Consider the following 72,089-nt stretch of genomic DNA (forward strand, 5'->3'; position numbering starts at 1 on the left):
AATACTTCATTCAAAGGTTCACTACATACAACAGTACATCACACACAAGCATAAAGACAAATTCCGTAGCCCCACAGTATTCCAAATGCAACACCCCATATTAAGCGCAATTTCTCTTAAAGGCACAGAGACCAGTCAACTTGGGGCTGGTTTCTCCCCTCTTCCACTCCAGATCCCCACCACCACCTCCCACTGGCACAGTTAGAGTTGAGCATAGTGGCCAAGTGAAGACCTCCAGCACCCTATTTATCAAACAGTGCTTTGGGACCCTGCTCAAGCAGTTGAGACACACTTGAGGTCTGATTTATATACACAAGGGAAAGGCTGGCACAAGTTTACTAACTATGCCCCCCTTTTCCCCAGACTACAACGTAATCATTGCCAGCTACTCCTTATAAGCAACTTTAAGGCCCTAACAAAGTGTGTTCAGTCTTACTGTGCAATAGTAATAAACATTGCTAGTTTGACCAATGCCAAGATAGAGTGGCCCAGTGTCTCTAAATAAATATTTAAGTAGTCGCAAAACTTAAATATCTACATAACAAAACATTAGAAAACATCCAGTGTATATTCACTGTAACAAGCTCAAAACCACATGAAATATTTCACATTGACAGTCCCAAAGAAAAGCAACTACATTAAGCATTGCTATATACCCAAGACACCTAGAAAGAAAAACAGGTCAAGGTAAACATCACGGTGATGACAGACTAGAAAAGACCATTCTACAGTCCAGGCATCCTATACAAATCATGTAGTCATTATATATTCACTGTAACATCAAACGAACTAAGCCTTGGTATAGACGGTATACCCTAGAAAACAGATAAAGGTAAACAGTGGTGATGACAAGCTAGACAAAACGCTACATTTAAGCCTCACTATAATACGAAGACTGTACACCCTAGACATAGACACCCTAGGAAGAAACACAGGTAAAGGTAAACATCACGGTGATGACAGACTAGAAAAGACAGATCTACAGTCCAAGCATCTTATACAAATCATGTAGTCATTATATATTCACTGTAACCAAGTCCAAAACCAGATGAAATATTTAAAACATTGCAGTAAAAACAGCCTTGGTATATCCTAGAAAATGCAGATCAAGGTAAACATAGCAGTGATGACTAGAGAAATGATAGTTCTACAATCATAGCTCTACAATCATAGCAAGAACCCTATATAACTCAGTATACATTCCCTATCAAAGTTCACCCACAGGAAAAATAATAAATCAAAGTGCACCCACATGAAAATAATAAATCAAAGTGCACCCACATGAAAAATAGTTACACTAACTGCAGTTAAAAACAGCCAAACAAGCCCTTCCTATATATATCTGCAGACAGTATACTAGAAACTACAGATAAAGAATAAGGTAGATGTGGTGATTACAAACTAGAAATTGTTCTAGTTAATAATCACATGTTGAACATCTAGATACAGTTACACACATCTTGTCACCATCAGTGAATGAGATAGTGCCAGCACAGCTAGTGAATTAATATAAATTTAATATTTAAAAAATTCACTAGTAGCTGTGCTGGCAATATTCATTCCCTTGTCACACTAATCTTTGAAAATCTACCTTAATTCCAAAGAATTCATCCATTAAAAAAATTCCACTTACCTCCAGAAAAAGCAGCAGCAGGGCTCCTTAAACAAGCTCTCAGCCAGAAGAGAACAGGCAGCTAACAAAGGAAGCAGCAGGCAGGCAGGGGAACACACCACCACCCAGTTGGCCAGTCCACAGCACTTCTCCAGGGCAAGACTCCAGCAAGCAAGGCAAGCAGCAGGGCTAGGGCAATCCTTCCAGGCTCCAGGCAGCAGCAGCAAATGAAACCAGCACACCACACCAGGCAATCCACCGAAGACATCCCGAACAACTAGTAAACAGCCGAACCAGCAAGAAATTTCAGACCTTAAGTACCGACCTTTTAGAGTAGAGACAGCAAAAGGTAAAAGTATAGCTGGAGCACCGCTTTTTATCCCCTAATTTTCACGGGCTTTGCGGGGATTTGACTTGCAAATCTAAGTGTTGATTGGCTGCTTGCTGCATGAGCCTCTTCTGCAGCAAACAGCCAATCAACCAAGAGTCCAAGACGGCAAAGTCATTTTTTTTTTTTTTTGTCGTACAGACGCGCTGACGTTGTACAACTCATTATTATTATTTCCGGACTCCCAGAGCGAGAACCGGAGAATCAGAGTGCCCTATTGATTTCCGGGCACTCCGGAAAAAAACCGGAGGGGTGGCAACGCTAACTATACATTACAAAACTGTTATGCATAACAGGTGGAATAACAACTTTTACCATAATGACACTTTCCATGTTATCTTTAAATGTAAATGGTCTCACAGACATCTATAAAAGAGAAAGAATAGTGAACTAGGGAGGGTGCCAGATTTTTTCAGCTGCATGTGTTGTTTTCCTACAGTGTTAAGTCACATGATCCTATTGTTTACATTCAGGCAGCTTTTAAGCCCATTGTTCAAGTTTCACTAGGTTGGAGGGGGGTTATTTCCATTACAGGAATGCAAACAGCTTCGTCTGTGTGCTCATTTCCTTGCTAAGAGGCAAGTTTGATCACTTTGCTGTGAATTAATTGGATTAGTTTTTCTAGTCTCATGCATTTTCTGTAGAAGTGTATTTTTTTTTAGTTTGCAGACAGAGTTATGTATTTTTGTTTTACTGGTTTGGTTTGATGCTTATGGAAACAGATGCAGTGGACATATTACTATGTTGTCTGCAGCAATGTTGCTTGTTTACTTTTGTAACTGCATAGTGAGTCATTGCAAGTGCCATGTATAACAGGACTATAACTTCCTTGGATCTGGATGCCTTTACTTATAAGCTGTGCCACACAGAAGGACTTCCTCACCACTGTGGACACATGGCAGTCAAACTTCAGGCTACTATCTGTCTGTGGGGGTCTACTTTGAAACATCTAAAACCCATAACATCTAATTTCATAACATTGAGACCAGAACATCTAAAACCCAAAACATCTAAAACCCATAACATCGAATTTCACAACATTTAACACTACAAATCACAAGAAAATAACATCCCCTCCACATATAACGACACCAAACCACCAAACACACTTTTTACTACGTTTCTGCACCCCCCACACCCCCCAGTAAATTAAATATACCAACTCCAAGATTGTACTACAGTGGGAAAAAGTTAATTTTCTAATCCCACTGTATCACGCCCCTCTGCAGAAGTGTTGTAAAAAGTGTGTTTGGTAGTTTGGTGTCATTATATGTGGAAGGGATGTTATTTTTATGTGATTTGTACTGTTAGATGTTTTGAAATTCGATGTTATGGGTTTTAGATGTTCTGGTCTCAATGTTATGAAATTAGATGTTATGGGTTTTAGATGTTTTGAAGAGGACCCGTCTGTGTGCCTAGATTTCTTGCCTCTGACTATTAGGGATGTGCTATCAATGTTGTAACTAGCAGGGGTACTTGAGTTCCCAAAGGGTATAATTATGCTTTTTTTTTTTTTTTGCAATACGTTTTAGGCCATGGCTCGTTTGTCAGACCCTTCTGAAGGATATCTACATCATTGAGGGATTCACTGATTGCCCCCAACTTGCAGTCATCAGCAAACTTGGTCAGCCAAGGACCTTCAACATTAGACTTGAGTTGGAGATGTATACTCTGAACAGGAATCATCCCAGCACTGAGGCCTGTGGTACACCATTAGCAACTGGCCTTTTGCTGGATCTGGATTCTCCCACTCTAACAACATATGCACTGTCCATCTGCCATTTGGCTATCAATATGGTGATGTAGAGATTCATGTTCAACTTTGTGAATTTTATTGTAATACCTGAGTGGGGAATAGTGTCAAATGCCTTAGCCAGGTCAAGGTAGGCAAAATGCATTGTTTTACCCGGTTCACTATCCTATCCTTGAAAATGCTTCCATCAAATGACCATAATATCGGTGGAAAATGTCAATTTCTGACATGTCTAAAAGACAGAATGCCAGAAATGACATACCCAAACTTCCTAGTTCGAAGAGTTCGACATAGCAGGAGGTGACGTCAGTCACCCATGCTATGTATATTAACATACTGTTATACTCAACAGTCAATGGTACGTTAATTGTACTATTTTGCACCCACCACACCCCCTGCACATAAATATACCGAGATCACACTACAGTAAAGAAATGGGCTAATTCCCTATTTCTCACTGAACCGCAACCTCCCTACACAATGTCGAACCCAAAATATTGACCTACACCACCCATTCACTGTAGTGAAGTCGATCATTTTTGGTTTGATATTATGCTGACATGGAAACTGCAAGTTGACCACATACCAGTCGACTGATGCAGTTTCCAAGTTTTGATTGTAAACCATTTTACCCTCATCAGTGAACCTAGAGACTTTCTCATTTAAGTCTACTAGATTGAGCAGGCATGACCTGCCCTTTATGAAGCTGAACTGGGTTGGGTTCAGTGTTTGGAGATTTCCTATGTCATTGTTTATCAGGTCCATGATTATTCTTTCCATTGCCTTGCATATGAGACTAGTCAAACTTGTGGTCTGTAATCTCCTGGGTCTACTGGGGGTCCCCCTTTATGCAAAGGGATGACGGTTGCTGTCCTCCACTCTCTGTGGACAAAGCTAATCTGGAGGCTGTAGCTAAATAGAGATCCTAGTCAGCCTGATAGCTCAAGTTGCAAGCTATTTCAGAAGTATCATGAGATACTGTCAGGACCCATCAATGTATTGTTTTTAGCTTTAGAGAGTGCAGTGGTGACTTGTTCTTTTGTTATAAATGGTGGAGGAATGGTGAAGAGTATTTCCTTGGGGGGGGGGGGTAACCAGAGGTGATGAGGAGGTGAAATCTGAGTTAAATTTATTGGCCAGCAAATATGCTATTATCTTCTGGCTGGGTAAAAGTGATGCCGCCTACAACAAACTCTGCACATTGTTCGGTGTTGGCCTTCAGACTGTAGAGATAACTGAAAAATACCTTATGGTTATCCTTAGTTTGTGAGGCTATATTTGCCTCAAAATTCACTTTTGAAGATTTGACTAGTCCCCTGATCTGCTTGTTTAGACGAATGGAGTTTTTGTCCTGTTGTGCATATTCTCTCTTACTTCTAGAAAGGATTTCTTTCTTTTGTTGTACAACCTATTTATAACAGGGGTCCACCAGGGTGGCTTGTTTTTGCAGTTTCTGCTAGACTTATTTTGATCTGGTACTGCTGTCTCTATGTAGATGTTTATACGGTCATAGGGGGCTTATGTGTATGCCTCTGCATAGGCGTCTGTGTTTTCTGAGTTTGGGGGAGCTTGGAAATTAGCTCTACCATCACTTAATAGGCTGTAGTTTGCCTTAGAAAGCTTTTAAAAGTTTTGGGGTTAGGTGGGGGTTTTAGTTTTACATTTATTTCAAGGGAGACAGCTTTATGAGCCAATCTAACCAGTGAGGACATTGCACTAGGGGATGTGGGGGGTGGAATGCTCTCCCATATTTATGAGTACCAGGACTAGTATATATGTGCCCCTAATGAAGGTGCACACTAGATGCTCCAGGGCATTTGCACTGACAAAGTCTAGAAATCTTTGAGCCTGCATGTTAGTGGTTGTATAAGCTTCCCATTTAATGCAGGGGTAGTTGAAATTACCCATAAATATGGTTTTAGGCTGAATGGTAAGTGATTCTAATAAATTCAGGATTGAGGTGTGGTTTTCCTGTTTGATGGTGGGTGACCTGTAGTTAGCAAGTATATGGTAAGGGGGGTTTCCTATGGTTAGTTGGACATGGAGTAGCTCAAGCATGCCATACTGTTTGAACAGTCTTGAGGTATGCTTATCCTTTACATAGATGGATAGACCTCCAACTTGTGTCCTTTTAATGTGCAGTGGGTGGTGTGAATGTGTGAAAGGCATTATAGCCTTGAAGTACCAGGCTGCTTTCTGAGGCTTTGAACCATGTCTAAGTAACTGAGCAAATGTCAGCATTCTCCAGGGTAAAGAGTGCTTCCAGGAACTGGAATTTCTTGCTAAGACTCCTAGCATTGAGCAGTAATGCCTTTAGCTTATCACCAGTATGTTATGCTATGTTGAAAGGTTTATCTGTTTAGCAATACCTTAAAAAGGTGTATAATGTTTTGGCCAATATTTGAAAGCCTAGTGACAATAGAGGAAGACCATCCTTGGCAAAGCAGTTTGGCCTGTCAATCATATTTTTCCAAGATGACAAATATTGGACCCCTTGGAGATGCCAGTAGCTAAGCAAATTATTAAAGTCAATAATTTTTTGTTGATATTGTGGTATCATCCTTGGAGATGGTAGAATGCTGCTCAGTGCTAGGCTCGTACCTGCTGGTATTATGGTATCATCCTTGGAGATGGTAGAATGCTGCTCAGTGCTAGGCTTGTACCTGCTGGTATTGTGGTATCATCCTTGGAGATGGTAGGATGCTGCTCAGTGCTAGGCTTGTACCTGTTGGTATTATGGCATCATCCTTGGAGATGGTAGAATGCTGCTCAGTGCTAGGCTCATACCTGCTGGTATTGTGGCATCATCCTTGGAGATGATAGGATGCTGCTCAGTGCTAGGTTCATACCTGCTGGTATTGTGTGGTATCATCCTTGGAGATGGTAGGATGCTGCTCAGTGCTAGGCTTGTACCTGCTGGTATTATGGCATCATCCTTGGAGATGGTAGGATGCTGCTCAGTGCTAGGCTTGTACCTGCTGGTATTATGGCATCATCCTTGGAGATGGTAGAATGCTGCTCAGTGCTAGGCTCATACCTGCTGGTATTGTGGTATCATCCTTGGAGATGATAGGATGCTGCTCAGTGCTAGGTTCATACCTGCTGGTATTGTGGCATCATCCTTGGAGATGGTAGGATGCTGCTCAGTGCTAGGCTTGTACCTGCTGGTATTATGGCATCATCCTTGGAGATGGTAGAATGCTGCTCAGTGCTAGGCTCATACCCACCTATGACACATACTCTGAGAGCTCAATCATGTCTCTTCATGTAGTCCAGGGAGATATGTCTTAGGTCATTTACACCTACATGAACTATGACTAAGTAATATTGGCACTAATGGTTTAGTGACCTGAGTGTTTGCATCATCTGGTGAATCTTGGCCCCTGAGGCTGTAACCTTCTTCTTATTCATCCTTGCAAGCGGGACATCGGTGTGTCTCACAATGGAGTCTCCTATGACAAAAATATTTGGTTGTCTGGTGTTATACCTTATGGGCTTGGAAGTTGAGACACTATGGGATGTAGTTTTATGCAAGGGTGTAACTAGGCATACTCAGTGTACTCAGATGAGTATATTGTTTTCAGAACATCTTTCTGGAAACTTAATAGGTTAGCAGTACAGTTATGCTTACAAGTGGCAACAGCTGAAATAGATTACGCCTTTCTGAAGTGTATAGGGGTAACATTTTGATGGTTGAGTACATTTTTTAATTGATAGGTAGGTGGTGAGGGTAGCAAAATGAGGTTTAACTACCAAATATGAATTTCTGACTACACCCCCTGGTTTTATGTGTTGTGGTGAGAGTTGTCCTGTGTGTACTCAGAGTTTCTGAGGACTGTGTCTGGGAGGCCTTTGAGGTTTGGGGTATTTTACATGTGAGCAACAGTAGGGGCCCCCTACTGTTTGGTATATACTTCTCAGAAGTTTCAGTCAAAACTATGGGGATGTGGCTGACCAAGTTTGCAGACGACTGCAAACTGGGTGCAATTATTGAATCTCGAAATGATGTCAGTATACTGCAGGAGGGCCTTACGCAGATCAACGACTGGTGTCTTAGTCGCAGTCTTAACTGAATGCAGAGAGATGCATCATCATTCCCTTCAGCACAGTCATTGTCCATTCACACTATCAAATCAACAACAATACCCTAAGCACCCACAATGTGGTAAAGGTCTTGAGTTCACAAGTTACCTGCGACCTTAACTTTGACCACCATTTCTCTACTATAGTAAAGTAGGTTTTCTACTTAGCACACTTGATTAGTAAAGGCATCATCTTGAGAGCAAAACAGGTTATAACTCCTCTATATACTGCAGTAATCTGGCTCATAATTGAGTATAATGCCCCATTCAGCATTTACCATGTAAAGCACCATCAGCAATTGCAGACCTCAGAGGTTTCTAACAAAAAAGATCAAAGGACTCCAGCATGTGCTGTACACAGACCAACTAAAGTCCCTGTCACTTTACTCTGTATTATACAGACTTCTTAGGAGAGACTTATGCCTGGCTTACAGTGCAATCTCAAACCCAAACCCAATGAACTAGCTGCATATCTGCAAATCAAACAAGACTTGGGCCACCTGTTCCAGGGACCTAAATATGGACTGTGACTTAAATAGGACATGGTAGAGGGCCATATTTATCTCCCAATGACTGACACATCTTTGGAATAGGCTACCTATTCATGTGAAACAGAGCACCTCTATGACACTGTTTAAAAGGAGCCTGGATGAGTGGAAGGGGCACCATAAATTTTTACCAGGAATAGCACCCACAACCCTCCTGGACATGAGCAGTCATTACTAAATGCAATCCTGGGTATTAACTAACATTTCTATGGTATTACACTGGGATGAAATGGCTAGGCTTGAAATGACCTCCTGGTCAATAGCCTAGTAATCTCCTATGATCCTATGAGCACCTCCGCATATGTGGGTCTATGTATCTAATCCATAGTAAATGTGGTAACTGTTGTGTGTGTGTCACCAACAACCTGTCTGGCATTTTTGTGTGCCTGTATGTGAGAGATGCAGGACAGTATGGATTAACTGACATCAGTAATGACAGAACCATAATCTGTTGCTGTACTCAGGAGTTTAATAATAACATGGTGATGTGGGTATCCCATCTGAGAGCTGGGAACATCTCACACCATGACGATTTAGTTAAAGGATGAGTAGCCCTATGTCACCACAAGCTTGACTTAAATAGCCAGAGAATGACAAAAAAAAATTATGATAATTAGCACAAGGCTTACCAATGTCCTAAAGTCCTATGTTAACAAAATTTACTGTTGGTTCAGTCAAATGTTAACAGCAACAAAGGGGGCCTTGCAGAGGGTGTACATGGATTTAACTGTATTTGTGCAAGTGATGCACCTTCAAATTGAAAGAAGCACAGGAGACAGCAGCCATTTTTTTTTGTCAAAAATCTTTATTTTACATTTTAATTTTAGTACAGAGCAAAACATCTGAAAGAAAAGAAATACTTGTTGGTTTGTATAATAATGGCATACATTACATGCTCATAGAACACAAAACTGAATTATTTACAACTGTACAAAAGTGCCATACAACTTCTTATAAAATTCAGCCCAAAATACTTAGACAATATTATACAATATTCTTGCCATTATTTATCTAAATGCGAGTTTAGAAATGTAGCTCTGAGTTTGTTAGTTGTGTCATTGTGTTTATGAAATAGAATTAGGCTAAAATTATGTTAAAGACATGTTCCCAGACTTCTAATTTCTTATTATTTTTATTTGTACATCAATTATCCATTTATGAGCTAACAAGTGTTTTTGCCATCTTTGTGAATTCTTCCTAAGTGATAGTCAGCCGATCCACCCATTTGGATGCTATGTATAGTTTCATTAGTAAGCATAATGTTATAAGAATGTTTGCTTGACTTTTGGATATTTCTGTGGGGGGGGATGTGAAGTAGTGTGAATTCCCATGTCAGTGTTGCTTTTTCATAGCCTATCTTTCATAATTGGAATTTTGGGGAGTTCCGTAATTTGTATACACATTTGCAGCTCCAAAAACATGGATTAGATCAGCTTCCTGCGTCTTGCAGTTTGGGCAGTACTGTGAGTTGGATGTGTTCAATTTATGAAGTATTGAGGGTGTAAGGTTAGCATTGTTGTTGATCATAAATTGTGTGTAAGTTAACTTTTTTAGTAGTATTGCCTTAGATGTTAAAACCATAGCCTGTCTCAACTATTGTTCAGTGATGGATGGGTTTATTTTTAGCCAATACTTAGAGTAGATTATTTTGCAGTTTAATCTCATTTATCATTTTGTATGTGTTGGATATCATTTTTTCCCCTGAATAACATTATTTACCATAGAGATTCACAATTGTTTTATAACTATCATATTTAAGTTGGTATTTTGTAGGTATCTGGAACATAGCTCTTTGATTTGTCTCAGGAAGATTGTGTATGATTTTGACAAGTTAAGTTGAGTTCTCAACTCTGTATTTGAGCAGTTGTTGTAGGGGTAAAGGTCATGGATTTGCTTGTCCTTTAGTAATGGGTAGTTATTGAGGTTTATCACTGAGTTATTAATTTTTAAGTTTGGATTATTATGTATGGGTTGAAGGATTTCCATTGCTGACCAGAGATCAAGGGAAATAAACAGCTTTTGAACAGTGATGATGAAGTATTTTAGAGGGTCAATGATCTTATAAGCTGATATCTCTTTTTTGGATAGGAAGGGAAGTGTCCTAGGGTAGATATCTAAAGTTTTAATATAGTTATGGTATACTGTCAACTATATTGTTGTCCATGTGTTAGGTAAAGGGGTATATTCCTCTATGTTTAGTATTCTGCTGCTATTGATAATGATCTAGTATCACTTAAAATTCGGTAGGTTTAGTCCCCCTTTTAGTTTCAGTAGTGATAATTTTTGGTATGAAATTCTTGTTTTTTTTTTTTGGCTCCCACGTAAATTTAGCTAGGAATGTATATAGTTGTTCGAAGAATTTGTTGTCTATTATTACCTGTGTGGTCATGAATGCATATATGACTCTAGGTAGTATATTCATTTTAATTATAAAAACAGGAATGGTAGTTTGAGATTATTCCACCTGTTACAATCTTGCATTATATTTTGCCATTTGTTCAGGATGTTGTCTTGGCAGAAGTTTCTCTTGTTTTGAAAGAAAGTGATTCCAAGAAATTTCATTGAATCTTTTATCTTAATTGTGTCTAAGAAAGGGAATAATGATATTAGTTTGGGGGGACTTAAAAGGAAAATGCTGGTTTTGTTTAAGTTAAGCTTGGAGTTTAATATAGTAGAGAATTGTTCAATTGCTTTTATTAATTTGGGTATGTCACAACTTGGGGTGGTGAAGCAGGTGTTTAAATTGTTGGCAAAGGAGGTGAAAAAGATTTTAGAGTTAAAGATAGTTGGGGGTTGTGGTATATGTTTTGTTTAATGTACAGGAAGAGAGGTTCAAGGCAGAGATGAAACAGGAAGGGGGATAATGGGTAACCTTGTATTGTCCCATTTTTAATCATGATTCTGTTTGATAAGGTTCTGTTTATGTATAAATTTGTGTAGGGGTTGTCATAAAGTATTTTAATTGTTTGAATGAATTTGTTGGGGAAGTCAAAGTAGGGTAATAGTTGTAGTAAGAAAGTAAGATTCACTCTATCAAAAGCTTTATAGGCATCTACCACCATTGTATATATGGGAGGTTTTTTTAGATTAGCAAAGGTTATCAGGGCTTCAAACGTTAGAGTATTGTCACTGGTCTGTCTATATGAAGTGAATCCGGGTTGTTCTGGTAAAATGATGCTAGTTATAATAATCTTCATTCTATTGGCTTGTACTGAAGTGAGTATCTTGGCATCTAGATTTAATAATGAGATGGGTCTGTAACTGCTGGGGTCTTTAGGGTCTGACTGTTCTTTCAATATAGATATGGTTTTCGAGGCACTGAAGTGTAAATCGTTGATTTTATTATTTATTATATAGTTTAATACATGGTGTAATATTTTTGCAACTAGAGGAGTAAAGCATTTGTAAAGTTCTGATGGAAGGTCGTCTGGACCTGGAGCTTTGTTTATTTTTAATTTTTTTAAATTGTGTCAGTGACTTCATTTAGTGAGATTGGATTTGTTAGAATGTTCTGTTGCTTAGCATCTAGTTTAAGGAAAACTATTTTTTGGAGGAAAGATGTTCTATCTACTTCTGAGGTTAGTAAGATTTGTTCTCTATAAGTCTGAGTGTAAAGTTGTTCAAATATATTTATTATTTCCTGATTGTACATATATGTTTTGTCATGGTGATAAATTTCTGTTATAGTAGGTGTGGATTTGTAGAGAGTAATTAGTCTCGCTAAAGTTCTGGATGGCACTTGAATAGTCTCAGCGTACTTAGCGAGATTTCTCATTTCGCAGAATGATAAATTTTTTTGCCTCCTTTAGATATAAATCCCTTTGTGTTTTCCGTAAAAGTTCTTCGGTGTGTTTGTTAAGATCAGACTGTAGTTCCATTTCTAGTTGTTTTATTTTTCCTTTTATTACTGATTCCTCCTTAGAGAATAGCTTTTTATCATGTGTTGCTTTGCTAATCATAAATCTTCTGATTTGTGCTTTTGTCGAGTCCCATTCAATGTCTAATGGTAATTGTGAGTTAGAGATATTTGATGCTAGTGAGTTTAGAAATGCAGTAATACCTTCTATCACATCTTGTTTTGTCAAAAGAATGGGATTCAGTGACCGGTTGTAACCTCTGTTGGGTTTTCAATGTTTAAGGTTATTTTTGAGTGGTCGGAGAAAAATCTGGTATGTGTACGGGTTGTTACGTTCATATATCAGAAATTAGGAAAAAGTCAATTCCCGACCACACTTTGTGATATTGTGAATAGAAGGTGAAATTTTCTATTTTATTATCTCTCCCAGCATATTTGAAAGGATCAAACAGTTTTAAGTCCTGTTTAAGTTCTCTAACTGCTAGTGTGGCCTGTTTGTTATATAGTTTATTGTGGTTAGATCTATCCTTATCAGGGTTTTGATAGGAGTTCCAGTCCCCACCAATGATTATATACTTATCTTTGAATTTTGTAAAGATAGCATACAGGGACATGATAAAATGTTGATTATTGCAGGGTGTGTAAATGTTAAGCACTAGCACTGGTTTTGGAATGGCAGTATTAGTGTAAACTATATAGCACCATCTTCCATCTTTATCGGTGTCACTTTTAATTATTTTGTCTTGAAATTCTTCTTTTATTATTATTGCTACCCCTGCACTATTTGATTTCCCCCCTGATGCTATAATTTGTCTTATATGTTTTTTATTCTCTATTTTTGTCCATTGTTTCATTGTAAAATTAGATTCTTGGATTAAGATTATTTTGGCTTTGGTTTTAAATGTAAGCTGCAGAAATAGCTTTTTTTCTTTTGATTGTTAAGCCTTTAACATTCGATGATTCTAACTCCCACATTTATCTCACTGATGTCCTTAACGTCATGTATCATTGGTATAAAGTGTGTGTATTAATGTAAGCTTTTTTTTTTTTTTACAAGATTTTGTGTATGGCACCTATCTATCCCCATCCCTTCTCAATGCCTAATCATTTCCTCCCTGGACCAAGAATAGTAAGGGGAAAGAAGGGAGTCTTTTTTATGAGACTGACATTTTCCCCTCTGTGGATAAAAAGGTGTTCTCTTTATGCAGTATTGTTGCAGTATATTTCCCCTTAAAATTACTAACAACAACAATGTAGAGAAATTCTAACATATAAGTTCTCAAAACGGCACCCCTTTAAACTAGTTTCTAGTCTCTTCAACTCAAAGAGTTGAATTAACAATGTTATCCAGAAAATCTGGATGTTAGTACATTTTAAGCATAAAACCTTTTAAACATCTTGTTTTCCTTTGTCTTGTAATTATAAATCATATGGCAAAGAAAGCTTTCTTTTAACAGTTTAACATGTTACTATAAAAAGCACATCAGCAGGGCAAACTTCTAATAATCTCCTTAATGTTAATTAATTATCAAATCCCTTCTCAGAGTATCACTGTGATAAACTGCAGAGATAACATTTTCCGTAAAACAGTTCTCGGAAATCCATCTTGTTCTTTGTATAGATTATACCAAAATGTTCTAAGCGATTTATATAACTTCTACTTTCAGTAGTGACAACAGATCTAAGGCATGCATTTGACCGTTGATCGTTTACTGCTATGTATGTTTTACATCAGTTAGAGTGAGAGATCTGCTTAGTATTCCTGTTTTCAGTTTGGCATTTAACATATATAACTTGTCAACCAGACTAAGTAGTGTAACATGCATATATTTGCTTGCCTTAGTTTATGCTATGTACTTTATTTTACATAACTTTCATCATTAGTTACGATATTTACAGATACCATTTTCTTTTTGGCAATCATTTTTTTCAAACAGCAAATTGCTGTTAGATTTGAAATGACCTGCAGTGAAGCTCTCATTAAGCTGAATTACTGATTAAGCAGGTTTAATTTTTTTTTTCATTTTACTGTTCAGTACCTTTTAAAGAGCTCTGAAGACCTGGGGTTTGTGATCGATTGTCTTAAAATGTGTAATCCTGTTGGTTTCTTGCCTCTTAAGCCTTCCTTGGCTTGTTTTCTTTGAATATTGCCTTTTGTTGCTACATCTTGCTTCCTGGTTTCTTATGGCCACTACCAACTTCATAGGGGGGAGGCATTTAGCTGTAAGTCCTGGGAAATACCTCTCAAATGTACCTCGTTACGAGGAACGTACCTCATTTGGGGTCTTAAAAAGTTCATGTTCCTCGAAGTTCCTTGAAGTTCCATTTTGAAAGAGTCTGTCACACATTCAGTGTTAGGAATTTTTTTAAGTGAAATCCATGGTAAATAGAAATTAATTATATTAATTCATTAAAAGATCTTCTTTATAAGTAAAACCAGCATATTTTGACCATCCTATGACCTTCCTAGTTGAAGTTGTTAGTAAGCCATTAGTATGTGTTCCACATTTTGTCCATTTGTTCCACATTATGAGGGCTAGTGTTCCTCATTTTGGAGATGGAAGGTTGAGAGCATACCCTTTTAATTGGGGACATCTGTGAAATGCATAGAGCGTCTTTTTAATCCTTCCACTTACTTTTACCTTTCCTTCTCACCTTGTGGTTGGCCTGTGGCATCTTAGAGGCTTATAAAGCAAGAACACGATGAAAACAGACGATCCTGGACTAGAATGACTTCAAAGCAGACGGAAATTCATCTGCGGCTCATTTTTCCAATAATTCCTTCTTCAATTCGTTTCCAGTGAAGGTGTTTCCTTGAAGACTGCTTGGAAGGTTTCTTTTGCCTCCTTTAGATTATCAACCATGTATTTTACATATCTGAAGTGGAATAAGGGTAAGTTTGGATGCTTCATTTGGAATTTTATTTTTTTTTTCTATCAGGTATTTGCAGAATGGTGACAGCTGCTGTCTAGCTTGTCTTATTTGGATGGGTAAGTCTTGTGCAAAGAAGATCCTATTGTTGTTCCAGGTAAGGAAACCTTTCTTTTTTACAGTGAATAGGATTTTTGAAACAGCCTGATAGTTTAATAGTTTGATGTATACAGGTCTGGGTTTGTTTGTTGTTTGGACTTCTCTTAAGGCACTGTGGGCTCTTTCTATTGTTATCTGTTGTGATTCTTCAGATTCCTCAAGTAGTAATTTTAGCATTTGTTTAATGGTCATTATCAGATTGTTGTGTGAAATAGATTCAGGAATTTCTCTGATGATTATATTGTTTCTTCAAGAGCGAGCTTCAAGGTCTATTAGTTTAGCTTGCATGACTTGAATTTCCTTTAGATTAGAGTCAGTTTTTTGTTGTATAGTGTCCATTTTTATTTCATTTTCCAGAATTTTACATTCCGATTTTTCAATTCTGGTTAAAATTTGATTGAAGGATTCTCTGAATGTTTTGAATTATAGAGAAAGGTCTTGTATTGCTTGCTGTATAGGACGTAATGCATTTTTAATGTCCTCTAGGTTAGCTGGCTGGTCTGTTTTATTTTTATACAGAGTTTTTGAATTTTCCGGTTGCTTTGTCGTACTGTCTTTTTGTTGTTGTGTCTTTTTCAGGTGAAGCTAAAACTGAATATTTAGTCTTTGTAGTAGACATTTCCATGTTGTTTTCTTCCTTCAACATTTTTCAGTTGGATGGATTACAGATTTTCAGGATCCCTGTATGGCCTCAGCACCACATGTCATCAGCTTTATTATAGATCATGAATAATCCTTCCAGATTTTCTGTTTTCTGCTTCTTTTTTATATCTTTTGTTGCTGCTGTGTCTCTTAGGAGAGTTCCTTGTATTATTTTTGCTATTTTTATTCTTCTGAGCTTACTGGAAGTGTGGTTTTATTCAGGGTATTTTCGGACAGCTAGGAATAGCAGCGCCTACAGAACTGCAGCCATCTTGTTCTCCCAGAAAGCAGCCATTAAAGAAAATGGAAAAATGGAAAACAGTGTTGCGGAAGTCATAGTCAGAGACAGTGCAAATAAAATTACAAGGGAATAATGTATTTAAACAGACTCCATGCACAAAATTCACGGTACTGGTGATAATGGGGAAAAAACAAAGACAGTGGAAAGTGTTTGAATGTTTTAAATGAACAAGAGATGAGGTGAGATTCACTAATATTTTTTAACAGAGCAGTAAGGTCAAAGTTTGATGTAGTTTATTCAGTATGCTTTGGGATACCCCACAATATCGTGACTCATACTAACAGCAGGACTGTCCATGCAGAATGTTGCATTAATGTCAACAGAACATGATGCATTATGTGTTACACTATAGCACTGTGGCATAAGAATGTGTTTTGCTATGGCCCACAGGTCTCATACTCTTTCACAGTGAGCCTAACTCCATCGAGCGAACACTTTAGCCTTTGCAGAGAGACAAAATACTTTTATGCCTCCTGTACCAGAACGTCATAAACCTTACTGCACAGAAGCAAACTAACAATTCCAAACAGACACAGATATGAAATAATTCAGATATGGCTTGTACATTACTCATGTATTATGCAGACAGATAAAATATGCATTGATTAATCCTTCTGCAGTTAGGCTGATGCCATACAAATATAACACTTTATAGATAACTTTCATTGCAAATATTGTCATGCTTGCAAGTTCTTCTCAAATCAGCTTGGGCCTTCCCACATTGCTTAGCTTCATTGTTCAAAAACTTTTGAATTTTGTTATGTTATGATTGCTTATGAACCACAGTCACTGACTGGCTCATTTCTTCACCACAGGTTTATGCAACAGAACATGGCGATGTGACCCTGTCCAAGAGGAAGATGCTCACCAGCAACAGTTCGAGCATTTAATGTTGTTTTTTTCTTTTAGATTGTGCTATATGTACTCCTGTCTGGTAATACTGGGATTGGAAAGGGGCGGCCATATTCCCAAGTACTAGGCATGCTTCATATGTGACGTTTTTCATTAGTACACATTCATCATAGTGGATATGATCTACTGGATTACTCATATTCATTGTTAGATGGATACGGTTGTGCCTCAATAACATATAAGTAACTAAAGGTGTGGTGGCTAAAAACAGACCAGTCATATTGCAAATGCTGTTCTCCCTATCACTGTGCCAAAGAGTGTGAATAGGTATTTTTCATATGTATAGTATCCTTACTAAAAATTCAGTTTAAGGAAGAAGCTACATTATGCTGTAAGTCATAGCTAACACTGACCAGATTCAGAGAAGTTCATCATAAAATAAGTTCAAGCAAGAACTGAAAGGGAGTCCCAAATGTTAAATGTAGAGAGATGAAAGGGAACATAAAAAGAACCCTGTGGATGCTTTTTATGGGTAAAATATGGTTTGGAGAACTCGCTGACCACCATTCTTGGCAATATTCTGTAATGTTGTGCTGCCCGGACTGTAGGTTTTGAGTTTATGCAAGAGGAAAACAAATGCAAATTTTGTTAAGGCTTTAAGTTTGCACTTTCGTGATAGCCACATCTTCCATATTATTGCCGATGAAAACAATGAGGGAGATGAGGACAGTTGAGGTTCAATTCCCTTTCACAAAACACCCTTGAGTTGCATTGCATCATGAAAGACCAGAGTTAACCAAAAAGCTGCCTGGACACAAGTTTTTCATGGATTTTTTTCCCAGTTTGAAAAACAGGGAGACTGGAAAGCTATCAGAAAGTGGGAATTTAACATTTGTTGGGGAAACACTGAAGTTGTACATAAAAGGAATATAAATGAAGGTATCGTGGATATAACTTTCTTAAGTAAATTTATTTTGGATGCAAAACAAAACATGATTGAGTCAAGTATTCTCAAAATCAGTTTACATAGGTTGCCTGCTGAAACAAGTGGCATAAGTATTAGGAAAACAAAACTTCGAAGCACATCTTAACACTACAAGCCATACCATCAGAAAACACTATTATGTAGAAACCACTATTATGTAAAGTAATTCAGTCAGAAAAGGCATTTCACATCTGCTGTTGATGCAGTGTTTTCAGGGTTTTCCCTGAGTTATGCACACATAAGGGATTCATCACACCTTTACATTCTCAGTCTCCCATCATGGCTCATTACAGTATAGAACAGTGGTTTCTGTTGGCATAAAGCATATCTATCTGGCAAGTCTTTAAATATTAGAACCATGAAAGGGGCACAGCCAAGGGGCTGGCAACCTCAGGCAGAAGGTGTTAGGCGGTGGGATTCACATTTTTGAAGTACCACCAATTGGTTCTCTGAATAGAATTCATTTCTGTATGCATGAAAGCAGCCATTTGCTCTTAAGGCTGCCCACATGACAGTCAGTGAAGGTCAGGAAGAATATCAAGAAGCTGTTGAGAGGTGCACAATAGGTCTTTGTTACTATTTTATGAGGAAGCATTGTGTGTCTATAGACTGATCCCTATTAGTTCATTGCTTAGCACAAAATTATATATATATATATATATATATATATATATATATATATATATATATATATATATTATTTTCAGTTCTGAGAATCCATCCATCCATCCACAACCCCTTCTTCCTATTTTTGCACATGGGGTCAGGGTGTCACTTCAACAGTGACCATCATCTCGAGCCAAGGTTTACACTGCCAGGTGGCTAGCCCTGCTGCTGCAGTTTATCCATACCACTCACTCACACCTATGGCCAATTTAGAGAGTTTCCAATCCACCTACTGCATGTCTTTGGAATATGGGTGGAAACCGAAGCACCAGGAGGAAATCCATGTGACTGCAGGGAGAACATGCAGGCTCTGCACAGAAGGCACCCCAGCAGGGAATCAAACCAGGAAACTTCTTGCTGTGAGGTGACAACACTAACCACTGCACCACCATGGCTGCCCATAATTTGGAGAGGCCTCCAGGAGTTTTTTTTTTTTATTTCTTTATCTGGTATCTGGGATGGGGTGCCAAATGTAGAGATTGCCCAGGGCACCAGATGACCTTGGTAAAGCTCTGTTAAATTTAATCAGTGTTCAGTAAGAAATTACCTCCAAATACATATATAATAATACATTCACAAAATCAAATAAATAGAAGTCTGTTGAAGTTGAAAAATTAATATTGTGCTGCTCTCTGCTTACTTCTGCTTGCTTGCTTGCTTACTGTGGGATTTGAAGTCTTCTTAAGACACACAGTCTTGCTGTGCTGTTTACTGCTGAATCAGAGACCCATCATGACTCCATCTGTCAAGCCTTTCAAATTGCACACTGATAAAGAAATATATTTTGCAGCTATAAGCACAGTTACAGATAACTTATTTTATAACAAACCACACGTAGTCTGTCAGATTTGTAGCATATATTTACAAAGTTTTCCTTCATTACAGATATGAATGATGACTTCTACAAAATACCTCTCTCTGTCCTTCTCTCTGTCCTTCTCTCACATAACTGAATTACTACAATAGCTAAATACAGAGCTAGTCACGCACACAAGAGGTTGTTATTTCCTCAGTATATTTTTCTGGCTTTCTATGGGAAGTCACATAATGTCTGTTTTTAGACTTTTCTATTGTCCTTTTGAATGTAAGCACTTTTGCTGATGTGAGGATGCCATTCTGAAAGGAAACATCTGTATAAGCTGTTCCTACTGGAAAAAACATCACGTATTGCTGAATTTATAAAAAAGGATGTCTGTTAATAGATATTTGTTCTGCAAACATGAGAAAATCATATAATCCTTGCTTTCCAATATTGCTTTGTTAGGCTTTTCTTTTTGATGCTGTGAAGAGAAGCCTGTCTGTTATACATATAGTATGAATGCACATTTTACATTGCTAAACTCTATACATATATTCAAGCAAACTTTTTATTCTATGCTTTATCTTTCAGCATATTTATATTCATGATATCTAACAAAGTATACTGAGTAAAAGTCGTTGCAGCATCAGCTGATCAGTTTAGTCTGTTTTCTGTCCACTGGTCTATCTCTGCCACAAATATGTTGCATACCACTAATCCTAGTATTGAGCCCCACTTGATGAATGGATGGGAAACAGAAAGTTCACCCCGGGATCACTCCAGTGGCTCTACTTGATAGAGGCACTGGAAACTAACATTAGGCGGGACAATGCCAGGGGACTTCTATGGGCTGGGCTTGTAAAGGCTCCAGGGCCATTAGCCTAGCACACACCTATGGACATATGAACCTATGGCTCTCCAGTAGTTACCATGCATTTGTTATCTGCAGGAACAAAGATGAGACATACCACGAAGGCAAACATGTCATGTTAAAAAACAAATTCTTTAATACAACAATAAAAAGTAGCATAAAACAATGTACTTGGGTGGATAAGCACTTTCAGTAAAAACCTTCTTCAGATCCTGACCCATTAACCAACAATTATGCTTATAAAAGGAGTAATAGCCAATAATCAAGAATCATGAACAAGCTAGACCAATGAGCTTCTCAAACTGAACCTACCATTTAGCATATCAAGATGACCAATGGGAGACTATCAGAAACTATTTCTTCCAATCAGGAGCATGCCAGTCTCAAATTCATTCAGAATCACAGTGGAACCAATGAACAAAAAACAGAAACAAGTTGGTCCAATGAATTAGTCATACTAAACCAGCTATTTAGCATAACAAAAGCACCAATCGTCTTTAATCAGGAAGCAATTTCGTCAATAGGAACCAAGTTATGACTAGTCATAGTCAGGAAGCTTGTCTTCCAATAGAAATTAGACCTCGACTAGTCATATTCATGTGAGGAAAAGAGCCAGTGAAAACACCCAATAGTAGCAAAAGGACACTAAGGAGCAAAATTGGATGCCCATGCTGATTAAGATGCAGGCCTTTCTGAATGATACCATGATTTTTCTTTACCTGAGAGTTTTAACCGTTTTGTGGATTTACTTTACTCTCTGTGGCTATCTCTCTTCTCTATTCCGTCCTTATTTCCCATATGGCTTTTTTCTTGCTTCCTACCTTTTATATATATATATATATATATATTTATATATATATATATGTATATATATCTGCATTATATCTATAACCACCATTGCTACAACTCACACTGCCGGGTCTTAGCTAACATATTACTCTTAAGCTAATAATACTAACAGCCCCATTACTTTTCAGGACAACATGGGACTTCAGTCTACTTCTACGCCTTCTGTTGTCATTTCCACAGCATTAGGCACAATGAAGCAGTGTATGAACTGCCTTACAGTCATGCACAACACCTCTTATAACCCATTATTGTTACCATACAGACAAGGGAGCCCGCAGGATTTTTTGCAGGGGGCTGCAAACCCAAGCCCCGCCCATGCAGCCCCACCCCCTCTGTTGCCCCGCCCACTCAGCCCCCCACCCACCCACCCACCCACCCACGCAGCCATTCCAGTGTCCCATTACTTGGCCATTTCTCCCCATTTGTCATAGACACTGTTCAAATCTCTCAGTGTGCATACTGTTTTATGCTTTACTTCTATGATAATTACAGATATTTGGATTTCATTTACAACTTTTATAGCACAAACACTGATAGACATTTACTAAACCTAAACAAAGCAATAGTCTTACAATGAAAACAGACTTAGCATTAAAACTTCTCTACCTTTAAAACCCACATTCATTGAAACAACATTGAAACCCGCATTCAAAGAAAATGCATCTGGCCAGTGGCAGGGTAAGTTTACCTTTGGGCTGTTTTCAAATCATAGGCTCCTTGCACACATTTTTAGAACCATGGAAAAGTTATTTGATTCACCTTCCTGACTGTATTAATTATATTATATAATAATTGAATTATATCCCTTGTATAATACAGCACCATGTGTTAGAGCATGTTTTAAATTTATAGTTCTGAACATTTTTCCTTTAAACAATGAAACAAATCATATGAACCAATAATGTCAACCTGCCCAATTCAGAACATTTCAACCATAAAGGGCCACTCTACTCAAACTTCTGTCATACAATCCACCAATATCAATTGATATGCAGAATCTTTGCAGAAGTAAATGTCATCTGAATAATTCCACAGTAAAGAGATCTGAAACCAGTGAAGAGGTTGTTGCTAGAAAACAACTTTATATTTCAGTGTTTAATCTACAAATTCAATGCCTGCTGCCCTTGAAGAATAAATTGCCTACGTTATATAAAAAAAATGGTAAACTGGTATATTGCAATAGGGAATGGGTGGCAAGCTGAAAAACAAGTTCATAGTTATTAGGCATCTCATCCAAAGGAGGACATGCTCAGGACTGTAGCACTCCACCTCTTTAAAATACAAATCTACATGTTATGGGAGTAGAACCTATAGCCTTCTGTATCAAGATACAAGTATGCTACCTGCTGTGCTGCTTTAAAAATTCTATACCACAATAGTGATAGCATTTGCTAAACAAAACAGTTGCACATTTTAAGTAGGCTTAGCATGAGCAGCAGTAAATTTCTCTTCCCTTGAAGTTCACAATTCCTTGATAATGCACTTGAAAATAAAATCCACCCACTAACTCTAACTAGGGCATTTCACTCTCTCTCTCTCACACACACACCTCAACCTCTTAGTGCAAGAAATCTGGACAAACCTAAAATAAATAGGAACAGATTATAAATACTGCTGTCATGAACTAAGAACATTGCTAGAATCTGATAAAAATAACGTTATCAGAGGCTGAGGGAATCAAACCACAGAGTACAGGAAGCAGTTTATCACCATCTCTTAGCTTTAATCCCCTATGCTAACTGCCAGACTAAATTAAGCTAAGCACCTTGTGTGGGAATAGAACCCACAGTCTTATGATCGTCTGGCAGAAATAAACAGGTCTTGTACTGTATGAGGAGGTATTGTTAGTGATTGCTTGATGGCACTCCTTCTTGGGGAAATCCCCCCCCCCCCCAGTATTAATGAGTCCATTATCCAAAGTACTACAGTTGCTGAAGCTGATCTTTTTCCAGTAAAAATAGTTATAGTTTGTCAACTGGCAGTAGTTTCAAGAACCACATTGATATGTGACCTGGTGCTCAATTCCCTCACTGTCAGAGATTGAGGAGTTCTGTTAACTGGTATTCATTATGCTCCATTTCAGCAGCCAGCTGTAGGTTCACATTTCTGATGAGTGCGGTTACTGTTTTGTGTTATAATAATTTCTATCATAAAAGAAATGAGTATGGCTCAACTTCTAGTTGTTTATTCAGTGCCACTGTGAAGCTCTTCTGAAGTCTAAGTTTCAGCACTGGTGCCACTGGCTAATTTGCCAGTCACCATTCAGTATTTGGCCGCTATATTTTTGTACACAGTAGCCCTGTACATGTTAAAATTTGACTTCCAGACATGAGCCTGCAGTTTCAAGGAATTGTATTTTGTCAGACTTCCTCATTCTCCATAGTGTAGAAGGTCACACAATACTGTAATTTAGTATACTGGACACTTAAATATCCATTGCTTTCAAATGGTTGTTGTGTTTTGGATTGATAAGTACAGTAAGCATATGATGGCTCTTCATACAATGAAATGTATGCATCATGTTTTGAAAATGTATTTTTTTAACTCTACCCAGCAAAATGTATTGGAGGAAGTACATCTGATGCTGGAATGAAACACGTCATTTTAGGCATAGTGATTTATAAAGCTGTATTGTCATATTACAAATGCTACAATTAATACTCACAGAAAAATGTGCTAACTCAGCCTTTCACAGCAAATTCAAATGTTTGCAAACCCATTTCACAATACATGCAAAAGATCACAAACAGCTTTGTCCACTTAATATAATAAGAGAAATGAGAATCATAATTGTTGCAGTATACAGCATATATTCTATTACTTGCAAATGCATTACACTAATCTCTATTACAACCTACTTGATATTGAAAGACTGCTCTTTTGTAGTGTGTGTCGGTTTCAGTAATTATTCTTAAACTGGCTCTGAATACATTTATTTTTCTCTGCTATAATCTGTCATATTTCATCAATTTCTGTACTTTTTGGCATACACTTTGGAAACTGACAGAACAGACTTTCCTGCTGGTGTGTCTGCAACTATGAAGTCATACTGACTGGCTAATATAATGGTATGCCTTTGTAGACTAGGGTTTATTTCAATTGCAAACACATTTGTGACCACCATATTTTTTTTAAATAATCAAATTAGGAAGCTCTCTCACAACACAGTTCTGATAACAAATATATTTTATTACTACAACTGATTAAATGAGCATATTATTAATGCCCTGTGCCAGATAGTTATGCCATAAAGTATATGAACTAAGGTAACTGCTTTTGAATGGATTGCAAATTATGTCTAATAGCTACTGGAAGGGCAAGGCGGGACTGTATATCTCAGTCCATACCAAATAGCTGCCTTCTAAAATGAAGGCATTACATTACCTTTTTTTAGACCATGCATGGTATGATATAATATTGTACAGTTAACATGAAACTGCACTTCTGACTGGTTAAATTAATATTCCTTTGGGAGTATATCTCCTCATAATTGCCATTAGAACATTCAAAAAGCAAGTCATGCTTTCAGTTAAGATTTACTCCTGTCATCTCGGTGTTTCTAAAATTTGTGCAGTAATTTCACATACAAACACACACACACACACACACACACACACACACACACATCACATACTATTTAAAGACATTTAGAAGACATTTTGAAACTATGGTTTGAAAGGACAACAAAGAAAGCTCAGCTTGTCAGTATTGACAGGGAGCAAGTGTATTAGGAAATAAAAATTATTAAAGAAATTATGGAAAATAACACTTTAAAACTACACTTACTACTAAATGGCATTCCATTCCCTCCCAACAGTTCTACTCAGCATCTGAGTCTTATGAATACTTAATATGCATTTTGATATACCTGGTATTTTTGCAGTTGAGATGTAAAAATAAAACAGGTTGCTACATTTAATTTAAAAAGTATGGCATAACCACAACAATAGTTGAAGGGATTGTATGTTATGATTTTATTTATCTCCTCCAGGCATATAGTTCTTATTTATAACCTTCTGGTTAAGCTTTTGATCAAGAAAGTTTTACCAGGTGGCTGTGTTATTTAAAATTCAAAAACTAACTCTTGATAATGAAATTAAACATCCTGCTTAAATGAAATGGAGCACAGGACAGGCCTGCATTTAGAAATGAAATGAAAGCTTACACCCCTTAAATGAAATGGAGCACAGCTCTGCATAAGGAAATGAAACAGAGCACAGCTGAGCTCAGTCTGCAATTGCATATAGAAATTAAATGAAATAGAGCTTACCGACCCGTGGGAGTTGACTTAGTGTGGCTACCATTACCAGGAACTGATGCGATCGTTTTTTTTTTCCGCGCACTTTTGTGATTTAAATTACATAGCGTGTGGCACATTGAGTCAGGTCTTGCAGCTGTAAAAGTGGGAGGGTGCTTCCCTCCTCCTCGCCCTATGGTTCCGGCACCTAAAACGGGATGCAAAGGGCGTTCTTAAACAGAATGCCCTTTCTTTAAAAGAAAAAACTTTTTTTTTTTTAAATTAAAATAAAATTAATTTCTCGGCCAGCCGATTCCAGGGAGGTGCAAGTGCACCCCCTTGCACCTGCCTGCGGGTGCCCTTGCATACAGAGTATCCACTATCAAGAGGTGGAAATAAAAATGAAACCAAGAGTGCAAGGCATAACATTACCTATATGTGTAAAACACTGCATAAAATACAATAAATAAATCATTTCTAGTTATTCATCTCATACAACATAAACTTCCAATGCAAATGGCACTGGGTGTAACAAAAAACAACCAAGAACCAAAAACATACTGTGCCAACAGAGGAACAATTCAAACTCCAATAGCGTAGAAAAGTTTAATCACCGCTTTCATAAAAACTTCTTCAGAATGAATACACAATAAAATCAGAACTGTTTAAATACACTTCATATCAATTAAAAAAACACCAATTATTCAACTGATAAAATTTAACAAGATTTAACAAGACCTTGTTACAATGTTATCTTCCTTTCTTCTAAAAACACTTGATATTTATACTTTCATTCAGTCCTGGTGGACTGTCAGCACCCATTCGTAATTCCCATAAGGTTTCCCTACTTTCAACCCTATTTTTAATATTCCCCCTTGCAAATCAAATATATTCTAAAATAGCAAAGGAAAACTTTTTAAACATAGTACACTCCAGAGTGTGCCTATATAAGGCGTTATTACTATCTTTGGTTTTAATGGCATAACAGTGTTCTTTAATACGTCTGCTGAGCTGTCTGGTGGTCATACCTATATAAAATGCCATACAGCCAGAGCACAAAGCTATATATACCACATAAGATGTATTGTAAGTAAATCTACCAGGCACAGCAATAATACAATCTAATTGTGTTAAAATAATGTAAGGCCCTTCATGGATAAACCTATAAGCAGAACAATTTAAATATTTATAAGTACCTTTTGGTTTATCTGATTGAGGGGGAAGGACAGCAGTACTATCATGTTGTAATAAATTCTTTAAACTGCCTGATTTTTTTATAAACAAAACTAGGAACCTTCCCCAAAATACTTGACAAATCATTATTACCACTAATAATTTTCCAATTATCACTGATAATATTTTTAATCATAATGCTATCTACAGACATATCCACAACACATTTAGGCTGACTAAATAGGAAATCTCTACCTGAATCATCAATTACTATTTTAACTGTTAAACCATGAGCAAAAATAGACAGAAAGTCTACAAATCTCATATTATAGATCTCAGAGATCAGGTTCTTGACTTTAAAAAAAATTCAATAAAAATCTCCCAAAAAATGAAAATGTACAAAACCTGCAATATTCCTCTACAATATTGTATGTCCCGTGAAGTCCTCCAGCAGCTGTCTGTGAAGCTCAGCTTGTTTTGACTAAACATCTAGAATGATCTTCCAGGAATCAAAACAACAAAACCATGATCACTAACACATACAGCACCAAGACTTGAACTCAAAACTCCAACTTCAAAGCCTAGTGGCCTAAGGTGGAATAGATGGATAAAGTCCTAGGACCCAGCCAACCCAGGTTTTATTAGCATCAAGGGCAACTGATGGAGTGGCAGGGAGTGATTGACATGCCAATTCTGGGGGGGGGGGCAATCATTGGTAATACTCCCTAAGTGGAGGCATGATCCAAGGAGGGGAGTTGCCTTCGGACATAAGCAATGAGCATGGGGACAAGAAAGGGGAAGGTGGGTGGGGCATATAATAAAAAAACACACCAGGTGGAAGCACAGATAGCCAAGCCCCAGTGTGCCCTTAATATCCATGACCAGCCCCAGAAATAGCAGAGTAAGTCTGGGGGGCATAGGAAGATATCTGGTAGAGCCGTTGTGGATGTTGGGCACCTGGAACCAGGTGGTGATAATGACATCTGAAAAGATCAAAAAAATAAAAATACTCCAGCTTCACACACCCCCACCAGAACAACTTCCTAAGCTCACAGTTTCCATCCTCAAAATTCAAAAACAAAGATGTACTAATAAGATACAATCAACTCTCTTACAGACCTCCCCAAGTTTTCAACTAAGCTAAAATCTTGTAAAAACTGAAAAAAAGCACACCACACATTCTCCAAAACCATACCCAAAATGAATGTGGCAAAAATGTTACCAAATTAGATAAAATGCATACACACACACAAACACACACACACACACACACACACCAAAAAAGGAGAAAATAGTCTAGTAGAGAAATGTTTGTCAGAATAATCACAAATAATGTAAAACTTTATCAAAAAGTAGGTGTAGCTGATCCTTCTTTCCCCCTCAGTAAAGAATGTAAAGGTAAATTAAGTTGTAATTTACTCATTTTATTTGAACTTGTTTACTAAAAAAGGTTAGATTAGGCCATGGAAGACACTTTTTCATCAGATACCCAGGGAGAAAATCTCCAAATTGTTTATTATGGATTTTTAACTGCCTCTCAGTTTATCATTTGTCTGATTTGCTTAGTAAGTCAAGGATAAAACTAGAAAGGCATAGTTAACCTAAAAGAGGTATATACACAGCAAAATGTAACATAGAAATAAATAAATAAAATGGAAATAAGTTTGCAACACTGGGACTAGAGCACTGCAGATTTCCTTACATCTGCAGATACTGTCACCTGCAAAGTAAGATCAGAGCTCTTTTCCCACAGTCATCTGAACTTTCCTCACCGTCCAGCTATAGTGAGTGTGTAAATGCATATGCATGCCTGTGTCAGCGTATGTGTGTTTGTTTTCATTTTCAGCCCCTTATTCTGATCAAGAACTTGTCAACTGCACAGTACAAGATTTGTAGTGTATCTCTCTACAATGAAAGTGAATGTCACATGCCCACATAACAGCACCAGGTGACATGCCAGGCTCTGCAGCCACATGACTATTCAGCAGCATAAGGTGTTCTACATCCAGTTACTGACTGTAAGAAATTGTTTAGCCAACCAATGGCATGTGGTGTTTTGAGGGTACCTTGCCATTCCAATCAGCCTGTTATCATGGAGCAAATCATCCATCTTTGACACTAGTGAGACAGGTTTTGGAACAGAACAGCTGCACAACTGAAGGATCTTCAAAAGGATATGTTAATCTGATGCTGTGAGGCATACAGCTGCCTGGGAGATCTTAGAGACCACCAAGGAAATATCAGGCTGTAAGCTGTGCTGTACTGAGTGGCAATATATCTTCTACATAATGCATATGCAAGTAGACATGATTGTGCACTATGCTGTATATTAGGGATCTTCACCACTTACTCCAGAGTAATGGCTCCCAGCAATCTGCTTGTACTCTGTGTATAAGCCCAGACTCTCCTTACCCTAGAACTAAACAGCATTAGGGTGCTGTACCGCAAGAAGTTAGTGAATCTACTTAGATTGTGAAAAATGATGTCGTATACTGCATGGTAAGGTAATGTCAATGTACTTGTAGAGGATAAGGGGTGCCTGAAGTCATCATTTGTTGTTTTTGAGATGAGGTATAATCAGGAAACAAGAAAAAGCAGCTTATGAGTCAGCAGCAAGGGGAACAGAGGTGTGAAAAGATTAAAAACTGAAAATATTTTAATTGAAGTTAAATACTGGGTAAGTGTAGGAATAGAGGATATATTTGTCTCTATTTATATATCTTATCTGGCTGTCTATCTATCTATCTATTTATCTATCTATATTCTTATTTGATGAACTGGAATATGAAAGGCTATAAAACACAGATGCTTACATTTTATAAAGAAGAATGCAAAGTATGTCAAAACTGGGTGGGGAGCTGCTTTAATGGGAATGGACAGCAAGTAAGTCCCATGAGAATGCATCTCTGTGATAAATGTGTGTGTATTCCCTATCAGTCTGTATAAGTAAATAGAAGTGTTTATCATTTCATTGCTGGCAAACTCAGTTGCATCTATAGGTGGACAAGCCTTTCATTTTTGAAGAAGAGCTATGCCTCAGCTGAGACAAAGGTCTAACTTGGCACTTAGAGCCTATTCAGTCTGTGCTGGAGCCAACAATTAAAAAATATATGGAAAACATAATATAAGCAACATACACCATGTTTGACATTTCATTATGAGACTTTCATGGAATAACAGGATGAACTATAACAAAACATGTAAGATTGCAAGCCTACCATTAGCAATTTTATTGCAGCACAACTTTGTTTGACCACAACAAATTGGTTGTTAAATTTCTGTTATGGTGACCATGATATGTTGCAAATCAAAATGCATTTTTTATATAAAAGTATAGGATCTTTACATTTAATGTAAGAACAAATCAGCACAGAACCCAAAATGAAGACAAATCTTAATTCAACATGTCAAAATGTGGCAGTAAAGGCATATGCACTGAAGCCACTTGGATCTATCTTTGAAAGGCTACATGTAGTAGCTCCCAGAAATAATCCATATATCTATTATTATAGTTGCCTTGTAGTTGAGATTTGTAATATGAATAAAAATTACTTTATGAAAAAATTAAATGAAGTCTTTGTCCTTTCCAAAAGTTAAATACAATGGATTTCTAAACAAATCATAACATAATCTATCATATATAAAATAATACAATTCTATACTGGATGGTCTGTTTCAGAAATGATGAAGAGTTTAAAAGTAATAAGCACTATTGACAAAAGAATGCAGACAGTAAAACAATTAGATACAAAACAACCCCAACAGCTGTACATCAGTCCTGTTTTACATGGCACAATCTGTATTTGTAAATATATAGAATGTTGGCTTCACTCTGTGCAATAACAGAAATACTGCCTTGCTTAGTAAAACCATATTTTTGCTTCTGGGATAATGAGGCATAGTGTACATTCATTCTAGATATTAGTTTTACCAGGTCTTGCCAGCATTGGCAAAAAAACTCCCAGGCAGAAAGCCATGAAAGGTCAAGGAACCCAAAAGCAGAAACCCAGATTATGTTTGATTTGCTGATATAAGAACGCCATATGTCAGTTCTCAAAGGTACCTTACAAAATAATTAATGAACAAATAAAATATAAAATAAATAAATAAATAAATAAAGACGTTTTAATAAGACAGTAGAGTATAAACACATGCTTATCTAGACCCGGCTGTAAATTTACACTACTTATTACTCTGAAATTGTCACATAAATATAATGACCACATTGTTCAGTGACAGATAGTGTTTCTCAGAAACAGTATTAATTACAAATTATACATTACTTACTCATGAAAACAAATTAAAACAATATCTATTTTTCTAGTTAACTAGATGCTGGTGCTGCTCTCCAGGATGTCCTCTGACACAAAAAGTCTCCTTTAAGTTTGTGGGGTTGTTCTGTCTCAATAAAATGTTTCATTTTGGTGAATCAAACATTGAGCAGCCACATAGATGTGCAGAAACAAACACAATATATTTTTTGTGAGCTATTTAAAACCATTTCTCCCTTGCTCACCTGAAAATCTTAAAGCACTGCCTTGTATACCCCAGGAACCTGCCATTTAAATTGTTTTCTAGTCAGGAGTGACATCTGTGAATTGCACACACGTTGTCTTCAGCCAATCACAGAGCTCAGATAGGCAGACCATGCCTAGTAGAGAACACTCACAGCCTGCACTACAGAGCTCAGACAGGCAGACCATGCCTAGCAGAGAGCACTCACTGCCTGCACCACAAGCTCCGATAAGCAGACCATACCTAGCAGAGAACACTCACAGCCTGCACCACAGAGCTCAGACAGGCAGACCATACCTAGCAGAGAATTCTCACAGCCTGCACCACAGAGCTCAGACAGGCAGACCATACCTAGCAGAGAATGCTCACAGCATGCACCACAGAGCTCAGACAGGCAGACCATACCTAGCAGAGAATGCTCACAGCATGCACCACAGAGCTCAGATAGGCAGACCATACCTAGCAGAGAATGCTCACAGCATGCACCACAGAGCTCAGATAGGCAGACCATACCTAGCAGGGAATGCTCACAGCCTGCACCACAGAGCTCAGACAGGCAGACCATACCTGGCAGAGAATGCTCACAGCATGCACCACAGAGCTCAGACAGGCAGACCATACCTAGCAGAGAACACTCACAGCCTGCAGCTCTTGAATTGGTACCTTCAAAAAATGGCTTGGCTCATTCTTTGGTCTTTTTCTTGCCAGATCAAGAGCCTTTCCCAAGTTTATTCCAAAGCTTGAGTATGATTCACCCTCTACTGGTTGCATCACTAACCCTCAAACACAGCCAAATATCATACAGACAACTGAGTTATAAAAAGGAAGGCACAACCTTTTGCTGGGGTGCAACCGTACCAGCATTCTTACACCCCACATCTAAAAAAATTCTACCTCAGATTACACAATAATGGAGATAAGCAAAATATTCCTTAGCTCATTACTCCATGATCCTATTAAATGAACCACCATCATTGTAACAACTTCTATCCTCGTATCACTAAACACACAAGCATGAGATCACAGAACTCTGGGGAAAAGGCAAAATATCCTTGTCCCTGCATAAACTCTGACTTTGCTGAACAGCAGTAATCAAGTTTAATAAATAATCTGATCACTTCTTTGAACAATTATTAAAACTGATGAGCTGCATTGAATCATCCGTGTATGTATGTACATATTCAGAAAGAGGAAAATTATACATATCTATAATTATAGATATAGGTAAGCATATACAACATTTTTATATGTACTGTCTGTACCTTTCAACCGTCCAGATTTTTGCTTCATATTTTTGATCTATTCCTCATAAAAATTTGTGTTTAATGACAAATCATTGATTAATGTCATTAAATAATGACCTACAGACGCATACACTTCACTTCAGAAAATGTATGCTGATGCAAAACTTTTTATTCTAGCAACTCTTTGAGTTCATAAGAGCAATGTTTAATTTTTTCCTGATTTAGGGCCTTTGTCCCCCCATTATTTTTAGCTTTGTCCAGATTTCTTGTGCATAGAGGTTGGGCAATATAACACTGTATTACAAGAATTCTTTGCTACCTTTTTTTTCAAAGGTACTCTTCCAGAAACAGGAATCAATATCTTAGCATGCAAACCTTGAGCAAAATTTTGCACAGTCCTTTGTTAGAACCAGAAAACAAAACTGGCAATAATAACATTTTCCTGGCTAAGATAGTAGATGGACAGTACAAGTGGAAATTGAATTAGAGACAAGGACTTGTCTACCTAGCCACTTGCTACAGAAAGGATAGATTATAAAAGTGAAACAGCAAAAAAACTCTGTTGTGCATCCCGCTGACTCCACTTTGACCCACTTGTCTGTTGTAGTCTGGAGCAGTGCAGCTCCCGATCTGGAAAACCTTTCACCTAGGGGTAGGAAAGATGGCAGGATTAAAGTGATAAAGTCGCTTGTCAGATGGTGCTACTGCAGATTGATGTCTTCTTTCCTCTGACCCAAGCTGTTTATAGCCGTGCTGACAATTGTCATGGGAGATATTTTGCTTTTATTGCGATATTCTTTCTGTCAATACTGCTTGTGTTTTGTTTGCTTTCTGTAAGAGTGACCATATCTATACAGGAAAGTCCCATTAATATTTAGGGATGATGGCATAACTCTCAAAATCTTAGCACAAAAAAATCCAGACAGAGTAAAAAATAATGGGGGATAAAGCCCCAAAAATAAGAACAAATTTTAAATATTGCTGTTATGAACTTAGAAAATTGCTAGAATAAAAGGTTTGGTGTTGCCATGCATTTTCTGAAGGATATAAAGTTTGAAACTCAAAAGTATGTCATTATTTAGTGGTCAGGCCTCACAGATTTGCCAGAAAAATCCATAAAACCACAATTTTTTTGAGGAACAGACCAAAAATATGAGGCAAAAATCTGGACATTCTGCAAAAATCTGGACAGTTTAGAGTATGAATGGTTGTATAGAATGGCTGTGTTTATGTTAAGTCTTTTTTTAGTCTTCTTCCAAATGTTCTTACTATTTCATATTCAAGGTAACAGAAATAACTTATCCAAAGGGATGTGTTATCATTTACTCTACTCCGTTCCCAGAACAAGCTGTGTACATAAGCAGGCATGGCTGATGATGACAGCACCAGAAGCTACTGCAGTAGAGGATATATCAGACCTACCATCACCAAACGTTATCCAGACAAGAACTAATTCAAGAAATAGAGAGACGATCTTGTCACCGTGCACAACTCTGTTGCTTATTTCAGTAAAAGGGGTCAAATCTACCCGGCAGAATACAAAAGAAAAAAACAGCAATTTTTGAGAGCTATTGGTAGAAGTAGTAAAAAGAAGTGAATGTGGAACTGGGTTTAATCACCTTTACTGGGGGAATGGGGAAACTATACAAGTGTATACAATACAAACATGCACTACATTAGACTCAATCTCAGAAGCAAGGACAGAGAGGGAATAGGACAAAACTTTTGCATAGAGGGATAAAGCCCTGACTATAACCTATTCACAATGGCCTGAGTTTAAATAGTGGTACCTACTGGAGCTGTTGTGGAGGGAAACATGTGACTCATCTTAATCTGCCAGCCTCTCCTTGGGTGGAAGGTGTAGAACTATGTGCTTGAGGCCTATGTTCACATGGAAAGAAATTGTTGTGGAAACTATAGATCCCACATTAGCACTAGCTTCAAGGGGAGAAGGGCTGTCCTAAAGGGTTATATCACCCTTGCTGATGCTTATTGCATGCTGAACCCTGGGGGTGTTACTGGGCATGCACAATGGGAACAGAGTTGCAAAGAGAAAACTTGAATCACCCCTCATGCATCCCTACATGGTGGCCTTTCTTATAACAGTCAATCAAGTCAGGGACAAATCTCAACGCAAACAGAGGCAAACCCAGAAATAACCCAGGATAATCAGGGACACTTTTAAAATACTAGTACTATTAACCTGAGACTTTGCCAGAATAAGAGAACATGAATTAATATACATTTTCAGTAGAAAAAGAAGTCTATAACTCTAAATATTGTCATTATGTGTTAAGTACAATTCACCACCTTTTCTCCAAAAGTCAGCAGTTTTAGGAGGGATTAAGAGGGCAGTACTAAACTTTGCAATACAATCAGGGACAGCTGAGAGGTATGGCCCAACTTACCAGGCTCTCACCCCTGTAAGTGGAAATCAAATGGGCCAATTGACCTACAGTGGATCAGATGGCTGGCAGGCAGTGGGAACAAAACACAAAAAATAACAGGGATTGTATAGGACTGATAACTTCCAAAATGAATTACCTACTTTATTCCAGGCAAGTACTTCACTTATTTACAGTTTTGTTCTCTGTGTTACTCCCACTAGGCCAATGGCCTCTTTTCAGGAGAGACCCCAAGGTGGTATTCCTACTGACTAGGTAAAATTTGGCCAGGTCACCAAAATGCTTCCCTTACTCTTTTTGATAAGTGTCCTGGGATCCTTTACATCCACCTGAGCTGTCACCAAGTCAGTCAAATGGGGCCTCAGTTTAATATCTCATCTGTGAAGTACCTATAGAAAATGCTGACAGAAAGGGAAGCAGACATAAAGAAGACAGGCTGCTGAAGGAAATGGTGGACTGTGTGCTCAGTGAAAGCTTCTAAAGTATGTGGAGTCTGTGGTACAAAGGACAGGAAACCTCAGTGGCACAGTGTAGCCTCAATCAAAAAGGAGCACTATAACCCAGATGCTTTTTCTGATATCACACTACTGAATTTTAAATTAATATAGTGAAGATGACAGTTATCGTGAGCAAAGACAAAAAAAAAAAGATGTTTTACAGATGTAAAAACTGCATGTGCCAAGTTGATTTATTTTAGGAAAAATGCTACAGCAGTAAACCACAACAGTGCAGTTGCTTTTCTACATAGTGAAGAATGTTGAACAAGCATACATCTATAACTCTGGAAAAAATAATGCAAGTGAAGTATGATAAGACAATAGAGCATAGGTTCATAGGTTCACAGGTTCATAGGTTCGTAGAAGGTTACTAGGCTAGTGGCCCTAGAGCCTGCACAAACCTAGCATTATCTATGCTGAGTTGTCCCAATTGCCAGTGGTTAGTTCATAGGTTCATACTTCATAGGTAGGTACTAGGCTATCTGCCTGAAGGCATTTATAAGCCTAGCCAGAATGTGTTGGCTTTTGCCGCCCCCTTAGATTAGTTCCTTGGGTTTTCTTGAAGAGTGTTAGCGAGGAGCTCTGCCTAATGTAGATTGGAATCTTGTTCCAAAGCATGGGAAGTCTCTGGGACAGGAATCTATCCCTCCAGCACGCCCTATTTATTGTTCTGGTGAGGTTTAGATCCCTAGAGGGTGTGGCTTGAGGGGATATGGTTTTCTTTAGGTGGAGCATGTCCATCAACTCTGGGTTGAACATGGCCTTGTATGTCAGGCAGAGATCACCTCTGAGTAGGCGGTATGCAACCGAGTACAGCTGGAGTTTCTTCAATCAAGCTGCATAGGGCATCTGTTTGAGGCCAGTGATCCTCTTGGTGAGGTACTTCTGTGGTCTTTCCAGCTGTTGCGGGTGTCTTGTAAGGTACATCCCAAATGAGGCACTGTACTCTAAGATGGGTCTGATGAGTGATGAGTAGAGGAGGACAATAACCTCTTTTGATCTGGATGCAAACTCTTTTGTGATTAGGTGGGCCCCATAGAAGGATTTTCTAACCACTTTGGCAATGTTATTATCAAAGGAGAGATTATTATCTACTTGGGTCCCCAGATCCCTTATTACATCTTCCGTATTTAGGGGACTACCACCTATGTGGTAGTTTGTGTGTACTTTGTTTTTTCCAAAGGGGATGACTATGCACCTTTTGGCATTTAGCTTGAGGCCATGATTTTGACACCAGGTATCCATCTCAGTGAGACCCTTTTGGAGGATGTCTGTGTCAGCCGGAGAGTCAGTTATTGCCCCTAGTTTTCAGTCGTCTGCGAACATGGTCAGCCATAGTCCTCCTATGCTTGCCTGTACCTCTGAGGAGTATATGCCGAACAGGAGGGGTCCTAGGACTTAGCCCTGGGGAATTCCACTTGTAACCAGTTTAGAGTCGGACCTAACTCCTGCAACTCTCACCATGTGGGTTCTGTCCATGAGCCAGTTGGCAACCCATCTTGTGACATAGGGGTTTATGTTCAGGCTGGTGAGCTTGTCTATAATACCAGAATGGGGAATGGTGTTGAAGGCCTTTGTGAGGTTTAGGTAGGATGTGTGTACCACCTTTCCCTCGTCTATAGCCTTGGTAACTGTCTCAAAGAAGTCCACCAGGTTTAGGAAGCATGATCTGCCCTTAACAAAGCTGAACTAGGTAGGGTCCAGTGTTTGGAAGTTCCCAATGTCTCTGTTAATGAGTTCCATGATGATGCGCTCCATAGCCTTGCAGACCAAGCTAGTCAGGCTTATAAGGCGATAGTTCCCGGGGTCTGTTGTGGCTCCACCTTTGTGGAGCAGAATAACTGTTGCTGTGTGCCACTCTATGGGTACATAGCCTGTGGAGAGGCTGAGTTTGAACAGTGTGTTTAGGTGAGGGGTTAGTTTGTCTTTGAACTCATGTAGGATGCAGCCTGGGACACCATCCAGTCCCATTGATGCTGTGTTTTTGGTTTTGGAGAGGGCTGTTTTAACCTGAATGTCTGTGATTTCAGGGGCTCTACATTCTTCTGGTATGGTTATGAGCTCTTTTAGGGGTGAGAGGGGGGTGAAGTTTGGACCGAACTGGTCTGCCAGGATGTTGGAGATATTGGTCGGTTCAGTGTATTTTATGCCATTCTGCACTAACTCCAAGCAGATCTGAGCATTGCCACATAGATTCCTGACATAGCTAAAGAATGCCTTGTGGTTATCTTTGGAGTCCTTGGCAATTTTTCTTTGGAAGCTCGCCTTGGATGATTTTATGAGGGATCGTAGTTTCTTGCTGATACTGATCAGGGATATCTTCCCTTCTTGGGATTTTATTCTTTTCTGTACTAGTTTCCTCCTTCTATTTTATTGTTTGTTTATGGCAGGGGTCCACCAGACTGGTTTCCTTTTCTTGGAGGAGTGGGTCCTGGTTTTGCTTGGGATAGCATGATCCATGCATTAGTGTAGGTGCCCATAGAGAGCATTATTAAAGGATTTTGCAGCTTGAACAGCATTATCCTTTAGCATGGGGGCTTTGAAACTTTCCACCTCGGTCTTAAGTAATGTGAAGTTTGCTTTTGAAAAGTTTTCTACGGTGGTTGCCTTGTCCGGGGTAGGGGCGGAATGTGGAAATCCAAAGTGATTTGTTTATGGTCAGATCTAACCAGCGAGGGGTTGACCTCCAGTGTGAAACACCGGTTGCCCATGTTGGTGATGACCAGGTCCAATATGTTGTCACCTCTGGTGGGAGTGTTGACCAGCTGATCCAGGGTGGTTGAGTTTATAAATTCTAGGAAATGTTGGGCAAGGGAGTTAGTACTTGAGTAGTTCTCCCAGTTAATGTTTGGGTAATTAAAATCACCCACTATTAGGGTGTTTGGTAGGACCTTTATGTTTCCCAGTGTTTCCAAAAACACGGAATGGGGGTCCTGGGACATGGTGGGTGATCTGTAGCAAGCTACAATTTGAATTGCAGTTTTTCCCATTGTTAGTTACACGTGGATGATCTCTGAAGCATCGTGCTGTGCCACTAACCTGGAGGTGTGGGTATCCTTGATGAATATGGATATGCCCCACCCTTTTGTATTTCGGTCCGGGTTCTGTGGCTGAAATGTATGGTATGAGTTGTAGCCTGGTAGTGCTGGGGTGCTCTCTGGAGCCTTAAACCAGGTTTCTGTTACTGCACATATATTGATTTTCTCCATACTGAGGAGTGCCTCGACTGTGTGCATTTTGAGGTTTAGACTTCTGGCATTGAGTAGCATTACTCTCAGTTTCTTTGTTACTTGTGCTATTTACGGTGGTGGGTTTGTCTTTTGAGCCTTGCCTAAAAAAGGCACTATGGGGGTGGCAAGAGCCTTGGCCAGTATTCAAAAGACTAAGGGTGACAGATGCAAGCCATCTCTAGCAAAGCAGTGTGGCTTGTCGAGCATGTCATCCCAGGCGGACAGAAACTGGGTCCCCTTTGAATGACACCAGAAACTTAGCCAATTGCTGAAACTGATAATTTATTCTTTATACCATGGTATCATTCTTGGTGAGGGTGGGATGCTACTCAGGGTCATGGTCATACCAGCCTAGGCTACGTGATCAGAGAGCTCTACCATGTCTCTTTTCATGTAGTCCTGCGAGGTACGACTCAGGTCATTTACACCAACATAGACAATGACAGAGTCGTATTTGTACTTGTTCTGGAGTGACCTGAGTGCTTGTGTTATGTGGCAGATCCTGGCACCTGACAGGCAGCTAACAGTAACCTTCTCCTTATTCAGCCTAGTGAGTGGGACGTCAGAGTGCCTGACTATAGAGTCACCTATTACTAGTATGTTGGGTATGTTATTTTGCCTTAAGCGCTGTGATTGCGTGGCACACTGGTTTTGTGAAGTATGTGTTTCATGGTTTGTGTTTGGGGGTGGAGGTTGTTTGGATGTCTGCTTTGGAGGTCTCTGTTGCTTTTGCAGATTTTTATTTAGAGCCTCCGAGTATGTTTTCGTGTATTTATGTGTGTTTGTTGCCAGTGCTAGTTTATTGGGTCTATGTGAGACTGGTGGTGTGATGCAAGTATTTCCCTTCTCCTCTTGAATGTCTGATCCAGACTTGGGTTGAGAGAGCTTAGCCTCTAGTTTGGCTGTATAATTGCATCTCTCACAAGTATTAGTGTTTGGTGGTAGGAGGAGAGGGTTGTCTGTGTACATGAGGCAGTTGTAACATTGCCTCAAAATGTCCAAATTCACCAGTTGGACTGGAGAGTACACCAGAAACTGCCCTTTGGATATGCTTGGATAGGTACAGTGAACTGTTTTACTGAATGGCTGGTAAGGTCGAATAGAGAGCCTCGTCCTTCTGTACAGTATAGGGGAGTCTAGTGCTAGGGTTTATAAGTGCTTGCTATGAGTTTTGAGCAAGTGCCGAGCTGAGAAATGAATGGCTTGATTGCTTAGGTTGAAAGTTTGTCTAGTTCCAAGGGAAAAATTGAAGAGAAGACTTTGTGGAGCCGGGAATAGTTATACCCTAGCTAACTAGTGCTGCCCAGCACGCAAAACTGAGCAAATGTGGTTTTTATAGCAGGGAAATGAAAGAGATGGAAATTAGCCCAAAATGGCCAATAAACTAATTTTTGAGCTGAAACCACTCCTCCAGGGACATATAGGCTGCTCAAAGCTCCCCTTTCTCACAGGTGAACAGAGAAACTTCACTCTATCCAAGTAAGGTATGGGCAAACACAGAGATTTGTAACACAGCCCTGAATTCAGCACTAACCTGAAAACTGGACTATACTAGCTTAGAAAGGCGGGAACAAGTATATATATATATATATATATATATATATATATATATATGTATATATATATAGATATATATATATATATATATTTTTTTTTTTTTTTTCAGAAAATAAAGCAGATACAATCAAAAAAACACTTTAAATGCACAGAAAAGGATACTTATTGTTATATATCTCAGATCAGAGTTGTAGTCAATGCCCCTAGTAATAAAGTAGGAAGAAACACAAATACAGTAAAAGCAGATGAATAAAGTGCAATTTTTTATATATATATTGAACGTAGAGCTGGCACCTCGGCGTTCGTGAAAATCTACTGCCAATCATTAGCGGACTGGAGCTCCGCTGTGGCGACCCCTAACTGGGAAAAGCCGAAAGACAAACAACAACAACAAATATATATATATTTATATTTATATATATATATATATATATATATATATATATATATAAAAACAATAGAAAATGAACAAACTGATTTAAACAAGTTATCCAATTAACCAGAAAAAAGCTCAAAACTCAGCCCTGCTCCAGCAGTCTTCAATGAGACAAGTTCTAACTGCACACTCTTGCCACTACGGTGCAGGGGAACCTTCTTCAAAAAAAGATGGCCTGAATCAGAGTGCTCAAGTTATACAAACAAAGCTAGATTCAGCAGGCCTGAATCTGGTCTATGCTACAGCAACAAGGAGAACCAATTTCAGAAAGAAACAGTTCAAATAAGCAGGCACAATAAGCCTGTGACCAGAAATTCCCAGCTCAGAAGGGCAGAATCCAGCCTTTCCTCCCACAAGAGTGCAGACCACAAACCTTCTTAATGTAGAATAACTGGCCTGAAGCCCAAGTGCTTAAACCAGAACTAATACACTTTTAGAATAGCAGACACTGAGCCTTCAATCAGCAATTCCCAGCTTAGAAGGATGTAAACTACCTGTCCTGCCACAACAGTGCAGACCACAAACCTTCTTAATGTAAAACAACCAGTATGAAGCCCAAGTGCTTAAACCAAAAGACTTAGAATAACAGTTACAATTTAATCAGGCTACTACCAAGCAGTAATAAATGCAGCAGAATAAATAAAATTGAGTACTTTTAAGAAGAGGCAAAAGCAAAATAAAGTAGGAGGAAACACAAATACAGTAAAAGCAGATGAATAAAGTGCAATTTTTTTTGTTAGTAAAGTGCAAGGAGAGAGGAAGGAAGAATCTAAGTGGGTTGGCCTTCTCAAATCTTCTCTCTGTATTAAGTATAGTGAACACTAGACTCAGGATATGATCTCACTGTACTCGGGTAAGTGAGCAATGAGATGGACCCAGGAGGAGTGTTCAAATAAAGACTTACAGGAGGGGCAGACAATTCCAGAGCCACCAACACAACACCAAGAACAGGGAGGGTGGGTGGAGAACTAACTGCAGAGAGACACACAGCACACTATTCTGTGAAAACAATTAGGTAACAGAAAAAATTAAATACAGTACTTTTAAAACTGCAAGTTTGTACTTAACAGAAGACTAAAATACAATACTGCAGGTTTGAAGTTTGCAGAAGTAAGGGTCTATAGTAGTTAATACTGACTTCCTCTGTCCAAGAGGAATATGGGCACCATCTCAGTTGTGAATTTGTGGTCACTCATCCACTGATATAGGTTGCATTTGAGGAGAGTCAAGGAGGGGCTCTGTTTCACGTGAACTAGAAGCTTGTTCCAGACAAGTGGCAGTCTCTGTGAGATGTGTCTATCTCTCCAGCATTAACATGAGAGAGGCTAGGTTAAGATCCCTGAAGCGAGTGACCCTCATGTAGTTTGATTTATGAATGTGTAGCATTTCCATCACAGCCAGTTCAGAGACTGCCCTATAAGCCTGGCACAGGTTACCCTTTAGCTACCTGTAGGAGACAGAATACAGTAACAGGGCTTTCAGTCTTTCCACTTAAGATTTATTTTGTGTACCTTGTAATTTCTTCATGAGAAACCTCTGTGGTCTCTCCAGTTGTTGGAAATGTCTGGTGAGGTACATGCAAAAGGGAACATTATACTCAGTTGCTGGTGTGATGATGCTGGTCTGATGAGGGCCAAGTATAATGGAATTATAACATCCTTAGATCTAGATTTGATGCCTTTAATTATATGATGTGCTATATAGAAGGATTTCCTTACTACTGTGCATATGTGGTGGTCAAAGTTCAGATTGCTATCAATCAGCATACCCAGATTACATACCACTGGGTCTACAGTTAGGTGGGTGCTGTCTGTAATGTAATTAGCAGGGATATCAGCTTTCCCAAAGGGAATAATAATGCATTTTTTTGCATTTAGCTTTAATCCATGGTTTTGGCACAAATCATTTGTCTGCATTAACCCTGTCTACAGTATATTAAGATCACTGGGGGAGGCTCAGTGATTATCTACAGTATATTAAGATCATTGGGGGACACAAGTGATTTGCTCCCAATTTGCAATCATCATGGTCAGCCACAGTCCGTCCAAGTTTGCTTGGACTTCTGAGAAATAAATTCCAAACAGTAAGAGGCCCAGCACAGAACCCTCTGGTATGCCACTGGCGATTGGACTTTTGCTAGTGGTGAAGTCAGCCACTTTGAGAGCATGTGTCCTGTCAGTGAGCCAGCTGGCTACCACTATGGTAATGTAGGGGATAATTCCCAAATGGGAGAGTTTCTCTACAATACCTGAGGGGGGAATTGTGTCAAATGTCTTGGCTCGGTCCAGATAGGTGATATGTACTGTCATTTCCTCTTCCAGGGCCTTGGTGACTTTCTCGAAGTCAACCTTGTTTAACAGGCATGATCTACCTTTAACAAATCCAAACTGGGTTGGGTCTAGAGTTCGGAGATTACCTATGTCCTTGTTAATAAGGTCCATAATGGTTCTTTAGATGAGGCTAGTCAAGCTTATGGGCCTATAATTCCCAGGGTTGGTTCATGGTCCCCCTTCGTGCAGAAGGATTACTGTTGCTGTCCTCCATTCCGACAGAACATAGGCAGTTTGCAGGTTGTGGTTAAACAGGCATCCAAGTGGGTCTGCTAGGTCATGTTTTAAGTTGTTTAAAAGGCAACCTAGAATGTTGTCTGATCCCATTGATGCTGAGTTTTTGGCCTAAGAGAGCTCTAAGGTGACCTGCTCTCTTGAGATAATAGGCTGAGGAATCATGGCAGGTATACTTTGGGGGAAGACTGGAAGGGACGGGGGGTGAAGTTTGCTCCAAATCTGTCAGCTAGCAGGTTGGCTATTACCTCTGTTTGAGTATGGGTGGTGCAAACCACAACCAGTTCAGTGCATAGCTGGGTATTCCCTTTCAGATTTTGGATGTAGTTAAAGAATGCCTTGTGATTATCCTTAGCTAGGGAGGCTATTTTTGCTTCATAATTAGCTTTGGAGGACTTGACAAGATCTCTACTTTGTTTAAGCTGGAGAGGGATTTCTTCCTCTGCTGAGCCAGCTCCCTCTTGTTCTTGGACATTAGTTTCTTTCTCTTGCTGTGTAGCCTGTTAACACTCGGGGTCCTCCAGGGTGGCTTGTTTTTCAGTAAGGCCTGGTTTCAATCTGGTCAGGTACAGCTGATTCTATACAACTGATTAAAGTGGCTATATGGGGCATTGGTGTACACCTCTGCATAGGAGTCTGTGTTATCTGTGTTCAAGGGGGCTTTGAAACTTCTTATACCATCACTTAGTAGGAGGTAATTTGTCTTTGAAAAATGCTTAAGTGTTTTTGAGCTTGATGGGGTATCTGGTCTTATAATTACATTGAATGAGACTGATTTATGGTCCAATCTTACCAGGGAGGACATCACATGGGGGGGGGGGTGCAATGTTCTCCCATGTTAGTGAGTACTATGTCCAGGACATTCGAGCCTCTTGTGGGTGTGCTAATTAGCTGTTCCACAGCATTTGCATTGACAAAGTCCAAGAACCTCTGAGCCAGCATGTTTGTGGTCATATATGTTCCCCAGTCGAAGGTAGGATACTTAAATTCACCCATAAATAAGGTGATGGGCTGTATGGCAAGTGACTCCAGTAAGTCCAAGTATGCGGTATGCTTTTCCTGTTTCATTGTGGTGACCTACATCTAGCTATGATGTGGTAGGGGGCTTTGACTATAGTTAATTGAACATGGAGTAGCTGAAGAGAGTCATTCTGTTTGACCAATCTTGAGGTGTACTTATCCTTAGTGAAGATGAATACATCTCCTTTGGTTCTTTCATGCTCATTTTGTGGTCTGACCGTATAGAAGGCATTGTAGCTCTGCACAGCCCAGGTGCTTTCCACACCATTGAACCAGTTCTCAGTGACTGCACATATGTCAGCATCTTCCAAAGTGAGGGGTGCTTCCAGGGAGTGCAGTTTCTTGTTTAGACTCCTAGCATTAAGCAACAGTACCTCAAGTTTATCTAGAGAGGATTTTGTTATGTGTGTTTGTTTTTCATGTTTAGGAAAAAAATAAAAAACAAAGAAATTAGTAGTGTTAAAACTTCGTTGATGAGCTCAGTGACAATAATTTCCAAAAATCATGAAACCCAGGTAGTGTTCCAAAGCAACAAGCCTTTATTCATCACAGACGAGCGATCCTCAGTAACAAAAATCAGAAATATTTTACAATGTTAAACATAACAGCTTTTATATACTTAAAAGTAGGCATGGAAAACGTACGTATTGTTTAATATTAAAACAGCCTATTCAAGCCAAACAGTATAAACAGAGCAGTAAAAGTACATTTTAGAACAACTAGTACCAACCTCCACAAAATACTACTGATTAGATCAAACTAAATCATATTTAAGGAAAACACTACCTATCTATTTGCAACCCACATTCCAGAATCAGGTATTACAAAAAGCATAAAATACACATAAAAAGACTTTTAACTAAAATTGCTTTCTGCTACCTAATGCAATAAAACCTTCATCAGGTCTGTGACAAGAACTAAAATCAGGAAAAAACACATAACTATCTAACCGTAAACATAATCTAACTAGAATGCTATAAATATAAAAATACATCTCTCTGATAATATCATCTAGTGAATATCCATCCATGTGTATTAGCGTGCCTAAAAAACTAAGTAATTAACAGCTCAGAAAAAATGTTAGTGGTTTGTAAAAAAAACTGTCATGACAGTTGTTTACAGCCCTAAAACATGTTTATATGCTGAAAACTAGTAGAAAACCATACAAAAGTACAGAAAACAGTGGATGAAGTAAACTAATAATGCATAACAAAAGTGTGCAAGTGTGTGCATTACTGTGCATGAATGTCTAACAGTATGTTAGCACAGTTCTGTGCTAACCCAGACTAACTTCCTAACTTCCCCCTGGACTCTAATCTTCCTATCTGTTTAGCCTGCTTACTTAACTATTAACAATATTTATGTGTATGAAATTAGAGCTTAATAGTGTAATTGAATATACTTTGTATGCATATCCATAGCTGGTATGTACTATGATTCTTATTGTATTTTATTTTTTTATTTCCTTTTACCTGTTTAAGATATCATATGCAATGATATGTAAGGACTGAAAAAACTTTGTATCGTACCTGTGTTTTTATTTTATTTTATTTTTTTATTTTATTTAACATTTGTTAACCGGGAAAGTCCGACTTGGAACAAAGCCAATTTTCAGCGGAGGCCCGGGGAGAAAGGCTCCAGATGCATGTCTTTGTAATGTGGGAGGAAACCGGAGCACCCGGAGGAAACCCACACGAACGCAGGGAGGACATGCAGACTCCACACAGAAGGCACCCCAGCCGAGACTCGAACCAGAGAACCTCTTGCTATGAGGCGGCAATGCTACCGCTGCACCACTGTGCCGTTTGCGCGTTTTTGTAAATTTACTCTGTGGAGCTTTTCTCCCCGGGCCTCCACTGAAAATGGACATATATCCAGTTGGACTAGCCCGGTCAACAAATGTAAAATAAATAAAAAAAATTTAAAAAATAAAATGGTAAATGTGGGAATTATACAAATGCTACATGGTAATAGCCACATGAAAAAGTGTATGTTTTGAATTTACTGTTTAAATCTCTGGTGTGATGCAATAAATCTAATCAAAGCAGAATCAAGGTTAATGTAACAAAACATATACACATTTATACATATATTCTACACATATTTTTTTATTATTATTTAGTATATTTTAGTACTAAACATATTTCCTCAGAAAATTCTGTAAAAAAAACTTTTCAGATTGTGTAGCAGCTTACCTACATTCAGCACACTCTTAACAGAGCAATAATAGTTAAGTCCTGATTTTCTGAATTCATTTAATTTCAACTGCTAGCATAATCTTTTTTTCGCCAAAACACCACTGACATCCCCTTCAAGCTCATCTATCTCCACACAGTCCAGAATGATAAATTTAACACCAGAATGTCTGGGGTGTTCTAATAAGTGTTTGGATAAGGCGTTCCTCTGGCATTTACATCTGAAGTCAGAAAGATAACCTGAAATCCTCCTTTTCAGGTTATTCATAGTCTTACCCACATGAAATGCAGGGCAGTAATTGCACATGGCCTTGTATACAACTTTTTCAGTATTACAGTTACCATCTGCTGAAGATTTCACCATCTTTTTAAGATGCGGGCACTTAAATGAGTCGCACTCCATCAAGTGTTCACAGAAAGTGCAGTTAAGTGGCTTACAGATTTTAGTGCTCATGTCATCCTGGTGTTCCTTATTTTTTTATTTTTTTTTTTGCTCCACACAGCTACGTTTAGTTCTACTCTTTCTATATACAAAAGTAGGGTGATCTCCTAAAACCCTTACAAGCTGCTATTTGTCAGTGAGGATGGCCCAGTTCTCCTTAACAATGGCTTTAATTGTATTGAAATCCCAGGTGTAAGGTAGAATGCAACTGTCCTTACTTTTCTCTTATTTTGGGTTAGGGTGTCCTCGTTGCGTAATTCTACCAAAAGGCCTATTCCACATTGGGTTATTGTTAGCTTTGGAATCTCTAATGGGATCCAGGATCATATGTAACATGTTTGAGTCATATACTCTGGTTAAGAAATCATATTCAAGATCATTCATATTTTTGAGAAAAGGGGCCAAATCTGTGGTAATGCATGCTAATCGGTAGTCTTGTGATTTAATTACATTGTGCTTAGCTTTTACTGGATGCATACTGTCTCTGAAGTAGTTCACTCTTGTTGGTTTTCTGTATAAGTCACTAATTAATTTTCCTCTATCTTTATCAATACTGACTGTCATATCAAGGAACTGCACTGACTCCAAGCTAATAGAGGTGGTAAATTTTAGGAAGGAGGTGGAGTTATTGATGGATAAACTCAGTGACTTTAGATTTCTCCCCTTGTCAGATTATGAACACATCATCAATAAAGTGAAGGTAGCTGGTCATAAAACTCTGGTATTCACTTTGTAGTACAAATTCCTCCTCCCCCTTGCCTAAGGCTACATTGGCCAGGCTAGGGGTCATAAGTGCACCCATGGCTATCTCCCTCATCTATTTGTAAGCCTGTCCATTGAAAATGAAAAAATCGCAACTCAACACCAAGTTTATTAGCTTTCCCAAGCATTCAGTTTTCCCTTGTGTAACATTGTTGTTTCTGCTATAAGCTTATGTAGCTGCTTCAATACAGTACATGTGTGATAACACAGTGTAAAGAGCTTCAACATCAATAGTTACCAAAATGCTTTGTTCATTCATGCACTTCTTTTATTTTTCTGAAAAAATTTAAGTCAATCTAAAATAAAAGATAAGTTCTTTTCAGCAACAGGCTGAAGAATAAAATCTAAGTATATGGCAGTGGCCTCTGATATGGAACCTCCACTTGCAATAACAGGTCTGTAAGGTGGATCTTCCCTATACTATGGGGTTTGGGAATCCTGAAAAAAACAAGGCAATTTAGGGTGAGGAATATTCAAATACCAAAAAAAGTTTTCACTAATGAGTTCTTCATTAAGCATTGTGGTTAGCTTATCTTTGCATTCTGTGCGTGCAGTTCTGACCTGCTCAATGGAATGTTTAGAAACATGATTACAATGTTGGAACTAGACAGATTCCTGTGCTTGTTCATTTTTTTATTTTTGTTATGCATGTTTCTTTACTTTTACTAGAGAAACACAGCATTCTGTGCAGTTTGGTACAACCAAGAAAATACAATTCATTTTCCCTAGTTCCTTTAGCTTTAGTGTAGTTTTTCTCCTGTATCAAATGATATACAAAATATTTAAAAAATGGAGCACATCTTCACCCCCCTACACACACACATATACACTTTGTCCCATCGTGAGTCACTTTAACACAAAACAATTGGCTCTGTGATAATAAAAGAAGGAATTTAATTTGCTGCACTTATGATTTCCAACTGTTCCCTGCCTTATGTGACTAAAAGATTTTAGCACATCTTTACAAGTTAATCTCACTTCATGTCCCAGTGCATCAAAGAACAGTTACCATTAATGATCACAGTAACATCTAGCAAGTCTTTACCTGTTTGAAATACTGAATATTATCTACCTCCTCCACACACACACACACACACACACACACACACACACACACACACGAACACGCACACACACACATACACACTGGCAGGCTTGTTTCTATTTAAAATAAAACTAGGTACCTATACAGTCCTACCTTTATGTACACTCTCCCATATCTCCCATATTGGGTCTTTTTCGTGTCCTGACTTCATATTGACATGTATGTCTCTACAGGAGAGTGGCAGTCTGTAAATCTTGCCCTAGCTTACATATACTCATTAAAATAACACATAAGGCACGTAAACTCACGCAGATACTTTTGCAAAGCTTGGCTGGGCTTATAAAGGCCCCAGTGATTGTTAGCCTAGTATACACTAATAAACCTATGAACAGGGTTCTATAAGAACCATGCATGCCACTTGGACATACTGTGCCCTAGTTACAGCATTGGTTTAGGGCTTTGCATTTGACCTTTTCAGAATTGTCACATAAAAAAAAGGCTGCATCACTGTAATTTGAACCACATTTGCATTTCTGTTAGGCCTAAAGCCATCATGGCTAGTTTAGTAGATGTGATAAATCTGGAACATTAAATTATTAGCCATGATCCCCATTAATATCCCAGGTTTCCTCATAAATAACATGAAATTAAGGACAGTAGAATCACTGCTTAACCACACCTTCCAGACAGGCTTCATGCCAAATGAACAGAGGCCTGCAACTACCATCCTTCTAGACAAGGGCAGGCCATCTATGGACTCTGGCAACTACAGACCCATAAATCTGACTAATCTCATATGCAAAGCTATGGAAAGAATTACTGTGAAAACAATGACCAATAATATAGGAGACTTTCACGCAGTTTGGTTTCATCAAGACCAGGTCATGCATACCCAGCTTGGTGGACTTCCTAGTGAAGTTCACCAAAGCAACGGATGAGGGCAAAATGGTGCATATTGCTTACCTTGAACTAGCCAGTGCATTCAATATATTACCACACCCAAACATTGTAGACAAAGTCACAGACTTAAGCATAAACCCATATAACACCTGATGGATACCAACTATAAACCCATATATCACCTGATGGATACCAGCGACCTCACAGATAAGATGGAAGAAATTAGAGACCAGTCACAAGCAGAGTCAACAGGGCTCTATGCTGAGTCCACTCCTTTTTGACATCTACTTCCCTGAAGCTAAGGCCAACATAAAGGGCCTCTGGCTGACCAAGTTTACAAATGACTGCAAACTAGGTGCAGTCATAAAAGCCCCTCAAGACACTAATACCCTTCAAAAATGACTGATACATGCAAATAACTGGTGTCAGAACCACTTTATAAAATTCCATGCCAAGAAATGCATAATGGCATCCTAATGGAACTTGGCCATCTATGTAAACTATCAAACTGGTAATAAACCCCTAACAGTTGACCCAGCAGTCATGGATTTGGGAATGCATGTAGACAGTAACTTGGATTTTGACCATCATATATCTACAGTAGAAAGGAAATCATTCTATGGTGCACAACTTATAAGCAAAGATGGCACAATTCCATTGTGTTTGGCTGTCAGACCACTCATTGAGTACAACAGCCCATATGGTAGGTACCTGACCAGGCACATGCAAACAGTGGAATATCCACAGAGGTTCCTCACAAAAAGAGTTTGTTTGTTTGTCTTTTGGCTTTTTCCCGGTAAGGGGTCGCCACAGCAGAACTCCGGTCCGCTAATGATTGGCAGTAGATTTTTTTTACGAAACGCCAGGGTGCCAGCTCAATGCCCAACCTTCAATGATGCATGCCCATTTACGCACACATGTCTTTAGAACGCTACCCAACCACGGGGACAACATGCAGACTCCACACAGAAGGCACTCCCAAGCCAAAAGTACGTGATATAAATAACATATCCAGCAAAGATCACCTCAAAACCATATCTCTGTACTCTGTCTCATACAGACTGTTGAGGGGCAATCAAAGTCTGGCTTACAAGACAGCCTTAAATCACACCCTGATGAATCTGCTACATTATCCATTAAAAAAACAGCATCAGAATTTCCTGATCTATGGACCTAAACCTCATATGCAACATAAATAGGACATGCTGGAGGAACAATGTGCCTCAGGGACTAGACTTTCTCTGCAACAGGCTTCCCATCCATGTGAAGCAGAGCTCTTCCTAACCCAATTCAAGTGTAACTTAGACCAGTAGATAGGGAAATCAGAAATTTACCCCAGATCTAGCATTTATGTCTCTAATAGACACAGGTTGCCTTTAAATACTTGCTCACCCAAGCCCTAGCCTACATATATCCCTTAAAATAACTTTAGAGTACCAAAACTTTTCAAATATATTTGGAAGGTATAGTTAGGCTTAAAAAGGCCCTGAAATCATTAGGTTAATATATGCCTATAAGCCCATGAGTGGCCTTGCAGCTCAGGTCAGGGACTAGAGCACTGGTCTAGTTAATCAGGGGTTGTAAGTTCAAACCTCATCAGGGCCTCTACCCATCCTTTAATGGTGGTTGTGAGTGGGCATACTGGTTAAGGTGATTACCTCACAGGTGAGCCGCACAGGGTTTGATTTGACTAAGGGAAACTTGCTAGGCTTAAAATAGTACTTACCTATGAGCAGCTGCCATTGCTTTGTCATACAGTACTTATTTGAAAGCTGAAAGTATACAGGAAGTGGGGAAACGGCAGATAACTGAGTGAGCACCTGTCTAGTTGCCTTAAAAATTGACGGTTATGATTAGGTCACTTCTGTGTTTCAGTGGCACCTTCTAGACAGCCTTTGTCCTTCACACATACTTCCCTGAAGACTCTTCTTTAGAGTCCTTATAGACTCAGATATCAGGAATCTACGCCCTCAAAATGCAGTGGCCTTTACATATGAGCTACAATAGGCTATGCTTGTAATCAGCAGTATTATTTACAGCTGTACCTAGCATTCAACATCAGCTGTCAAGAGAAATGAGCTGGCTGAGAACCAAGAAAACAAAAAATGCAAGTGCTACAGTAGAAAAAAGTGTTTTTTTAAACGCCTTTATTAGAATATCACTTAAGACATTGGCACACATTCAAAAGGCCACAATTCTAAATAATGATGATAATAATAATAATAATAATAGTAATAATAATAGTAATAATAATAATAATGATAATAATAACAATAATAATAATAATAATAGTAATAATAATAATACTCAAACGTTTAATAGAAACTGATTTCTCAACTGGGCTGAATTCTGCGAAAGTGATACCATGAATCACCTTCTTAAAGAAACTCACACAACCACATTCCCAACTAATAAAAAATAGATAAAATAAAACAATATAAAAAAGAAGAAAAAAAATCTAAGCAGTGTTCTCCACATGATGCACCTAGGTAATGCCTAAAATCATTAATTTCTGGTGAGTGCATCATCATCTTTACAAAGCCAAATAAGTAAATGCTTGATATAAACAAATGCATTTTGAAAAGCTCATCATCTAAGCTTCTTATTCTGTGAAATTAAAATCAGGATCAATGCAGAACACCATGTAGTTAGTGGTTCATCAAGCTAAACATGGTCATTTTCACTTCTGCTGGCACCTGTCTGAATTCATTATCTAGCTACCTTTTATTTTTACACTTCAGCAGGCACTTCTTTTCTCATCAAGGTCAGTGGATTTTCCTTCTAGTGCACTGGGGGGAGTTAGCCTGGTCTGTCTACGTTGAGGAAACACTTGAGATTTCTGCATGTAGTTTTATTGGCTGGAGAGCTTATTAATCAGTTTATCTTGTTTTTAGTGCCTTTGTAAATTCAATACAACCGAGTAGCTCTTGGCTCATTTATACAAGGTAAAGTACTTTTATTGAATAATCACAGTTTATGAGCTGTTTAAACTACACTGTTCTATCTGTATCTTTGTTTGTTTGTGGTAGCACTTAGCTCCGGACGCTCTCTTACTGTCCTTTTACATTAGGAGGACTGAGATTACTCATCTAGTGGCTGTAGGTGTTTACCTGGCCTTTCTGAACTGGGAAACCCACAAAAGTATTTTTCTTTGCATTTATCTTATATACTGTGACTGTACTTCAGCAGTTTAAAAAAATGTAAACTAAAGCCAATAACTCTGCTGGTGAAGCACTATTCTCTTGCGCCATAGCCAAATTATGGAACTCACTCCCACCCACAATTACCTCCGTACCATCATGCACCAACTTCAAAACTTTATTAAAAGCGCACCTAAAAACATGCTGGCTATGCCCTTGCAACTCCCACTCTAAAATCATCCACCCCATCCAACTACTACCTTTCTTTCACCTCCACTAACTACCTTGATGATAGCAAGCTCAGATGCTCATAAGCCTAGTACTTATTATACAGCAGGAACTTCTCATTGTTACATTTGTTAAAGCCTGTTATGTACTTCACAGATAAAGATTCTAGTTGTCTACTGATGTACTATGTTCTTCATCTGTAAATATGTTGTAAGTAATTTCTATGTTAAATTGTTAATCGCTATGTAATCCTATGTAACTACTGTCTGTTTATTTTACTGTGGAGCTTTTCTCCCTGGGCCTCTGCTGAAAATGGACCCACGTCCAGTCGGACACTCCCGGTCAACAAATTTAAATAAATAAAAATAAATAAATAATGTACTGATTGCTGTTGCTTTGTACCGTATTTTATTACTGCATTTTTTGTACTTTGTATTTCAAACCAGCTGCTGCTTTTACTTAATTTAAGAAAATATCTGTTTCTGTTGTTTTATTTTGTTGCTATTATTAATAATTGTCTTTCAGCTTTTCCCAGTTAGGGGTCGCCACAGCAGAACTCCGGTCCGCTAATGATTGGCAGTGGATTTTTTTTTTTACGGTGCTAAGTTGCCAGCCCGACGCCCAACCTTCAAAGAAGGCACACCCATTCACGCATCCACCTACCTGCATGTCTTTAGAAGTCACTCGACCATGGGCAGGACATGCAGATGCCACACAGATGTGTTGCTTTTTACACTGTTGCTTATTTAATTAAACAAATACCCTGCTTTGTTCGGTTGTTCTGTTGAATTTCTGTTGGTCATAGTATAGACTGGATTCAGACCATCTGAATTCAATTCTGTTTGTAGATTGAGCACTAAATACCAGGGCAGCTTTTTTTTTTGGAGATGCCTCCCTGTACCCTCCTGGCAGGAGTGTACAGTAGGACTATCTAATTGAAGTTTACTGGTTCAGGACTCAGTTTGAGCTATTTCATTGCTGCAGAGCTTAGTTTGAGCTTTTTCACTGGTTTCTTTGTAGTAGCTGCTTTTCTCTTGCTTGCACATAGCGCACCATCGTGCACCACCTCACGGGGGGGGGGGGGGTCACTCTTGGCGGTCATAGATGCAAAAGTGCCAGTAGAAGTATTTTCCCTTAGAAGCAGCTCCTATCCAGCAGATAAGCTCTTGAATAGCCCTCAGCTGTTCAGTGAACCACCCAGCAGAGATTTTACCTCTTACCTATCAACATCAGTCCATATAGATCCCCTCTTTTATAGACCTCCTACTGTTCTCCCCAAAGGTGAGTCACCCTAAAATAGTTCCCTGCCTGATACCCCCATTTGTTTCTCCTTATCTGCTGAGATACCAGGTTCAAACCTTTCATTATGGATTGTCAGTTTCCCTCTGTTTCTCCTGCCAGCCTGGTGGACATGGGCTTTTTTGAGGCAGTGTAGCAACTGGCTCATGTACACTGACAACCCCTTACTCCTAAGCCACTCAAGTACAATTTGTGAGAGATGCTCCTACACTAAGAATCAAGAATCACTGCTCTCTTTTGACCAGAACAGCAACACTAAACAGGTTGTCAGCTCACACACCGCAACTCCTACTCATAATATGCACCCAACACCTAAACCTTCATATGCAGAGGTACTCTCCAGAAACCTACCTAAACACTAGAGACCTCCAAAACACAAACATGCTACACCTAACACAACACACAAAGCACTCAATACACATAAAAACACTAGCACTTGTGTTTTACGAAATAAGCCTTTAAGGCAATGCACAACTATTCCAAATGTTTTAATTATAAGTGACTCTACAGTGAGACATACAGATGTCCCACTCACCAGGGTGAACAAGAAGAAAGTTATGGTCAGCTGCCTGTCTGGTGCAAGGATTCACCAGATCACACATGCACTCAAGTGTCTCGACAACAAGTACCATTATGACTCTGTCATAGTTCATGTTGGTGTGAACGACTTGAGACATGCCTCTCTGGACTATATCAAGACAGACATGGTTGAACTCTCTGTATATGTGCCCTAGACGGGTATGTCACTAGCTTTGAGTAGCATTTTACCCTCACCTAGGATGATACCACAATATAAACAGAAAATGATTGACTTCAATAATTGGCTTAGTTTCTGATGTCATTCTAAGGGAATCCAGTTCCTGTCAGCCTGGGACAACATAGTGGACAGACCATGCTGCTTTGCCAGAGATGTTCTTCACCTGGCACCTCTAGGCTTTTGGTTGCTGGCTTAGGCACTTGCCTTCCCCATAATGCTGTTTTTAGGCAAGGTCTCAACAACAAAATTCCCAAGGTGAAAATATCAAACACAAAGAAACTAAGAGTCATGCTGCTTAATGCTAGGAGTTTAAATCAGAAACATCACTGTCTGGAAGCACTCCTCTCCTTGAAAGATGATGACAAATATGCAGTCACAGAAACCTGGTTCAAGGCTGCAGAAAGTACCCTGACCTTGCAAAGCAACAATGTCTTCCACACTTTCAGACCGCAAATTGAGGTGCAGTATCTATATTCATTAAAGATAATTACACCTCTAGACTGGTTAGACAAGAAAACTCTATGGAGCTACTCCAAGTCCAAATTACCATGGGTAAGACCCCCCCCCCCCCTTTCAGGTCATCATCAGTTACAGGTCCCCTTCCATGAACCAAGATGTCCACACAGGTTATTTAGATCTACTTGAAACAATTAAGGTGCAACCTAGACCTACATTTTCTGCAAGTTAAAACATTTATTCCTGCAAAAAACAATAAGTATTTTGTTTTACCACTGTTTTGGCTTTCAGTCTTTTGAGATCGATCATTAGCCATTTGAGATTTGAGTACTTCGGTATTTAGAAGTATGTCCTATTAATCATACTATACCTGATATATTTTATTGGCAACTAGCTACAGAGGTCTATTTTAATTGTATTATATGGTATGTTGCTCTCTGATTTCAGTCTGTGAGAGTGTAATTAAAGGTTCATGACATCACTTTGCTGCCTACAGATGGAACAATACTCTTCATCTCTTTAAATACTCATTCAGCGTTAGTTACTCTTATATGCAGTATTTGTGTAGATACGCCTGAAAACCTATGTTGTTTCCAATAAATGTGCAATGTCACTTGTTTACATATATGGGCCAGGGTCATGACTGGCTAATTCATTTAACTGGTTAACAAATACAACATAAATATAGAAATAAAAAGATTAACCTGCAAAAAAGTGTTCGAAAACAACAGCCCTATAATAAAAAACTATGCCAAGAAAGCTGTAGCCATTTAGGGGAAAACCAAAGCATATGATACATAATAACTTCTTTACTTAATCAGTCTTGTTCTTCTCCACACACTGCAGATATTACTTTGATGCATAAACACAAGCAACCATGCAGCTAAACCCAATTCATTTTGATTGCTGTAACTGCATGTTAATATAGCAATAATGCACGCCTGGGTGTGGGCAATGCTGGATTTACCCACGGTTGGTGTGGTTTGGTCACAAGGGCGAAGCCCAAGTGGCCAAACAAAGCCAACTGTGGTTAAATCCAGCATTACCCACACCCAGAAGTGGATTATTGCTATTATACAATGACATTATTTAAGAAAAAAAATGACTTTTCTTAAATAATGGCATTGTATAATGCCTCCTTGCTGCCCTTCCACAGCTGTCTGGTATTCTGCAGCAGTTCTGATGTACTGCGCATGCGTATGCCTACACAGTACATAAGAGCTGTGGGCAAAAGCAATGGAGAAAGCAAGATCTCCATTGCTTTTTACAAACTGTTTCGCTATGTTAAATGGGTTTAACATAGCGACACAGCTTTAAAAAAAGCAATGGAGAATCTCCGTTGCTTTTTTTAAAGCTGTCTCGCTATGTTAAACTCGTTTAACATAGCGAGACAGTGTGAAGCAATGGAGCTCTTGCGTTCTCCATTGCTGTAAAAAAAGAGTTATAGTTTGGAAAAAGTCCGAGCGACCGGACCTTTTTCCATTACTATAACTCCGATTTACAACGTTCACACTGATAATGGGGGGGGTCGTTGTATAATGGGACATAATCCACATCGTTACTGAACACTTGAATTCCAGTTAAGATTTAGAAGGATCAAATTAAGGGACTAATATAAATATACAAGTATATAAATAAATGCATTTAACCACTGTAAGGTGAACACTATATACACTATAAATAGTTACGCAGATGTCTTTATATTGTACAATATCAGTTTTATTTTCATTTGTTATTAAAAGGCCATAATAAACAAAAAATCAGATAAGTATTACAGGTGTGAACTTGAAATATCCAAGATATACACATACATTTAGGCACACTAAGCTGTAACCAGCAAAATCAAATATGACTTGGCAAAACATGCTGACGAATGAAGTATAAATATTAATAAAATCTGTATTTACACAATAACAATACAAGTTTAACAGGTGAAACTTGAAAAGGTAGTTACTGTAAATACAGATGTCTAGATTTTAGATCAGTTAACAATGCATAAGCATGTTTTGTCATTTCATACATCAAACAGGTAGCTGTAAAATGTATTCATGCTATGTATATCTAGCAGCTGTCTGGCATTACAAAAGCTTCCATTCCAACAATAAAACAGCCAATAAAGGGCACATATAATAAAATAATGTAATTCCACCTCAGAGTGAAACAGCCATTAAGGGGTAGGATAACTATTTTAAGAAATGCATTCATTAACTAATTTCTTCCACAGACAAAATACCCTGCTCAACGTATATATTGCCTCATAAAGGCGGTCTACTTCACATGACAGAAAACTCAAAATACTGAATTTCATTTGACTGAGATCACAATACCTAATTTTCAAAATACTGAAAACTCATCTGAGTCTCATTATACTGAATGCTTACAATGATGGGTTTCAAAATACTGAATTTTAAGCCATGGATGTGACGTGTGTTTCCCTTTACCTGTGACTTGCTTGTGATAAAAACAATTACTGTAACTTAAAGTGCCAACTACCAGAATATCGATACTAGCATAGAAAGTAGTGTTGTAGTGCATGGGCGCCGGAACTATAGAGCGAGGGGAAGGGGGCACCCCCCCACACTTTTACAGCAGTAAGACCTATAGGACTCATGCGTGCATTGCACGCTAACGTCAATTCAAACAAACAGTGCGTGGGAGTTGTCAGAGTCACAATGCTCCGTTTATGCACTGCAGGTTTTGTTTATATGCTGCGGTCCATTTCTATACTATGCAGGCTGTTGCGCTGGTTTATACACTGGTGAGGTAAGGATTTTTCTGCCAAAGTCACAATAAGGAGGAGTGTGTATGCAGGCAGGTCCATGCTGTGTCTTAATCTTGAGGTCCATTTATGCAGACTCAGGTAGAGTAAAGTATTTTCGAACGGACTGCAGGTGAGAAGCAGTTGTACGACTTTATTGACATAAAGGAGGCACCTTGCCAATGTTGGACTTCTCTTCCCTGACATCAGATCCTATTTGGTGAGCTAAAGTTTGTAACAATGGAGCGTTTGGAGCACTGTTTCTATTTTTCCTCACTTGGGGTGCTCGTACCCTAGGTCGGGCTGTACTCGTAAACTAGTGAAGCAACTCAGTTGCGATTGATCCCGTCAGCCATTCCCATGTAAGCTGTTTTGCTGTTGTGATTATTTTAAAGGTTTGGAGGCTAGTATTAGTCATGCCACTTGGGATACACAGGCAGTACTTGGTTGCGTTCACTTGTGTGTTTTTTTCCCTGCAGCATTCGATTGGTAAGGTTCGATCACAGAGTAGTTTTGGTCTGCTCCTAGACTGGGAGCAAGGTTAGATGGCTTTGCATATGTGTATAAAAATATTTTCTTGTTATTTTTAAATGAAATAGTAGGGTATACTTCGTGATAGGAGGTTATTACTCTGGTGTCTATTTGTGGCCCTCCTCCCAATGAAGGTTTGCCTAGGTGTGCGGTTCCCACTGTTGCTTAGGTGAGCGCCCTCTTTCTCACCTGTTGCACTGTTTTGGTTCAGTGTGCATCTCTGTCATTCTGTTGTTGACTCTGATTAGACTTAATGAGGTGGCAGTAGCTACTGTCCTGGTTTATTAAAGAGTCTGCTTTGCGTTGATACAGTTTATTCCCATTGTTTGGAAATTTGGATCAGTCTTTTCTCTGGTGCCCAAGTACTTGTGCTACCCTATCATTTTATATATGAGCTCCCACTCTTTCTTTTGAGTGGGGCATTTTGTTCTGCGGCTGTTAGTTTAGTTGCTTTTTTTAAAATCTGGGTAGTTCATTCATCACCGTGGCTACATGTTTTCCACACTGCTTGTTTCTTGTTTAGAAGAGTTTTTAGAATCTTGCAGTTTCCCAAAAATCCTGAGCATAATCGTTGTGTTTGAAGATTGCCAGGTTCTTAAGATTACGGGGTTCAGTAGGTCTCATATTTGGAGAGGAATTGATCTATAATCAGTATTTTATTTGTTAAGGAAATGAAGAGCTGCGTGGGCCATACATTTTGAAAATTAAAGGTAAGAGATGTTTGAAGTACTAGTTCCTTATCATGTGTGTACATCTCCACTCAAGCTGCTTTTAGGATTTTGAAGAGGGTATGACCCCTTAAAAATGTGGGCATATGTTTTGGGTCAGTTATTTCATTGTAATGTTAATCTCTAGATCCGTGGATCCATTTCAATTTATGCAGAAGGCTGAGACCCATTTTCATTTATGCAGAAGGCTGAGGTCCGTTGATGCAGTGTCTGTGTATGTGTGTGTAATGCCCCACTTACATATGGCTGGTGGTTAGAATTACTTGGTCTCAAACCCTGTACCTTAGGTACAGGAGCCTGCATTCTCTACTCACACCACCAGGGAGTTTGATCTGTTCCTCTTAAAATTTGTGGTTTTCTGGCAAATCAGTGAGAAGGGAATTCATTAAATAATAATAGCCCTTTAAGTTTCAGTCTTCCCATCTTTTTTGGAAACACATGATAACACAAAACACTGTTATAGCAACATTCTAAGATTATACAAGCATTATTTAAAATGTGTCACTGGTTTTAATCCTTTGCACCCCCCAATAAATTTTGCTTTTTCCAGATTTCTTCTGCTGTGAAATTGAGCAATTTAGTTGTGTCAAGTGGATGATGCAGTGGTAGTGTTGTCACCTCACAGCAAGAGGTTTTTGGTTTGACTCTTGGCTGGGGTGCCTTCTGTGTGGAATCTGTATGTCCTCCCTGTGTTTGTGTGGGTTTTCTCTGGGTGCTCTGGTTTCCTCCCATATTACAAAGACATGTGCCTGCAGCATTTCTCCCTGGGCCTCTGCTGAAAATCGGCTTTGTTCCAAGTTGGACTTTCCTGGTAAACAAATGTTAAATAAATAACAAATTTTGCTGAGAGCTTCAGGGGAAGAGAAGTTTTGTGCTGCTTATTCCAAGTCTGCCTTGTTTGTAGCACAACAGGTAGTAGCCTTACTTTTGATTCAGAAGGCTGTGGGTTCTACTCCCACAGTATGCAGATAGAGCGATGATACTGTATTGTATTGTACTTTAAAGGGAGTGGATGCTGCAGTCCTGTGAATGTCCTCCTTTGGAGGAATTACCTAGTAACTATGAACCTGTTATCAGTTTGCCATCCATTCCCAATTGCAATATTACTAGCTTATCATTTTTTAATGCATGCAACATAGGCAATTTATTCTTCAAGGGCAACAGCCACTTTATTTGTAGATGAAGCAATGAAATATAAAATTGTTTCCTAGCAGCAACCTCTTCATTAATTGGAGATCCCTTTAATGTTGAATTATTTAGATGACTTAGTAAACACAATCTAACAACTGGTGCTGTATTATACAAGGAATATAATTTAATACAATCAGGAAGGTGAATCAAAGAATGCATACATGTATGCATGACCCTAAAAATGTGTTTGAAAACAGCCCAGAGGAAACTGTGAAGGGCTTAAAATCATAGGCAAATGTTAAGCTTTACTCTTCCTACCAAAGCAATGGATGAAGGTAAAACAGTTGATACCACATTACCTTGACCTGGCCAAGCCTTTTGACACAATCCTTTATTCAGGTATAGTACAAAAGATGAATAATGTAGAAGAAGCAAACACTTGCTTCACTAGCTGGATTGCCAGCTTACTCACAGGATGCAGGAGATCAAAATAGGGGAAGACACCAGTCACCAATGGAGTCCCCCACGGTTCAGTGCTGACACTTTTTCTGTTTGGCATATACATCTCAAAAGTAAAAGGAAATACCAAAGGGCTTTGGCCGGCTAAGTTTGAGATGACTGCAAGCTAGGAGCAGTTATTGAATCCCCAAATGACTTAACCATCATGCAGGAAGGTTTGTCCCAAACAATACCTGGTGTCAAAATCATGACAATGCCCTCTGAGAAGTGACCCAATTGTTTGGCATTCAGGAAGTTGTGTGTACAGTGACCTAACTTTTGACCAACATGTGCCCAGTGTCATAAGAAAGTCTTTCTATACTGCACACCATATAAACAAATTGATTGTGACTAGATCTAGAGATGTTGTTGTCCCCCTTTACAAAGCTCTCATTAAGTCAATCATTTTGTATAATGCCCACTTTAGCATGTATCTGTCCAGCCCCATGAAACAATTGGAATACCTTCAGAGATACCTTACTAAAAGGATACAAGTCCTAAACAATAGGTCTTGCATGGACCACCTCAAACATTTATTGCTATGCTCAGTATCTTACACAGTGCTTAGAGGTGACATGTCTGGCATACAAGGCATCTTCCGACCTAATACAGATGGACCTTTTGAACATCAGCAAATCAAATGGAATCAGAAATACTCAGTCCAGGTATCTAAACTGAATGTTGTGGAGATATGGATATATACCACAGAGGCTACCACTGTTCCAGAACAGACTATCTATAAAAATAAAACAAAGCTCATCCGTCCATATTCAAATTCAACTTGGATCAGCACTGCCCCTCATGCCACTAATGGATACAGGCAGTTACTAAATGCTGCATCCTTTATACGGGTCCCCTCAAATTATCTATGGAATGATCACAGTTATTTGCACTAGAGGTAATATACAATTATCAGCCATGGGATAGGTAAGACCAATCAGAAAATTCAAGAATCAAAAACCAAAAGGGAATTGGCTAAGCTTAAAAAGTCCTCCAAGTGAACCTATGTTGTGGTAGTAAACAGTTATAAAAAATTGCCCTTTTTAGATCACTAAGTGCCCCTCTCACCTTCCGCCCCACCAGTCTTCAACAGCTTCCGGCGCCTATGTTGTAGTGTTTATGATGAAGGTATGTCTCTTTACATTTTTATGGGAAGTATCTAAAGTAATATGGCGGATGTTTTGTGCGCTCCCAGCAGTAGTGGTAGTGTGTACAGTACTGTAAGGTAGGTAAAAGTTATATGCCCTTTTCCCCACTGTAGTGCGATCCTGGAGTTAATATATGTAGTTTGGTTTTATATCATCCGGTTTCTGTTAAGAGGATAAGTAAGTAGTTTTTAAGTTTTGGAAAGAGTTAGTTGTTGGTGTTGTAAGTGTGCATGTCTATGGCTTAAAATTTAGGGTTCCAATTAAATAATCGAAGACGCATTCTTTCGAATGCGTCTTGATTGAACTTGAAAGCACAAAAAGACAAAAATAGCAAAACGGCATATAAGCAAATTCTTTCCCTGGGAAAGAAATCGCTTGGCCACTTCCGTTACTTTGCCGTTTTCGTGACTGTAGTGCAATCTCGGAGTTGGTATATTTAAATAGGGAGGGTGGGGGGTGAAGCCCCCACTTTATGTAATACTTAAACTTTTTTTTTTTTTTTTTTTGTGGAACAGCGATTTTTTTCCCTGGGAAAATAAATCGTTGTTCTAAGTATTCGAGATTGTAAGCTTTCACTTACATGGGCTCAATAAATCATTGTTCGCTTTTTTAAGCATTCGATAATTTAACATAGACCCAAAATTTAGTATTCTGACATTCGGCATTGTAAGCTTTCAGTATAATGAGACTCAGTCAAATGAGATTTCAGTATTTTAAAAATTAGGTATTGTGGTCTTAGTCAAATGAAATTCAGTATCTTGAGTTTTCAGTCATGGGAAGTAGACCCATATATATATATATATATATATATATATATATATATATATAGTGTGTGTGTGTGTGTGTGTGTGTGTGTGTGTGTGTGTGTGTCTGTATGTATGGGTTCCCTCCTAAAGATCGAAGGTGTGTTTGGTCAACAGCTGTTTAGTCGACCTTATCTGATCGAATAAGCAGCTGGTCAACATGTATCCAAGATCAAACAATTCCCAGGGTTTGGGAATATGCCCTTACCCCATGTGTGTGTGATCCTGGAGTAGTATTAGTAATTAGCAGAGAGGGTAAGTGGTGGTGCATCCCCCAGATGATGAAATTATGTTTCAGTTTGTTTTTGTTTTTTTTTGGGGGGGGGGTTTCTTTGCTTTTGGTGTTTGTATGTGCTGAGGCTGTTTCTTGGAGCATGCATAGTTGCTTGTTGATGCTGGCATTTTCAGTGTAAACATGTCAATGTTTAGTGTGTCGATATTGGGCATATTCAATGTTTCCTACTAAACCTACACACACACACACACACACACACACACACACACACACACACACACACACACACACACATACATATACACATACATACATAGACAGAGGGACAGATTCAATTAATACCTATACTAAGTGTACACAATCCGTATACAAGAACATCCCTACCACATTTTTTGTGCTTTCTGGTCACTCAGAATGATTATACTAAGTGTACATGTAGTGCACACTTTGTGGTAACCTTTATGAATCCCCCTCAGTATTTAAAACTTCAAGGAAATCAGTAGTAAAACTAAAATTAGGAGGTAGAAGGTGTGAGTTAAGCTTGTATTGTCTGGTCATTCAGAACAGTGTATACTTGAGCATGCCCTATGGAACATATATATTTTTTTTATTTTGTTTGGAGTATTTTTCACGTTGACATTTTCCTGTTTCATGTTATTTAGGTATACATACACACACACACACACACGCGCACACACACACACACACACACACACACACACACACACACACACACACACACACACACACACACACACACACACACACACACACACACATATATATATATATATATATATATATATATATATATATATATATATTTATACCTATTGAAGTTCACTAGAGCAATATCTTACATGTCATACTGACAGCCCAAGGCATATGCTTTGAAACATAGCCTTGGACCATGTAACATTAAATCGATGTTATTATAGGGTGCAAGTTCCCCTGCATCCCAACACCACCTACTAATTCTAAACTCCAACTCTGAAATTGCACAATACTGGTGAGGGCATATTCCCCAATCCCAGTATTAAAGCTATCTCACACCAAAGTCAACTTTACTGCCAATCAAATTCAACAGGCATGAAAGCTGTTGGTGTTCGACCAATTTATATGGAACCTTGTGTATATGTGCAGGCATGTGCGTAATACATTTACACTATGGACCAACATCAGTCTCTGAATCACGCTGTCAAGTACAGATAACAAAACAGTCAGCAAAAGAAGTACAAACTGCTGAGAACAGCAACATCAGCACTCAAATGTCTTTGTATTTCAAATTTTAAATAATTATCTCTGCACAAATTAAACATAGCCATCTCAGTTTTGCCTTTACTTATGATAAACAGCTAGCCTTTCTTGCTGGCCAATTTCCAGAGAGTAGAAAAGAGTGTAACTACTTACACAGCAAAAAAAAAAATTGTCTCAATTCTCCAGAATTCCTTGACCAGTCTCCCCCTCTCCAGTTTTACGAATGCAATAGCCATGAATGTTTAGCATCATATAGTCTTGGTCATTATTTTAGCCTTAAAGAATTCACTGGAATTTTAATACAAGTCTAAAATATGCTTCAAATACATGATGTTAAAAATATGTAGCAGTTTTCCTGCGTAATGCATCCCAAGTAGGAAATTGTTACATATGCCATGTTGGAAGTACTGCAGGTTAATAGTGCATTCATTTAACGTGTATCACTACATCCCTCCTGCATAATTGTACTTCTCAGTTTTTCTGCCAAAAAATTGGTTTCTGCCCTATTTACAGATATTTGTATTTCATATTTTACTGTCTCTCCAGCATGTTTTAACAAGCTGTCAGTTTAAAAGGTAAGCATTCCTGTAAGCAAAGAATGCATGCTGATCAACAATCTGATGTGTAATAACAGTATCCAAATGTAAACTATGATGGCACCTAGAAAACTGTTCTCTGTCAAGTACGTTATTCGTACTTTTATTTCTGTTTCTCTTAACCAGATAGGTGTGTAGGCCCTATTGCACTTTTTTCACTGGGGCACTTAGACAAGAAACGTATCATAATTAAAATAGCTAATGAAGTAAAATACTAAGTTAAAAACGCTGCATTCAAAACTTCCACAAAACACTAGAAAACTATTGTTTTTGCAAAGGGAGCTGCATCTCCCTGCACCCCCCCCCCCCCCGATGTAGAAGCTTTGCTTCTTTACTTCTGTATATATAATAACTCTGAGGATGCACCAACTGAAAGAAAACAGAAAAGTAAAAAAAAAAAAAATAACAACAGGAACCCCAGGTCATCCCGGAGTCCTTCAATGTCAAGTTAAACTACAGCATTTGCCAGAAATCAAGCCCAGGTGTAACGAAACATCAACAACAGGAGGCCACAACCTTAGAGAAGAGCTGATAAAATAATGCTTCATAAGCAGCAGGTTTGCTGAAAAACAACACAGCAGCTCTGCAAGACATACTGTAGGGTGTTGCCACTGATGGGCTTGAAGGGGGGATTCTGGCAATAAGTTATATTGCAGGCACCTTTTTCCTAGTACATTAAAAAAAATCACTAATTTAATACTAATATTAGTGCAAGCAGAATCAGTACAATCAATATTAATCAATGTTATCAAATGTCTTTTAGCCTGGTGAGTAGCTTAAGGGGAGAAACTTTGCAAAATGATACTTATGTGCTTATTCTCAACAGACAAATATGTTGTCACTATCATACCGGGCATGCAATAACAGATACAACAGGGTGTGTCGGAAAGAAAAACAGTCTATTAGCTCTGAGTGAATTGGCCTGCAGCTACATTAAATGCAAAGACAAGTCTTGAGCTAGCGTGACATACCCTCAGTACATAAGAATGAAAATAAACAAAATGCAGTGCAGCTACATCCTGTTATTATTACTATAGACTAAAGAACTTAGCTAAAGCAGATACAGACTGTTAAATGAATTTAAAATCAGATCAGGAAATTAAAATGCTTATCTTTCTTTCTTTCTCTGTGTAATGGAACTATTACAATGCACCAGTAATTTAAAAGACCCTTTTATCAAGGAGGTTAGATTCTAAAGGCATAAAGAGATTATTGTCTGTACATCACTGCAGTGCATTTTACTGGGGAATTTCTCATTTCCCCACTGTTGTGCAATGACTGAGTAGGTGTGTGTGCGTGTATGTGTATATGTATATACATATATATATATATATATATATATATATATATATATATAAAATCAGGGGTGCTGCGGGTCTAACAAGTGGGCTTTAGAAGGAAATGAGTTTTCAATCAGCTGAGATCAAGCAATGTTTTTGTTTTTTGTAAACAGTCATGCATCAGTCATTCACAGATGTTTTTGAGCATAACGGCTCCAGTTTGTTGTAAAAGGTGGGAAGACAGAAGCTTTTGAGCATAACGGCTCCAGTTTGTTGTAAAAGGTGGGAAGACAGAAGCTTTTGAGCATAACGGCTCCAGTTTGTTGTAAAAGGTGGGAAGACAGAAGCTTTTGAGCATAACGGCTCCAGTTTGTTGTAAAAGGTGGGAGGACAGAAGCTTTTGAGCATAACGGCTCCAGTTTGATGTAAAAGGTGGGAGGACAGAAGCTTTTGAGCATAACGGCTCCAGTTTGTTGTAAAAGGTGGGAAGACAGAAGCTTTTGAGCATAACGCCTCCAGTTTGTTGTAAAAGGTGGGAAGAGTGATGACTGAAAATTGATAACTTGCATTCAAGTGGTGGGCAGATGTCTATATGAATTTGTCTGAGCATATATGTAAAATGAGAGGTATCACTTTAAATTACAGGACGCATATTAATATTTGTGAAATAAGTACAGGACAATGGCATGTTCTGATGCTTGACAGACCACTAAAGGGGTAAATTTAGTTTACCATATTTTTAAGGTACTATGTTCTCAGAGTTGTCTGAAGCTACAAAAGGAAAATTTTACTACACTATGGAAATAAGTAACGTTTATAACTATGCAGTAAAATGGCAGCAAATCCTAGAGCCAGATTGAGTTGGATTAAGATTTTGCTAGATTGTCACCAAATGTGTTTATGAAAGGAAAGGAGAGGGTGAGATGAATGCCAAGGCATTATAAGAGTTAGCTTTTGATAGTAGAGTGCCCAGCAGATCAGATGTATGAAAAGAGGAGAAGGGGGGTTTTGACTAGTTGTATATCACATAATTCGTTTTAGAGGTATTAATAAATAGCTCAAACTTGTTAAACTGAAGGACAAAAATGGTAAAATCAGACTGAAAACAGTTTTCAAGGTCATAAATCAGACTGAAAACAGTTTTCAAGGTCATTGAGATCTAAAGCACTTTTTGATAAAAAGTACATCGCTGTGATAAACAACATTTGTGAGATTTGAAAGATCAGATGAAAAATAATTGGTAAAGAATGAAAATGTTACTGGTCCCAGAACAAAATCTTGAGGGAGGCTCCAGTTTTAAAGTAAAGGAGGAGCAACTGTATGCTCCTAAATTGAATCACAATATGTATATCAATTAAACAGCTCCTGAATTCAGAATGTGAGTTCAGAAGCAAAGTCTAGGCTAAGCTAGAAACTGGGAGACGTAAGTAGTTTACAAGAGCAAAAGCATGTTTTCCATTTACAGATGCGGTATCAGCATATAGACCCTTACCCTTGTTTGGAAAGGTGCGGTCTGTAGCTTGAAGAACTATTATAAAGTATTAAACTGGGCCTAAAACCTTGTTATAAATTAGTGAGGATATGAAAATTCTGACGATAAAATAGAATATAAGTAGAAATGAGAGACTTGAAGATTTTAGCTGGAGGAGAAAGATTAGTAATTCGGTGACTATGTTCAGGTAGAGTTGGGGTTTCTTTTTGTTTTTTTGGGGGGGCTAAAGGAATGATAGGGGCTGTGTTCAATTTGAAATGAATAATAATAGCACAGAGAGTAAGACAGAAAATCTAACAATGTGAATTTACAAAAAATGTGGAGGCTTTTTTCAGGAATTTCACACGAAGGGCATTGGGATGAGAAATTGGGGGACAAAAGAATACTAAAGAATGTGACGACTGAGTGTATTGAACCTGGCAAAATGAAAATAACAGTGTGGGAAGTAACTAAGATAATTTGGGGTATTAGTATGAAAGGCTGGTGAAGGGGAAGATCAAGGCGAATAGTTAAAAGATGAGGTGAACTAACCTTTATGGATGTTTACACTCCCTGAAGAGTACAGTAAGAAAACATCTGAGGATGGAGGAGGTTTAATTGGTGAAATGTGCTTGCATCTGAGGATTGTTTTTAAATTTCAGTAACTTTATAAAGAGCATTGTTGTGACACAGCAGTTTTAACTCCAATTGTTATGCCGTGACTTATTCCTGCTTCTCCCAAATCTGCTTTATCAAATCATCTTCTACTTCTCTGTATATGTGACCAAACCAGAGTAACCTGTTCTGTTTTGCCTTCTCTGCAGCTGGAGCTAATTTAGCTTTCATTATGACGCCTTCATTTCGTTATCTGTTCCCAGTGACATCCTACACATTACAGGTGTTCCATCAGCATCCTGTTATCTGCTGACGGGTAGTATAATGCTTAAGGTGTTTACCTCTCAAACACAAGTTAATGGGTTTGATTCTCACCTTTGAAGAGAAATTGGCTAGACTTAAACTGGCCTGCAAAGGCAGCTAGCCTAGTGTTTACTTATGTACCTGTATGTATGTATGTATGTATGTATGTATTTGTGCTGTACATTCATATTCTTCAAACAAATGCTGTATCTTACTGCTTCTTCCTCCCATGCTGGATACTGTAAATCTTCTCTACATACATTCCTCTTCATGTAGAATGGTTTCTTTGCTGTTACAAGTAACTTTCAAAAGTGTTTCTTTTTGACAAAAGCACTATTTTTACACTTTTTATCATCAGTCACAAAGCAGTCAACCATTAATATTGATCCCTTAAGCAGCATATCTATGGTTATTACTATACTTTCTACTTTATTTTTCATTTTAATTCAGCTCTGCTGTAGAGCACACAGTGTTTAGTGACATGCGATGCATGTGAAAAAAAAAATTTGCACTTTATTCATCTGCTTTTACTGTATTTGTGTTTCTTCCTACTTTACTTTATTTTGCTTTTGCGTCATCTTAAAAGTACTCATTATTTACCCCTCACCAACCAAGCGACTAAGCAGCTCACCCTACTATTCAGGCATGACCAAAGGGCAATTTCAGGTGCACTCTCCAGTCCAGCTGGTGAATCTGGGTATCCTGAGGCAATGTTACAACTGCCTCATGTACACAGACAACCCTCTCCTCCTACCACAAAACATTAACATATGTGAGAAATGCAATTATATAGCTAAATTTCAGGCTAAGCTCTCTCCACCCAAGAATGGAACAGGCAGTCATGAGGAGAAGGTTAACACTTGTACCACACCTCCAGCCTCACATAGACATACTAAACCAGCACTGGCAAAAAATACACATAAATACACAAAATCATACTCGGAGGCTCTAAACAAAAACCTGCAAAAGTATCAGAGACCTCTAAAGCAGACACCCAAAAAATCTGCACCTCCCGTCACAAACCAGACAACACATAAAACAGAAAATTAGTGTGCCGCACAATCACAGCCCTTAAGGTGAAATAACATACCTAACACACTAGTAATAGGCACATTGATGTCCCACTCACTAGGCTAGACAAGGAGAAGGTTACTGTTAGCTGCCTGTCGGGATCCAAAATCCACCACATAACACAAGCACTCAGGTCACTCCAGAACAAGTACAAATATGACTCTGTCATTGTTCACGTTGGTCTGAATGACCTGAGATGTACCTCCCTGGACTACATAAAAATTGACATGGAAGAACTCTCTCATCATGTAGCCCAGGCGGGTATGACCCTGACCCTGAGTAGCATCCTGCCCTCACCAAGAATGGTACCGCAGTATAAAGAAAAAATGATCAATTTCAACAACTGGCTAAGCTTCTGATGTCATTCAAAAGGGATCCAGTGTCTGTCAGCCTGGGACGACATTCTCGACAAGCCTCGTTGCTTCGCAAGCGACAACTTGCACCTGCCACCCCTAGGCTTTTGAATACTGGCCAAGGCTCTTGCTGCCCCCATAGTGCCTTTTTTAGGCAAGGCTCAAAAGTCAAACCCACCTCCATAAACAGCACAAATAAAAAAATGATGGTTATGCTACTCAACGCTAGGAGTTTAAATCTCAAAATGCATGCGTTCGAAGCATGCCTCAGTATGGAGAACGTCGACATCTGTGCAGTAACTGAAACCTGGTTCAAGGCTCCACAGAGCACCCCAGCACTACTGGGTTACAACTCGTACCACACATTTCAGCCACAGAGCATGGACCGAAACACATAAGGAAGAGGTGTATCCATATTCATCAAGGATACCTACACCTCCAGGTTAGTGGTGCAGCATGATACCTCTGAGATCATCCATGTGCAATTAACATCGGGCAAATCTGCAATGCAAATTGTGGCCTGCTACAGATCACCCTCCATGACCCAGGACCACCAGTCTACCATTCTGGAGACAATGGAAAACACGAAGGTCCTAGCGAACACCCTGATATTGGGCAATTTCAATTACCCTACCATTAACTTGGAAAACTACTCAAGTACAAACTCCCAGGTCCAGCGCTTCCTGGAATTTATCAACTCAAATGCCCTGGATCAGCTGGTAAACTCCCCTACCAGAGGTGAAAACATATTGGACCTGGTCATCACCAACATGAGCGACAGGTGTTCCGCACCGGAAGTCAACCCATCACTGGTAAGATCAGACCATAAACTAATCACTCTGGATGTCCACACTACACCACCACCCCCAACCAAGGAAATCACAGTGAAAAACTTTTCTATAGCAAACTTCACCTTACTTAAGACAGAGGTGGTAAGTTTCACAGCCCCCACGCTAAAGGATAACACAGCCCAGGATGCAGAAATCTTTACAAATGCACTCTATGAGCACCTACAAGGATGCATGGATTGTGCCATCCCTAGAAAAACCAAGACTCACTCTAGAAGACTTAAGAGAAGGAAACCAGTCTGGTGGACCCCTGCCATAAACAGGCTATACAATAGAAGGAGGAAACTAGTTCAGAAAAAAAGCAAATCCCAAGAAGGAAAGACATCTCTGATCAGTATCAGTAAGAAACTAAGGTCCCTCATAAAATCATCCAAGGCTAATTTTGAAAGAAAAATAGCCAAGGATTCGAAAGATAACCATAAAGCCTTCTTTAGCTATGTCAAGAATCTAAGTGGCAACTCACAGATATGCTCTGAGCTAGTGCAAAATAGCACAAAATATACTGAACCTACTGATATTGCCAACATCCTGGCAGATAGATTCAGTGCAAACTTCACCCCCCTCTCACCCCCAAAAGAGCCCACAACAATACCAGAAAAGTGTAGTGTCCCAGAAATCACAGATGCACAGGTGAAAACAGCCCTTTCAAAAGCCAAAAGCACAGCATCAATGGGGCCAGATGGTGTCCCAGGCTGCGTCTTGCTTGAACTACAGAACAAACTAACCCCCGCCTAAACACACTGTTCAACCTCAGCCTCTCCACAGGTTACGTGCCCATAGAATGGCGCACAGCAATGGTTATTCTGCTCCACAAAGGAGGGGCCACAACTGACCCTGGTAACTATCGCCCCATAAGCCTGACTAGCCTGGTCTGCAAGGCTATGGAGTGCATCATCATGGAACTCATTAACAAAGAAATGGGGAACCTTAAAACACTTGACCTGACCCAGTTCAGCTTTGTTAAGGGCAGATCATGCCTACTAAACCTGGTTGACTTCTTCAAGATGGTCACCAAGGACATAGATGAGGGGAAGGTGGTTCACACAGCCTACCTTGACCTCACCAAGGCTTTTGACACCATTTCCCACTCGGGTATTATAGAAAAACTCACCAGCCTGAACATAAAC

This window comes from Protopterus annectens, chromosome 11.part0, assembly GCF_019279795.1.
Source record: "Protopterus annectens isolate FY-2018-M chromosome 11.part0, PAN1.0, whole genome shotgun sequence".
Lineage (NCBI taxonomy): Eukaryota > Metazoa > Chordata > Ceratodontiformes > Protopteridae > Protopterus > Protopterus annectens.